This window comes from Punica granatum, chromosome 5 (genome assembly GCF_007655135.1).
Source record: "Punica granatum isolate Tunisia-2019 chromosome 5, ASM765513v2, whole genome shotgun sequence".
Taxonomy (NCBI): Eukaryota; Viridiplantae; Streptophyta; class Magnoliopsida; order Myrtales; family Lythraceae; genus Punica; species Punica granatum.
The window spans coordinates 19,263,640-19,335,728 of record NC_045131.1 but is presented as its reverse complement, the minus strand read 5'-3'; the positions used below and the strand labels follow the sequence as shown (position 1 = coordinate 19,335,728).

At 42.9% G+C, this 72,089-nt stretch overlaps 1 protein-coding gene across 7 annotated transcripts; it reads left to right on the top strand.

Moving 5' to 3' along the window:
• Positions 1-41,264: 41,264 nt before the first annotated feature.
• On the top strand, positions 41,265-59,311 carry LOC116208171 (myosin-6-like). 7 transcript variants are annotated; one of them, XM_031541442.1, is made up of 39 exons: positions 41,266-42,526; positions 43,030-43,149; positions 44,291-44,434; positions 44,832-44,977; positions 45,057-45,213; positions 45,834-45,892; positions 45,969-46,128; positions 46,274-46,423; positions 46,512-46,648; positions 46,767-46,913; positions 47,285-47,386; positions 47,739-47,796; positions 47,892-47,993; positions 48,765-48,802; positions 48,914-49,040; positions 49,194-49,364; positions 49,456-49,587; positions 50,376-50,485; positions 50,598-50,658; positions 50,747-50,924; positions 51,046-51,251; positions 51,762-51,881; positions 52,091-52,189; positions 52,725-52,931; positions 53,649-53,788; positions 54,056-54,170; positions 54,275-54,295; positions 54,422-54,487; positions 54,580-54,750; positions 55,150-55,296; positions 55,833-56,006; positions 56,589-56,720; positions 56,817-56,887; positions 56,970-57,069; positions 57,539-57,595; positions 57,960-58,016; positions 58,214-58,294; positions 58,436-58,521; positions 58,620-59,311. In XM_031541442.1, the coding sequence occupies exons 1-39, from the start codon at positions 42,524-42,526 to the stop codon at positions 58,732-58,734; spliced, it is 4,467 nt and encodes a 1,488-aa protein (XP_031397302.1). In that variant the 5' UTR covers positions 41,266-42,523; the 3' UTR covers positions 58,735-59,311. The 7 variants fall into 7 exon arrangements, with proteins under 7 accessions (XP_031397303.1, XP_031397302.1, XP_031397301.1 ...); XM_031541441.1 differs by having other exon boundaries at positions 43,027-43,149; XM_031541444.1 differs by having other exon boundaries at positions 41,266-42,561.
• Positions 59,312-72,089: the final 12,778 nt, after the last annotated feature.

The following is a 72,089-nucleotide window of genomic DNA, read 5'->3' as shown; positions in this document are numbered from 1 at the left end:
AATTGCCTGTTTCAGCTTTGTTCCGAACTCTACATGTTATTGTGCACATCTCACCATATTATTAGGTACAACATCCTACATATCCAAAACAAAAAGGAGAGGGCCATATAGGAAATTCCATTTTGATCATTGCTATCAAACTGGGGTGCTTTTGAAATCTTTGATTGCATCCTCTACTCGAGCAAGCAGTCAAAGAGGGGCAAGCTGTCAGCACCCCATTTTGGCTCACCATTCCAAACAATGATATTAGCAATGACCCAAGCCACGACTTGAGCAGAATACAGAAAACGGCTCGGCAGAGCAAGAAATCACTATTCATCCTCAAGTTGGCAAAATTGAGCAAATGGCCCATGGACATGACAGAAGGACTCTAGGGGTCACCAAAGGGGAACAGAGCGACCAAAGAACTCAACAATGCCCAAAACCGGCGTTTTCAGTGTATTACACGGACGGCACTATTTTCCGATAGTTCGCTCGGTCATCGGAAGATAGTGAATATTGGACTCCAAAAATCCACACCAGTGCCAAATAGATGAAAAATGTCCCCAAAGGCATTTTACAAATCATCTGTTCTATACAGAACAACTTTCTGTATATAGACAACTTTTCAGTGGAAGTCCAAAAATGCCGGTTTCCTGGAGAAAAGTTAATTCCAAATATCAGACGCGGCCATGCCCCATCAGCACACAGAGTAGGAACAACGCTTCAGATTGTCTTTTGGAAGTCACACAGACACTTCAAATAACTTCCGAACGGCAAAACAAGCATACCCCTCTTCAGAATAGCATAGCCAGAGAAGGGTCAGATGGAATTACGGCAAACGAAGTTCATACCGCATTGCCCAGAAAACTCTAGCAGACATTCACAATTGGGCAAAACAGACAGCAAAACCCTTCGCGGTTTCCCGAGTAACCTCCGAAGAGCGGAAATGACCATTTTCAGTGGAAATCCATATCCGGAGGTCCTCTTTGGGGAAATTTGACGCCGAATGCTTACGTTACACAATGCTAGCCTTCTTAAGGCTCAATGTGGAGTCGTCGGAATAATTCACACAACTCATCTAGATCTCTCAAACAGTGCTTTAGAGGTCTCAGATACACTCTTCAAGTCCTTGGAGGTCTAATCTTGACAAACAGAGATTACAGTAATCTCCGGAGTGCCCAAGCAACTCAGAAGTCATCTTGAGAAAACCAGTCTCGGCCTCCTAGGACGTCTCCGGCCCCACGTTAGCATTACCGGCTTAAGAGATGATTGTTCACGTGGTTTGACAACTTATGCCAAAATGACCAACATGAGATGCAGACACGGGAAATGCTGTCCGAAGCGGACAACTTCGCCCCGATCACTTGCAATGGGCAAAATCGGCTCCCGAGCCCCACACACATCCGGGACATTTCTCAATAGAAAATGTCAATCTTGGGCTCATTAACTCCGTTTTCACGCGTATACCGACAATTCGACGTTCAATTCGAACCACGAACTTCGAATACGCGACCAATCGAGACCCGAGTCTTTTCCCGGTTTCTCCTCACAAGCCGTGGGACCCACGGGCTGCCCAAGGGCAACCGCCCTTTGCCCCAAACTTTTCGGCCTTTTCCCCTTTCCTCTCTTGCCCTCACCTAGCCCAAAATATCTTTGGTCTTCCAAGTCAATACTCAAGCCATTAACTCCACCTCCATTAATGCTTCTTGGCTCTTCCTCATCAAGATACTTGGATGACATTCATCCTCATCTCCATTAGGGCAACCGACCTTCATTAATGAGGCCCTTAATGGTGCTTTGTTTTGCTTAATTGATTATTAGCTTCACATATATATTGCCTATTTGTGATTAAGCTAATCATTCATGAAGCACACCTCATCTTGCTAGTTTCTCCCTCTAGAAAATGCTCTCAACTCCTTAGGAACCAGCAGCAAGCAAAGAACTTCATGAAAATCAAGAATCAAGCCAAATAGCTTTGGAGTTTAGGTCGGGATCCATAGCGGGCACTATTCCGACTTATACCCAAAATTCTTCAAACTTCATAGACGACATGTTTCGGACCCAAGGATTCCATTTCTGAACCCAGTTTTTTAGTTTGGAGTCGTTTGCTTATCATTTTGGATCATTTCGGGTGAAGTTGGAGCTCTCGGGTGAACAGTGCCCGTCACCAGGCGTCACCGAGCGCAGCCAGGCGTCACCGAGCGCAGCCAGCATCCGCAGCCAGGCGTCACCGAGCGCAGCCAGCATCCGTCACCAGGCGTCACCCGCGCACGCCGCGCCCGTCACCAGCGCACGCCCGCGCCCGTCACCCCGCACGCCCGCGCCCGTCACCAGCGCACGCCGCGCCCGTCACCAGCGCACGCCCGCGCCCGTCACCTCACGCACGCCCGCCACCCCCGCACGCCCGCGCCCGTCACCAGCGCACCCGCGCCCGTCACCCCGCGCGCCCCGCCCGTCACCAGCGCACGCCGCGCCCGTTATCCGCGCACGCCCGCGCCCGTCACCAGTGAACGCCCGCGCCCGTCACCAGCGCACGCCCGCGCCCGTCACCAGCGCACGCCCGTGCCCACTAGCTCCCGTCACCGTGCTCGACCGTGCCCGTGCACGTCCATCCTTGCACCCGAATACCCTTTTAAGGGTTCCACCGAGTCACCCGACTCTCAAACACTTCCCCGACTCTTTCCTTGTATTCCGAGGCTAGGTAAAACACTTTCGACTTAGAGGAGTTAGGACTTTTTATATTTTTGCATGGCTATGGAGTATTATGGTGTTTTCATGCATGTTTCATTCACAAGATTTAATTTTTATGCAATTTTATGTTATATTATACACGTACACTATCTTAGGACTTGCTACCATGTCGGAAAGGGGCTTGGATCATCATAAAGAAGACTATCCCGACCCTATTATGGCACATTAAGTCTCGGCCAATTCTCTAAAGGAGAGGGTTGAGATTTAAATTGCTCTTTTCGGGTTAAGATCGGTCTCCTTAGCCTATTCAAGTTAATTTCCGAGTTTGTTTATCATTATTGCATGCATGAAGCCGGTGTTATGTTATCCTTTTCCTTAATTAACACGTTTGTGAATGTTTGTATGTTTGAATGAGCTAAACAAATCGTGATAACGCCGGCTTTTGTTAAAAAAGGGTGCTATTTATCACGGTCGATGTTTGAGCATGCGAGAAATAATTAAACCACGATTAGGAAATCGTTCGTGACTCGGATAGAGCCATGAGAACCTTCGGCCACCCTTCACAAGATGAAGCCGAGGGCTTCTTGGCCTTCCTTGAGTCAAGAATGAATTCCTTATCTCAAGTTTAATTTGTTGATCGGATGATGTGAAGTTTTACTTCAATGTCTTTACGATTCCCATATTAAAATATCATGTAAAGACTCTTTTAAACAAAGCATGCATGGATTCGAGTATCGATGACTCATTCGGGTCCATTTGGTTATGAGGATAGTTTCGGTTATTGGACCAAATTATTCTCGATCCTTATGGAATCATCTTGGTCGTCGAGTCGCGAATCGTTTTCACAATTAATGCATTCGGCACAACCCTTAAGCATTAATTCCACAAACGGGTTAATCGGGACGCTCACACGATTAAACTCACTTCATACTGATAAAGTTTACCCGAATTGGACATTAACTGATAACTCGCGTCGACGAGTCGTCAAAGGATGTTGGTGCCCTTTTTAAACTTATCAATTTCAAAACCCGAAACGCGCGGTCCGACGTGGCATGGACGTCTAAAAAGGGCTTTTGTGTCTCAACTTGAGTTTTCACTTGATTCCAGGTAACTCATGTCAAGATACGGAAGATCTTTCTGGATCACTTCCGGACAGATCAACCGATTCTTTGGCTTTTTCAGGGTTCTTGCACAACCCTGGATGATCCAGGGAATCGGTCGACACCGGCTACAGGCCGAGGTGGCCCGCACTGTGATGTTTCCCCTTTTTTCTGAAAACCATTTTCTAATAAAGGGCAAAATCATCTTTTCACAACCCCGCGACATCTTTAAGGTTAGCATAATAGAAACACTACAGTACGGGATAAGAACGGGCTACCTGTTCAGGTGCAGGTTCATCTGCATAGCCTTTTCTTATCTAACTGATGAGTTTCTGCTATCCTAACATAGACTCGGGTAACTAGAACAGTTGATCCTTGTCAGAAAACCTGTGAAATGCTGATTAACCTTTCACTCGACCTAACCAAACACTAGATAATGGTTAGGAGGAATTCTAGATTCCAAATCTAGAGTCAAAACACGAGTTTGGTTAATTCAGTGGTAATTCAGTGTCACAATACAGAACAACTGTAAAAGCGATTCACACACCTGAGATTTGACTCTCTTTGTCAAGTTCTCAAAACAAAGCCGAATGCTAAAACGTTGGCACATGTTTGATTGTTTAGCATATGGCATTTGCTTGCAAAAACACCCCTGGGTTAATAATCTGTTAATTCACGTAAACACGACAATAACAAACACTTTGTCTGTTATTAACATGTTGCGTGTTATCTTTCCGCACCTGTTTGCCATGCGGGTCGAGCCTGATCCCTAGGCCGAATAATATTAGGGTTCAACGCCCTAATCATCGAGCACAGGGTCCAACACCCTAATCAACAGTCACAGGGTCCAACGCCTTATTCAGTGAGAGCGTCCATTGAATTTCAGTTCTTCGGTCTTTTCCCTAAACTCACGGTGAGTTGGAGTGGAATAATAACCGAACGCAAAACGATTGGAATTCGACCCTTTTGCAATTTGTATTTATTGTTTTTGAGAGCATTGTAAGGATTCTATTTGGTGCATTTATTCTGTAAGAATTCCAGTCGGTGAGCGAACGGTCCGAGAGTCGAATTAATCGAATCGGTCTAATGCTTGCCCAGACACAAGTGAATCCAAGATATCGCGGTTCTGGTTCACGCAAGGATTCAACCTCAATGGTTCGATGAACTGTAACGCAAGATTGTGAACCAATTCCCCGACATATAGATTTACTTCTCTCCCGGCTTCTCAACCGACATCGTTTGGTTCATCGAATATCCGGTGTCAAAACGTGCGAGCCGAGTGCAGCTTAATTCACGCGGTAAATAATAAAACATGCAAGCCTAGCAAACCAGAGTACCGAAAGGGCGTGCGGGATATAGGCCCGCACGTAACATGAACCCCCGAACACGGATTTTCCGGTTCCGCACAGATCAATGCCTTAACAACAAACTAGGTGTTCCATACCCCTAGACCCAGGGTAACTTATCCGCCCTCGACCTTCGGGTCGTAAAATGATAAGTGGCGACTCCTTCTCTCACGCGTGTCCGACGCGCGCCCCCGCGGGAAGGTGGACGTTCCGACCAAGCCGCGCGATCCAAAAGCGCGCGATGCGGGCCCCGACGAGAGTCCACATTCGGGTCCGTACACCAGTCTTGCGATGAGGGACTCGAACTCTAGGGTAAAGTGCCTACGTATCCCGAGGAGTCGGGAATCAGAGTCTGCCGTAGTTCCCGTGTTTGTTGTACCTGTGATCCTGACATCATTAGTAAGTCATGGGATTACTAGCGATTTGTAAGCACAAGTAAAATGAAGTGTTTGTAACGCGTGCTCTTCAGTTTCGGGTTGCCTGGGCGACCCGTGGAGAGTTTTTGCTTTGGTGATGCGAATGGGGCTCCCGCTTTCAGAGGCCCCGATGTGAGGCCTCCGGGGCTCCTGTTGGCCTTGCATGGGCATATCGAGACGTTCTCAAAGGTGCCCAAGCGGTTCTATCGATGGTTCGACGCGCCCGTGAACTTAGGACCCTTCTCATCAGGGTATCGTAGGGCGGCTGCATTTGTAACCCGCATGCGGAATTTTGTTCAAATTTGGTCAGACCTCGGTCTAGTCATTTTCAGAGTGTTATGACTAGACTCCCGGAAAGAAATGTCTAGGATTTTGGCTTTGCGGTAGCCGATTGAAGGGTGGCTGTGACCCATTTTGGAGTTGTGCAATGACAAAGAGAAAAGAGAAAGCTTGGGGAGCACGTTGCCCAAGGCTAAAAGGATACACGAGTTCACGCTTGCCGTGAGATGTACCCCCTTCTCTTCCGTCCTTCGGTTGGTGTTGGCTGTTTGGATTGCGTGCTTGGTCGCCCGCTGTGCTTGAAGAAGAATCCGCCTTGGACGGTTGAGTTCGGTAGGAGAGCCGATTGGGGATTGTGTTGGAGTAGATAACCTGGTCATTTCCCTTGGGGGATCCCTGGTCTACGCAGTGTGCGAAGGCCCAGGGTGACTATTTTGTTTATCTCTCATTTTACTCTCCTTTTGCTACGGTCACCCGCCTCAGGACTGTACCTCTCAACCTAAAGGGGATGAGCTCTCCTTTTGCCACGACCGCCCGCCTCGGGATTTTCAGTCGTGCCTCTCTCCTGCCCCAGTTTTTGCCTAGGTCGCCCCGAGGGGTTTTCGACCTAGCGGGCTCGATTCTTTTGTCTCACGAGTTTGCAAGGGCGAAGGGTTCGAAGGATTCAACTTCCAAGTGCGTTACGTTCTGTCTCCGTCGAGGAGTTGCGTCCGCTGCTCCCCCCTTTTTGTCGGGGTTTGTTGATTTCTTCTTCAAATTGGCGATGCCGGAGTTTTGTTCGTTGGCGGGTTTTTCCCGCATCTTTCCTCTCTCTCTTCATTGGCGGGTTTTTCCCGCTTCTTTTCGCTCTATTTTTTCTTGCAGCTGGGGTCTGTATTTTGCCCCTTGTATTCGTTTGAAACTCCTCGACTTTGCATCACCGAGGCTGCTTTTGTTTGCTTCGCCCCATGGAGACTTGATGTACTTTGTTGTCCTAGCCCAATTTTGTGATGGCTGTTTTTCTCAGAAGTCTGATTCTTGTGCACTCGAAAGCCGAACTTCGCGTCTTTTGTCCTTGCAAACTTTACAAGTCCTTTCCCCTATTGTCTAAAAAGAAAACAAAATTGCCCCAGGAGTGTGGGTGACCAAGGTTGCTTCTCGTGAATGTTGGACGGGGATGCCCCGGTCTTTGTGATTTGTGTCGGGCGTCTAGTGCGATCGCCGCTCCCGATTGTGCATTGTCGCTCCCGTGGAGGGTGCCCTTTGGATGATAGGCGCTCTTGAAGCCGATTGTGTCCTGCCTCAGGGCTTATTGTTGCATGTTGTCAGTGATAGTTCTTTATAGTAGGGAAGACCCGATTTGCCCTGAGGTGCCGCTCGATCTCGATGGAGACGCATGCTTCGAGGTTGATCGGTTTGTTCGATAGTCTCTATCTTCGGCTTCATGGGGGGTACATATTCGTCGGAAACCTCCTTCGTCGAAGTATGAGGAAAGGGTCCGAGAGGAATTCTCAAGGAGATGTGAACCTGTGTATCGTTCTTTGCCTGTGACCGGCGTGTCCCTGTGAGAGATGTCAAAGAAGATGGTACATTAGGCGATTGTTTGGTGGAATGTACGGTAAAAAATGTAAAGTGATCTCATGTGGAGTCCCATCGTCCAGCGTGCGACCCATGGGGTGCCGCGCGTGAGGGACACTCAATTCCGAGAGTTTAGTCATCACCACCCTGCAGTGGGCAGACCGTGACTAGGGGCCACATAAGTGTACTTTCCCCGATTACGGGTTGGCATGTGCAGCCGTCCTAGGGAAGGCTCGAGGAGCCGGGTCTCATGAGGACTGGCGAGTCGAATAGGTCCGACAGAACCAATAGAGCATCTCTGGGATGGTCCTAGTGCCACTTGAAGGGTTTGTTCATGCCTGGAGCCCATTCGTGAATAAATGTAAAAGAGAGTTGAGGGAAGAGTGCATGTTGCCCCAGTGACTGGTCGATGGCCACAGTGGAGGGTGGGCAGGGATCATTCTCCGGTCGGAGATGTGACCGTGCTAGTGACTTTCGCGGCGGGTGGGCAGGGCCATGCTCTGTTCGTCGGAGCTGTTGCTTGTGATCCTTTGCGGTTGAAGGATTAGACTTGCTCCTCGGAGTATCGCTTGGATGAATTTGAATCCAAGTCGATTTTGGATTTTAGATGAGCCTGAAAGCAGTAAATGCGAGGTGTCAAAACCTGAAAGCAGTAAATGCGAGGTGTCAAAACCTAAAAGCAGTAAATACGGGGTCGGAGCCCGAAAGCAGTAAATACTGGGCCGGGGCCCGAAAGCAGTAAATGCAGGACCGAGGCCCGAAAGCAGTAAATGCAGGACCGAGGCCCGAAAGCAGTAAATGCAGGACCGAGGCCCGAAAGCAGTAAATGCAGGACCGAGGCCCGAAAGCAGTAAATGCAGGACCGAGGCCCGATGCAGGGCCGAAGCACAAAAGTGGGGCCGAAACCCGATGCAGGGCCGAAACCCAAAAGTGAATGCAGGGCTGAAACCCAAAAGTGAATGCGGGGTCGGAGCCCGACGTGGGGTCGAAGCCCAATGCAGTAAATGCGGGGCCGGAGCCCGACGTGGGGTCGAAGCCCAATGCAGTAAATGCGGGGCCGGAGCCCGATGCAGGGCTGAAGCCCGTTGCGAGGCCAAAGCCCGATGCAATAAATGCGAGGTTGATAGGAAAGTGCAAGAAATGTGAAAGCAAAGGTCAATGCTGAGGAATAACGCAAGGCGCTGCAATGCGGTGACGCTGATTTGCTTGCGGTCTTGCTTTGTGGAGCAGGGATGGGGACTTAGTGTTGAAATCCCAAGGAGCTGGATGGATGGGAGACGTTTGTTGTCTCAATTGTGGTCGATCAGTATTCAGGCTCTCTTCTTGTGTAGAATTTTCTACAACGGGAAAAGAAAACAATGAAGGAGCAAACTATATTCGCAATTTCAATGTAAGGGCGTAGGGGATTGAACTAGCCTGGTAGGCGTCGTGCGAGCGCACTGAGAGACATGCACAAGGTGTGTCGAGGATGCGTGCATGGGCAAGGTAGAGTGTGCTCGCACGACGTGGAAATGGCACACTCAGTTGTGCTGATGGAAGCACTTATGCAATGACATAATCGATTGCGCGGGATTAATGGGGAGTTAGTGTTGCTTGGATGGTTGGCCCTTGAGCTACTGATCGTCTCGCCGTGGAGGAAGGGTGAGGACCACGATTGGTACACCTGCAAATGCGGTCACAACTTTGCCTACCGTGTGGTAGTGTTAATTGTCGTGTAAAACAGTAAATGGATAGGATGCGTGCAATGCGTGAGTTTTCAAAAGCTAATGTTGTCGTTCACATTGACTCGAAAGGTTCAAAGTACAATGCAAATTTTGTAAAATAAAACCTTAAGCTGATTTGCCACCACACCGAGGGTTTGAGCGAGCGCAGCCTCGGAAAGCACCGGCTCTAGGCGAGGGCCTTGCAGAGATATCTATCCTAGAGTGCATGTGTGGGCCTCCTCGAACCCTCTTCCTAGACCTCTCCAGGGCGGCGTTCGCTCAAGCGAGCTCCTGACCGCATCTCTGCATCTTGGCACGGGTTTGGGAGAGTTCCCTCTAGGGTGGTTGGCCGGCGAGTTCTTCATCTCTCAGCGACCTCTCGGTGATCGAACCTAGTGTTGATGAGGTCGATCATGTTGTCCCGGAATATACACCATTCACGTTCTGTGGCGAGTCGGTGAGGTCCTCGTGTGTTGGCGGACTCTGTCGAGGCGCGGGCAGGAGGCCGAGCAAGGCGTCCCTTACCAAGACGATAAGAAAATCTGCTTAGGACTTGTCAATGTGAACGACATCCTAGTGTGTTTTGAAAACTGCATGATGCATATGTGCAGAGAAAAGTAAATGCCAACGGCTTAGTACAAATTAAAAGGTACATCGCTCTTGAAATAGAAAAGACTCAAGTGGCACGCAGGCCGACTCGATGGACTATTGTCGAAGTCGGGTTGAAGGCTTGCATGAAGGCATAGCACGATGCATGGTTCGGTGCTACAAGGACCGTGCTATCTATGGATGGGGGCTCCCGACTCAAGGGTGTGAATTCCTTGAAATCGAGGGAGGATCTTTGGGGGCCAGTTCGGTGGCATAGCCGACTCGATCCGTTCCCTTACTCGGAACCTCTGACTAACCTAGCTTCCTATTTTGGTGCCCGTGGGATTTCGAACAAGGTACCTAGAAACCCGCTAGAATGATGCGATGCAAGTGCGTAAAATAAATGTGCGCGAAATAAATGTGCTTAAAATAAATGTACGGAAAGCGATAAATAAACATGCAAGCAAGCAAACGGAATTGAGCCCGAACCCACTAAGTATGTCCCCAGTGGAGTCGCCAAGCTGTGCGCACCCGAATTTCATCTCGTCGGGGCACGCATGCGCGAAGCCTATGCGAAGCGACTTGGGAGTGTCCACCTTCCCGGGGACGCGCGACGGACACGCGTGAGAAGGAGTCGCCACTTACTGTTTACGACCCGTAGGTCGAGGGCCGTTGAGTCGCTCGGGTCTAGGGGTACGGGGTACACCTAAATGCTAAGGCAATGTTCGTACGGAACCGGAAATTCCGAATTCGGGGGTTCTATTACGTGCGGGCCTGTATCCCGCACGCCCTTTCGGTACTCTAGCTTGCTAGGCTTGCCATTTTGTTTATTTACCGCGTGATTTAAGGTCGCGCTTGACTCGCCCGTTTTGACATCGTAAAGTCGATGGATTGATCAAGTTGGGCCAAGAATCCGAAAGATGAGTAGGCTTGTGCATCGAGGAGTCGGTTCGCTATCTTAGCGTCACAGTTCATCGAACCGTGATGGTCGAATCCCTACGTGAACCGAAGCCACGAGTATCACTCACCCTTTGGTGGCGATAGACCAACTTAACCGATCCGGCACTCAAACCTCTCGCTCGCCAATCGGGGATCCTTACAAGTGCACGAATGAACATACAAATAGAATTCTCGTAATGTTCTCTCAACTAATTACAAGGTATAACTGAATAAGTAAACGGATCCCGATCGGTTTGCGTTGGGCCAATATTCCTTTCCGGCTCACCGAGTATTTTGAATAACCGATAAACAAATTAAGGCAACGCGGGCTCGAGGAGCCGGGGGTCGGGTTCGATCGATCCAACGGTTTTCGGGAGAACCGGTCGGTTCTCACTGTATCCGATGGACCGATCGAGCTTCCGGGTGATATCTAAACCCGTTTCACGCGCTCAATCCAAATCCGCCTTCCACATAGGCCGCATTCGGAGTGTGACTGTGAATCGAGGCTAGATCCCATTCTGTACTCGGGTTGCACGCGCTCGGTGAGTTAAGAGGCGTTGGACCTCGTGTTCGGTGATTTGGGGCGTTGGACCCCGTGCAACACGTGACCTATGGGCTCGGGCCCGAACCGCAATAAATCATAATTTGCAAAGACAAAACAGAAGAAACCTGATAAAACTGACACAATACAGACAACAACTGACAATTGTTGGTGAATACAGACAAGTGGTGTATTAAGTCGAATGTACGTGATTTAATCAGTTATTACCCGTGGTTGATTGGCAAACAATGCATCTAACCTAGGCAAACATAGAGGGCGGGCTAGGATAAGGTTCTAAGCCAATTACATGTGTGTGTTTGTTTTATGACTCTTATTCAGTTAAGTGTAACTGCGGTTTCATCGAATTAGCCAAACTCGTGTTTTGACTCTAGATTGGAATCTATCATTCCGCCTATCCGTTATCTAGTGTTTCATTAGGCTGGATGTATGATTAGTCCGGTTCTTTGTGTTTTGTAACTGAAATAAAATGCTCCCCACCGAATCTACGATAGGAAGATAGAAACGTCGAAAGTGGACGGAATGGGCCGTGCGAATGAGACTCGTACCCGAGCGGGTAGCCCTTTTTCGTCCATAGATCAAGGCGTTTCCGACTCCCGAGCGCCTAGGATATCGGTGAATCACGGAATGACGATTATGCCCTTGGACAATAAAATTGCAATGTTCTTGTATAAATTGGAGATCGCGTCACACGAAGGAGTCTAAGAAGAACTCTAGTGCCCCGACTCGGGCAGCCTCAAATTGGGCCCGGACTCGAGTCGTGGCACGTGAGTACTCCCTAGACATCAATTCTATTCATGTTATACGACTCGGTATTTTGGAAATCGTGAATTTTTAATGGAGAAGGGCATTCTCGCCGTTCCGTAAATCATCGATGCGTTTACAAATTTAGGATTGATTCACCCCATTATTTAGTCCAAGTGATTCAATTAACCGAATGATACGTCCCGTTTGCCCATTTGTGAGATTCTTCGGTGATTATTGTTCCACATTGCGGTTACGGTTTTAACAGGAAGTATCTGGGTCTAACATGTGTAATGAGTAATGAACGTGTAGACAACGAATAAAAGGAGGCGTAATTACAAACAATTCCAAGGATCGATTTCGGAACAACGAAGGGACCAACCGAGGCTCCAAAGAGGTCACGGATGATTCGGCCACCTCTCAAGGATGAATGGCCGAATACTCCTTGACCCGATTCGAGTTTCGGTGGGTCTTTCACGTCGTTCCTAATCGCCCCTTTGCATACATCATATAACATGCATGTGGATATAACACACAATTTCACTAAATCGGCATCGACACGACCCCAATTTACACGAATAAACATGTGGTACACCCAAAACACCGTATTCAAGGAATTAACGACACAATGTTAACTTACTCAACGATGAATTTGGGAATAACTCACGGGAATCGCACGACTTCAAGGAAAAAAGAGCCTTAGGGCTTCGGATGGACCAAGGGTCCTCACGGCCCCCGTAGCAAAGAGATGGCCGTGGGTCTCCTTGGCGCAACCGAACCCCCCGAGGCCTCTCCTTTCGAGATTTCGAGCCTTTCCTGTCACGCCGTCATATTTTAACCACGATTACGGACACCATGACCATGGAAATTGTCAAATCCGGAAGGATGAGAGGGTCATGGACCCTAGGGAGCCAAAGAGGCTCAAGGCCCCCCTTTTTGAGGTTCGGCCGAGAGGCTCAAGGGCTTCCTCGAGTCTATGGCCGTCTCATCCTTACGGATTCGGACCATTTCACGTTATACATGCATGTTTATACGACATATGAACGTGATAAAGAAATGGAACACGTGACGATGCATGGCTTGCATGGGAAAGTCCGGATCTAAAGGAAAAATAACGTTTTTCGTGCATCCCGGTTCTTTAAATCATATTAACATCTCATACAAGCAAATGACGAGGGTCCTAGCTTCTCTAAGTCGTAGAAGAATGTTACCTAGCCTCGATGTACGAGGAAAAGAGTCGGGGAAGTGGCCGTGGGAGTCGCAAGACTCGGATAGGTGGCTACGGGTGAGGGACCTGAGAGTTGGCAGCCGCGGCAGTCCGTGGAAAAAGGGGTCGGCACGCGAGCTCCGGGCGCGGCACGGTGCGAGGCCGGGCTCGTTGGACTCCTTAGGGGCAGATCTAGGTGTTCGTGAAAGGTCCCGAACGTGTCGAAGCCTAGACAAACCCGAAATAGTGAGATAAAGTCCGATAAGAAAATAGTAACCTGTTAGAGAGGAACCGGAGGAAAAGGGAGTTGTGCACGGTCGGTCGGCCCTCGGACCGTGATCACCTCTTCACGGGGGAGGGTGAGGGTTGTGTGGAACCCTTTGAACATGATGGCACGACTCGCCGAAGTCGTGGGACGAAATGGCACGCGTGGAGGGCTCCGGTGCGCGCTGCTAGAGGTCTCGGGACCCGGTTGTGCTTACGGCTGGAACGGGGTGTTGGGGACCTCAAATCGAAAATCTAAGCCCGGAAACGGACTTAGGGGGTGGGAAATATGTAGGCTAGGGAGTTTGATGATTTTTGGCTTAAGTCGGGTCGGGTGATTACCGGAATACCGGGTGGTTTTCTGGCGATTTTGGCCGGTTTTGGCCTTGGCACGGGCTGGACGAATGAGTGGGAGTGGGCTGGAGCTAGAGAGGTTTTTAGAGAGAAGTTGGCTTGAGAGAGAGTGGAGTTGAAGAAGTGATTAAGTCTAATGGTGCAAGGGCTTATAAAGGGGGGCTTAATGAAACAATTAGGGCAAGCTAAGTGTGGTTAAGGGAGCTAAATGTGGGCTGCCGAAAATTGGAGGGAGATTAGGATGGGGTTTGGGTCATTTAGAGTGTAGGGGAAGCAAAGTAAGAGTGATGGGTGTGATGGATGGGTGATGGGAGGTGATAGATGTGAGGGAAGTTTGAATTGTGTGGTGGAGGGAGACTTGAGCCACCGAAATTAGAGATGGAGCCGACAGGGGGAGGGTTTTAGCCGCGGCTGGGTTGTCAAATCGGAGCCGTGGGTTTGAGCCGTGGCTTGGGGTTGAGCCGTGGCTTGATGGCTTGGCTTGGCTGAGCTGTGGGTCCCATTCGATTGAGAGAAAAGCCAGAAAATGCTTGAGACTTGATTGAGCTCGCATCCGATCTCCGATGTCCAACTAATTTGAAGATTTGGAATGCTTGAATGACGAGGATTTGAATGAGCCTAATATCGCCATGCGTCGTGTGAACGAACGTTCGGGCGACTCGGCGCCTCGAGAGTCGGTTTTGCCCTGTTTGGACGTTCGGAGCGGAGTTTAGTGTACCCTGGTCCCCGATTGCTCTTTGTGCACCTTGACATTCGTTTCGGTGGCCCTTATGCCCCGTGGGGGATCGTTGGCTCGTCGCCCTCGGCCGAGGACCGTTAGCCCGGGGAGGCCTAGGGACTTGTGACCGGGATTTTCTCAGTGTTCCTTGAATGTTTTGAGGTGCTCGGGGATCGTTGTGAGGTGCTCTAGGATCGTTGTGATCTCTGTTTTCCGTGAACGTACCCCGAAGGCTCGCCGGGAGACATTTATGACCACTGAAACGTCCCTCGGGAAACCGAGTCGAGTTCCGGGAGGTCATCTGAAGCTTGTTCCCCGACCTTGGTGGTCCCTGGGTGCCTGTAGGCCCGTTTTGGGGGGCCGTCTGCTTGTCAGTGGAGCGGGCCCCGGGAGCTCTGTCAGAAAAGGCGTCCGTGAGAGATCGGGGCGTCCCGGCTCATGTGGTGTGTCCCGGAAGTGCGTCCGGACGTGTCGTTGATCACTTTGGCACTGAGAGGGATTTTTAGAGTCCTATATTGGGCACCTTTCGGTGCTTCGGTGACTCGGTGATAAATAGTGCCACAATGCTAGCTCCGTCGTTTTCGGGATTCTTTGTTCGTTCGTTCTTCTGACTGCTCTCTTCAGCTTTTTCTAATTGACCCAGCTCTTCTCCCATTGCTCATGACTCCGTGCCCGCCTATTTGCCTCTGATTGTCGGATGACGAATAGTGTCTCGAGCTTTGGTCGGGGATCCTCGTGTGGGAAGCCGGTGGACCAAAATGGGGTGCTGACAGAAACACATCTTGGCCACGGCTAGGGCTTTCCCGAACGTAGAGGTGGTCTAATCCAAGAGAATGAGGAGATTATGGACCCGAGGGAGCCGAGGAGGCTCACGACCCTCCATCTAGGAGGCTCGGCCGAGAAGCTCCATGGCTCTCTCGAGTCTATATCCATCTCATTCCCCTAGATTCGGACCACATCACATATGCATGCATATTTATACGACCGTATAGGCGTAGAGAAAAAAAAAATGGGACATATACGTTGCATAAGGATGCATGGGAGGTTCGGACCTAAAGGAAAAACGGCGTCTTGCATGCATTCGGGTTATTTTAAACCACATTCACACTTCATATAAACAAACATTGAAGATCCTAGCCCTTCTAAGTTGTAGAGGGATGTTACCTAGCCTCGATGCACGAGGAAAAGAGTCGGGGAAGCGGCCGTGGGAGTCGCAAGACTCGGTTTGAAAGTTACGGGTGGGTGACCCGGGTGTGTGCAGCCGCGGCAGTCCGGGGAAAAACGGGTCGGCACGCAAGCTCCGGGCACGGCACGGTGCGAGGTCGGGCTCGTTGGACTCCTTAGGGGCAGATCTAGGTGTTCGTGAAAGGTCCCGAACGTGCCGAAGCCTAGACAAACCCGAAATAATGAGATAAAGCCCGGTAAGAAAATAATAACCCGCAAGAAAGGAATCGGAGGAAACGGAGGTTGTGCACGGTTGGTCGGCCCTCGGACCGTGACCACCTCTTCACGGAGGAGGGTGAGGGTTGTGAGGAACCCTTTGAACGTGAGGGCACGACTCGCCGAAGTTGTGGGAAGAAATGGCATGTCGGAAGGCTCGGTGTGCGCGGCTAGGAGCTCTCGGGACCCGATTGCACCTTCGGCTGGAAAGTGATGTTGGGGACCTCCGATGGAAAATCTAAGCCCGGAAATGGACTTAGGGGGTGGAAAATATGTAGGCTAGGGAGTTTGGTGATTTTTGGCTTAAGTCAGGTCGGGTGGTTACCGGAATACCGAGTGGTTTTCTGGCGGTTTCGGCCGGTTTTGGCCTTGGCAAGGGCTGGACGAGCTGGAGGGGAGGGCTGGAGTTTGAGAGGATTCTTGAGAGAGATTGGCTTGAGAGAGAGTGGGAGTCAAGAAGTGATTAGAACTAATGATGCTAGAGGCTTTATAGGAATGGCTAACGGCTCGATTAGGGAGATTTAATCACGGCTTAGAGGCTTAAGAGGGGGCTGCCGAAAATATCTAGGTGATTAGGGTGGGGAAATGGTCATGTTGAGTGTAGGGGAAGTTAGGGAAAGTTGATGGGAGATGATGGATGTGAATGTGTGTAAGAGCAATTTGAATTGTGTGGTGGAGGGAAGAGGAGGAGGGTTGAGCCGCCGGCCATGAGGAGAAGCCACGGCTGATTGCGGGTGAGCCGAGCTTGGAGGGGTTGAGCCGTGGCTTGGGGTTGAGCCGTGGCTTAACGTCTTGGCTTGGCTGAGCTGCGGGTCCCATTCGATTGAGAGAAAAGCCGGAAAAAGCTTGAGACTTGATTGAACGCCCGTCCGATCTCCGATGTCCAATTAATTTATGGATTTGGAATGCTTGAACGATGAGGATTTGAATGAGCCTAATATCGCTGTACATCATGTGAACGAACGTTCGGGCGACTCGTCGCCCCGAGAGTCGGTTTTGCCCTGTTTGGACGTTCGGAGTGGAGTTTAGTGCCCTTCGGTCCCCGATTGCTCCTTGTGCAGCTTGACACTCGTTTTCGGTGACCCTTCTGCCCCGTGGGGGATCGTTGGCTCGTCACCCTCGGCCGAGGACCGTTAGCCCGGGGAGGCCTAGGTACTTGTGACCGGGATTTTCTTAGTGTTCCCTGAATGTCTCGAGGTGTTCGGGAATTGCTGTGGTCTCTGTTTTCCGTGAATGTGCCCCGAAGGTTCGTCGGGGGCGTTTGCTACCACTGAAACGTCCCTCGGGGAGCCCTGTAGAGTTCCGAATGGTCGTCTGAAGCTTGTCCCATGGCCTTGATGATCCCTGGGTGCTTGTAGACCCGTTTTGGGGGGCCGTCTGCTTGTTGGTGGAGCGGGCCCCGGGAGCTCTGTCAGAAAAGGCGTCCGCGAGAGATGGGGGTGTCCCGGCTCATGTGGTATGCCCCGGAAATGCGTCCGGATGTGTCGTTGGTCACTTTGGCACTGAGAGGGATTTTTAGAGTCCCATATTGGGCACCTTTCGGTGCTTCGGTGACCCGGTGATGAATAGTGCCACAATGCCAGCTCCGTCGTTTTCGGGATTCCTTGTTCGTTTGTTCTTCTGATGGCTCTCCTCCGCCTTTCTCGATGGACCATGCTCTTCTCCTATTGCTCGTGGTTCCGTGACCGCACGTTCGCCTTTGATTGCCGGATGATGAATAGTGTCCCGAGCTTTGGTCGGAAGTCCTCATGTGGGAAGCTGGTGGGCCAAAATGGGGTGCTGACACCCATGACGGCAACATGGCCCTTTTCAATGTGGGGAATGGATGTGATTGGCCCGATCAACCCCAAAGCGTCTAACGGACATATGTTTATCTTGGTGGCAATTGATTACTTCACCGAATGGATCGAGGCTATCACTCTAGCGTCGGTCACTGTAAAAGCCGTGGCCCGTTTTCTCAGAAGCAATGTCATTGCCCGGTATGGAGTCCCGGTGACGATCATCACGGATAATGCCAAGAATTTGAACAACAAAGTCATCGACGAGCTTTGTGCCCAATTTAAGATTCGACACCGCAACTCCACTCCATACCGTCCGCAAATGAATGGTGCGGTGGAAGCTGCGAACAAGAACATCAAGAAGATCATTGAAAAGATGACGGTGAATTACAAGGATTGGCACGAAATGCTTCCTTACGCTCTCTTGGCATACCGAACTTCAATCCGGACCTCCACGGGGGCAACTTCGTATTCCTTGGTTTACAGCATGGAAGCAGTCCTCCCAATTGAGGTTGAAATCCCTTCCATGAGGATTCTTGCCGAAATCGAACTTGAAGAAGCAGAATGGGCGAAACAGCGTTATGAACAGTTAAACTTCATTGATGAAAAGAGATTGAAAGCGTTGTGCCATGGACAGTGCTACCAGCAAAGAATGGCTCGGGCATTCAACGCGAGAGTCCGTCACCGCGAATTCAACCCCGATGACCTCGTTTTGAGGAAAGTCCTACACGTCACGCCGGATTCCCGGGGAAAGTTCTCGTACAAATACGACGGACCCTTTGTTGTCAAGGAGACCTTCTCCGGGGGAGCCGTCATTTTAAGCGACATGGACGGGACTGAAAATGCGCTCCCGGTCAACGCTGACGCCATCAAAAAGTATTATCCATGATCATCAACGTTTGTATCTCAGTTGTTGGACCTCGTGTCCGTTTCTTTTATAGTACCTTTTTTTTCCATTTCTCTATGTGTACACAGACTCCCATCACTCTCTTCACCACGAAACCTTCCCGAGAGAAAAGAAGAATAACTCTCCCGCTAGGTCGAAAACCTCTCCGAGGCGGCCTAGGCAAAAGTTAGGGAGCGAGGGGCACGACATAAAATCCCGCAAAGGGGAGTCGTGGCAAAAGGAGAGCATAAATCACTCCCTCGCTAGGCTGAAAACCAGCAAAGGGCGGTCTAGGCAAAAGTTAGAGGAACCGAGAGGTGCGATGGGACCCAAACACGGGTGATCGTAGTAAAAGGTGAGCGTTCATGTGAGAAAAATCAAATAAAATACCTCGCTAGGTCATCACGCATCCCGTGGCCTAGGCAAAAGTTAGGGGACAATGTCGGCTTGACCACGAAAGAAAGGCAACACTTCTCCGTGAAGCTACACCGAGTAGTGGTTCGGCATCTTCCGACGCGAGCAAATTCTCTTCGGCTCTCCAGGCTCGAGACCCGTTTCGAAATGGGGTCGAGTCAACATATCCTTGATTTGGAGGATCCCATAAGATCCCTCCTTTTACCTTTACGCACATATTCTACGAGCTACCCGTTCCAGAAAAAGCCATTCTCCGATAGGGACACGACCTCCATCCAACGGTCACCAATAGCAAATCCCCGATATATCTTTACATAGATTCTTCTTACGCATCACGGTCTCGTCGACTGAATGCGACTGACGTCCTTTGTAGGTTTTCGTTTCTCCGCGTGCAGGTACGATCGGGAACCCTGGGAGGCATCTTCTCCCCGACGGACACGCGTTTGGCCCATGTAGCAGGTCGCAACCCCAAACCGAGTGAAGGGCCCAAAAAGAAAAAACGCTCGACTCCCGCTCAAACTGCGATGAATGACGCCTCGCACGGCACAAACATGACTTCGGTTCCGAGACGCACCATCCGCCTTTGCCAGCACCCCTGAGATGCCATCTGGCGTCGATGCCCACCTCTACCTTCCCTACACTCTAGTAACTTTACTGCTTTCCACGGGCTTCGGCCTAGTAATTTACTGCTTTCCACGGGCTTCGGCCCAGTAACTTTACTGCTTTCCGCGGGCTTCGGCCCAGTATTTTACTGCTTTCCACGGGCTTCGGTCTAGTGATTTTACTGCTTTCCACGGGTTTCGGCCTAGTGATTTACTGTTTTCCACGGGTTTCGGCCTAGTGATTTACTACTTTCCACGGGCTTCGGCCTAGTAATTTTACTGCTTTCCACGGGCTTCGGCCTAGTAATTTTACTGCTTTTTACGGGTTTCGGCCTAATGATCTACTGCTTTCCACGAGCCTCGGCCCTGCACATACTGTCATGCGGGCTTAGGCCCCTCATCTACATTTCATAATTTTCGCTTCTCAACCATATGGTTACCCTGTGACAGGTTCGGGCACTTCTGCACATCCTCCCTAAGTATCCAACGCGAAGGGGCGAGCTACTACGGAGAGTGACAACAAGGCGGTCGCCGGGACCAAAAAGGGATGCTCCTCGTGATCTTTGGTTACCTCCTCTAATCGAGCACGCAACCAAAGAGGGGCAAGCTGTCAGCACCCCATTTTGGTCCACCGGCTCCGACAGAGGACTTCCGGCCAAGGCTCGGGACGCTGTTCAAGGTCGGAAAACCAGAGGCGAGCATACGGGCACAGAGTCGTGATTAACAAGAGACAAGCGGGGTTCACTAAAAAGGCAGATAAGAGCAATCAAAAGAACAAACAGACAACGAGCCTCGAAAATAGAAGAGACTAGCACTGTGGCACTATTCATCACCGAATCACCGAAGCATCGAAAGGTGCCCATTGTGGGACTCTAAAAATCCCTCTCAGTGCCAAAATGACCAATGACGCATCCGGACGCATTTCGGAGGTGTCCTGCTTAGGCCGGGGTGTCCTTAAACTCTCACAGACGTCTTTTCTGACGGGGCTCCGGGGGACCCGACCCACTGACAAGTGAGCGGCACCCGAAAACGGGCCTACAGGCACCCAGGGACCACCGGGGTCGAGGAACAAACTTCAGATGACCCTTCGGAACTCGACTTGGCCTCCCGAGGGACGTTTCAGTGGCCACGAACGCCTCCCGGCGAGCCTTCGGGGCATGTTCATGACAAACAGAGATCACAGCGATCCCCGAACACCTCGAGACATTCGAAGAACACTGAGAAGGCCCCAATCACAAGTCCCCAGGTCTTCTCGGGCCAACGGTCTTCGGTCGAAGACGACGAGCCAACAATCCCCCCACGAGGCAAAAAGGTCACCGAAACGAACATTAAGATGCACAAAGAGCAATCGGGGATCGGGGACGCTCAATTCCACTCCGAATGTCCAAACATGGCAAAACCGACTCTCGAGGCGCCAAGTCACCCGAACATTCGTTCACACGACGTGTGGCGATATCAGGCTCATTCAAATCCTCGTCATTCAAGCATTCCAAATCTATAAATTAATTGGACATTGGAGATCGGACGCGCGTTCAATCAAGTCTCAAGCCTTTTCCGGCTTTTCTCTTAATCGGATGGGACCCACAGCTCAGCCAAGCCAAGCCACCAAGCCACGGCTCAATCCCAAGCCGCGGCTCAAACCCATGGCTCCAACTTGACCGCACCAAGCCACGGCTCAACCCCTAGGGCCGGCGGCTCAATCCCTCCAAGCTCCCCTCACCACAAATTCAAATTTCCGTCTTACATCTATCACTTCCTATCACACCCATCAACTCCCATCAACCTTCCACTCACAAACCCCACCCTAATCACTCTTGATATTTTCGGCAGCCCATGCTTAGGGGCTCTAACCGTGATTAACTTCCCCTAATTGTCCCGTTAAGCTAGCCTATAAAGCCCCATCTATCATTAGACTTAATCACTTCTTCATTCTCCTTCTCTCTCAAGCCAATCTCTCTCCAAAAACCTCTCAAACTCCAGCCCACTCCCACATCTCCGTCCAGCCCGTGCCAAGGCCAAAACCGGCCAAAATCATCTGAAAACCACCTAGTTTTCCGGTAACCACCCGACCCGACTTAAACCAAAAATCACCAAACTCCCTATCCTACATATTTCCCACCCCCTAAGTCCATTTCCGGGCTTAGATTTCTCATTTGAAGCCTCCATCATCGTGTTTCACTCAAAAAACCCATCGGGTCCCGAAGGTTGCTAGACGCGTGCACCGAGCCCCAACAACGTGCCATTTCGCTCCACGACTTTGCCGAGTCGTGCCATCCCGTTCAAAGAGTTCCTCACAACCCTCACCCTCCCTCGTGAAGAGGTAGTCACGATCCGAGGGCCGATCCACGGTGCACAACCTCTGTTTCATCGTTTTTTTTTACCGGGTTCTTTGTGTTCCTACCGAGCTTTCTCTCACTCTTTCGGGTTCATCTAGGGCTTGGCACTTTCGGGACTACCCACGAACGTCTAGATCCGTCGCCTAGGAGTCCAACGAACTCGATCTCGCACCATGCCGTGGCTGGAGCAAGCGTGCGGACCCATTTTCTCCCGAGTTGCCGCGGCTGCCTCCCTCCCGGGTCACTCACCCGTAGCCTTCAACCCGAGTCTTGCGACTCTCACGGCCGCTTCCCCGACTCTTTCCCTCGTATATCGAGGCTAGGTAACACCCCTCTACGACTTAGAGAAGTTAAGATCCTCTATGTTTGTTGTTATGAAGTGTTGTGCGATTTAAAGAGCCCGAATGCATGAAAGTTGCTATTTTCCTTTCGGATCCGCGCCTCCCATGCCCTCCCATGCATCGTTACGTATTTTTACTTCCTTTGCTACGTCCGAACATTGCATGAACGTGCATGTCCTAATGGGAGACGACCTAGTTCGAGGTTGGAGAGCCCCTCGTGGTCCGTAGGGGTCACGGAACTCGCGGCCACTCCTCCCGAAGGGATGGCTGAGAGTTCCCTTGTCCCTCACGGACGCACCGGGAGCTCTTTCACCCCGAAGTCCATTGCTCCCTACACTTGCCTTTAACCGTGATTAAGATATGTCGACACGATGGGAAAGGGCCGAAATCTAGGGAAGAGAGGCCTCATGACCTCGGTTGCACCAAGAAGGACCCGCGATTATCTTCCACGGAAGAGGGCCGAGAGGCTCCTTGGTCCACCCGAAGTCGTGGACCTCTTATCCCGTGATTCCGAACATTTCCCATGATTTGTTTCTTTTTTCTCTTCAATTTGTTATCATATGGGTCGACGCCGTTTTTATCGTTTCCCTTAAACATGATGCTTGTGTATGCTCCACGTGTTTGTTCGCACACTCGAAGTCATGACGGCGTCGCTTTATTGAATATCCACATCATTGACATCTATGGTGTATGAAGTATGTAAGAAACGATTGAAATCGGGGTGAGAGACCACTCAAGATTCGGGGTCAAGCTAGGGAAACATTCGGTTATTTCCCTCGGGATGTGGTCGAGTGTCCCGTGGCTATCCTCGAGTCTAGGCCGGCCTCTTCCTCCGCTTGGAAGTCGGTTCTTAGATTTGTTTGTAATCATATTTTTTTCATTTAATTGTTGATCATGCATTAACTATTTATTAGTCATGTTAATTTCAGATAATCATTCATCAAACCCATAATTATGATACAAATTGGTAACCACCGATCAATTCCATGAATAGGGAAAGTGGGACGTGCTATTCGATTAACTAAACAGCTTGGACTAAATAATTGGATAAATGGACTATTAATTCGTAAACGCATCGATGGTTCACGGAACGGCGAGAATGCCCTTTTTCCTAAAAAGCTCACAATTTCAAAGTATTGAGATGTGTAACACGAATAGAATCGATGTCTAGCGAGTACTCGCGTGTTACGACTCGAGTCCGGGCCCGATTTGAGACGGCTCGAGTCGAGACGCGCGAGTCCTCCCTAGACTTCTTCGTGTCACATGATCTTCAATTTGTACACGAACATCACAATTTTATTGTTCAAGGGCATAACCGTCATTTCCGTGATTCACCCATACCCTAGGCATTAGGGAGTTGGAAATACCTCGATCTATGGACGGGAAGGGGGCAACCCGTTCGGGTGCGAGTTTCATTCGCACGGCCCATTCCGTTCACCTTCGGTGTTTCTATCTTCCTATCGTAGATTCAGTGGTGAACATTTTACTTCAGTTACAAAATACTAAGAACCGGATTAATCATGCACTCGACTTAAACGAACATTAGATGATGGATATGTGAGATATTAGATTCCAATCTAGAGTCAAAATACGAGTTTGGCTAATTCGGTGAAACCGCAGCGTCATCTCCCTTAACAAGAGTCTTAAAACAAATACACACATGTAATTGGCTTAGAACCCTATCCTAGTCCACCACCTATGTTTGCCTAGGTTAGACACATTGGTTGTTAATCAACCCCGGTTAATAACTGATTAAATCACGTACATTCGACTTAATACACAACTTGTCTGTATCCACCTACGTTTGTCAGTTGTTATATGTTTTCCATCAGTTTTATCAGTTTTCTTCTGTTTTCCATTTACTTTTACTAATTTATTGCGGTTCGAGTCCGAGCCCATAGGTTACGTGTTGCACGGGGCCCAACGCCCCAAATCACCGAACACGAGGTCCAACGCCTCCTAACTCACTGAGCGCGTACAACCCAAGTGCGGAATGGGATCTAGCCTCGAGTCACCATCACACTCCAAATGTGGCCTATGTGGAAGGCAACTTGGATTGGATGCGTGAAACGTGTTTAGATATCACCCGGGAGCTCGATCGGTCCAACGGTTACAGTGGGAACTAATCGGTTCTCCTGCAAACCGTCGGTTCAATTGGACCCGACCCTCGGCTCTTCGAGCCCGCGTTGTCTTAATTTATTTATCGGTTATTCAAAACACATGTAGAGTCGGAGTGGAATATTGGCTCAATGCAAACCGATCGGGATCCATTTACTTATTCAGTTGTATTATGTAATTATTCGAGTGAACATTGTGAAGATCTTATTTGTACATCTATTCATTCATTTGTAAGGATCCCCGATCGACAAGCGAGAGGTCCGAGTGTTGAACCAGTTAAGTTGGTCTATTAATGCCTAGAGACGAGTAAACCCGAATACTCGCGGTGTCGGTTCACGCAGGGAGTTGACCGCCGTGGTTTGACGAACTGTAAATGCAAGGATAGTGAACCGGTTCCTCGACGCACGAGCCTACTCATCTTTTGGGTTCTTGGCCCAACTTGATCAATTCATCGACTTTACGGTGTCAAAACGGGCGAGTCAAGTGCAACCCTAAATCACGCGATAAATAAACAAAATGGCAAGCCTAGCAAACTAGAGTACCGAAAGGGCGTGCGGGATATAGGCCCGCACGTAATAGAACCCCCGAATTCGGAACCTCGGGTTTCGCAGACTATATGCCTTAGCAATTAGGTGTACCCCGTACCCCTAGACCCGGGTAACTTGCCGGCCCTCGACTTTCGGGTCGTAAAATGGCAAGTGGCGATTCCTTCTCACGTGCGTCCTTCGCGCGTCCCCGGGAAGGTGGATACTCGAGAGCCACGTCGCATAGGCATCGCGCATATGTGCCCCGACGAGATTAAATTCGGGTGCGCACAATATGTATATAGTATGCTTTTATAACACATCAAACCTTTAAACCAACTCGGCATGCTCTACCTAAACATATAATCAATCTAACAGATTCTAATGTACGTTTATACCCTTAATAGAGTGTTCTGCTGCAACCATACCACTAAACCAACTAAACAAAAGTTTTAGGTCGTAACAGAACTGTGACATTTATGAAAACTTACTACCTATACTATGAGTGGGCCTACTTGCCAAAAATCCTTCGCGCTGATCCCCGTTATCCAAAAGTCCTCCTGTGCGGCTAGTCTAGTTTCTAGCTCATCTGGAAAAATGTATGCAGGGGGTGAGCTGCATCTCAGTGAGTACTATATTCCAACGTAAAATGAACTAATATGTTAACATCACAATTCACCACAATCAATCATATATCTATTTATGTACATATTCCACCAGATATAGAATCCAATACTAAGATCATACTTTCACACAACTCATATGGCAACCAAATCCAAACAACAATAATATAGCCATGGGATCGCATTGCCTTGCGACAAGTTCTGACGCTACCGTGACCCCGCATATCTCGAAGAAATTATCTGCTCATTCACATATCAAATCTCATAAGCGGGGGCCGCCTAAGCGGGGGCCGCCTATTAACCTCTAGCGGTAAGAGTTGACCTTCATTTATATTCCGCAGGTCCAGCGGCCGATCAGGCCCTTGTTTATATTCCGCCGGGTCCAGCGGCCGATCAGGCCCCTATTTGTATTCCGCCGGGTCCAGCGGCCGATCAAGTCCCTATTTATATTCCGCCGGGTTTGGCGGCCGATCGGGCCCCTGTTTATATTCCGCCGAGTCCAGCGGCCAATCAAGCCCCTTTTATAATCCGCCGGGTCCAGCGGTCCCATGGCTATAGTCAAACAATCACAAGCATACTCAATATACACATCAATTATGCTCCGCAATCATTCAGCCACCATCACCTCTATAACTATACATACATATATATATATATATTTATTATCATTTTACCATGGAAAAAAGTACTCACAAAGACCCCTGAAATGACAACTTAATGAGTCGAGCCTTCCGGAGGTATAACCTCAGTCTCCCCAGCCCCTATTCAGTTCAAGCACAAAGATTAGATAATATACTAAATAAGAGTGAAAATATGCATCAGTTAAATCACCGTGTTACTTCATCGATATAGCTATAATGTAATACGTTTATAATTAACAATGCTCCTTCCCTATCTCTTTCGATTCCTACCTGACTCTTTTAATGGGGCGCAATGCAATTGGTATAGACATGCATTGTTCAAATCATATCTACTTGCCTCATATATACATATAAGCTATTCATTTTAGATAACACATTGAAGGCACTTGGGGCAAGCATAACAAAATATAGAAATAACACTTCAAGTGGCCCCGACTATTTATTAGCCCAACTAATGCAATGGACGGTTAGAAAACAAGTTTAATTCTTCACTTCATAGTCAAAACAGCATCCTATCTCCCTATGATTTCTATACGTAACTCCTAGCACGTCGAGCTCAATTATCACACCAAGGGAAATTAGCAATCACCCAACACCAATCAGTAGCTCTCATATGCCTACCCGCATAATCACTCAACACATCAATGACTAACCGGATTCAAGCTCACGCCAGTCTTAAGTATGGCTAACGATAGAGGAATCATAAACAACAAAGGCTGAATTTCCTCAAGCCTAGAGTCAGCTAATTTCCCTTCTCTAACCCATAGTTAGTTCAAAGAGCGAAATATATGCATATATATACATATGTACACACACTTGCCTACATCTATATATATATATATATAGATTTTCAAAAGGGCATAGGTATATGTATTAGAAACCTCCTAACTCAACTAAGAAATTTGCCCCCCTGCGTTACAACCGAATTATTTAGCTCATATGAGTGACCAACTCATTCTAAAATAACATGAGATTAACTCCAAATATATTCAACTCAACTTATATCAGTTAGGAAAACTAACTAAATTACAACAACTAAATTTCTCAAACCTAGACAAGCTGAAATGGATGCAAGGAGGGCCCTAACCTATGCCGAACCTAATGAATATGAATGTTTCAATCATAAACAATCAACTTACAATCAATATTTTCGGACTTAGCCTTCTTCCTCTCCTTTTTCTCCCGAAATTTCTCAACTCAGCTCACTTATATATCTCTCTCTCTCTCTCTCTTTTGGTTCATTTTCGTTTTCTCTCAGCTAGGGATAGAGCAAGGGAGGTTATGGCTTAAATAAGGAAGAAAAGGAGAAAAAAAAGGTGGTCAAAGATGGTCAAAGGCGGTGGGAAGAAGAAAGGCTGCTGAAGATGAGGCCACTTGGCCCATTCTACACTTATCTCTCTTTGATTTTCACTTTTTCGTTTTTTTTTTTTCATATAGATAAAGATCCAACCACAAATTGTGGTATATTATATACATGTATGTTATGTAACCATGCATGTGCATATGGATATGTATATGTGTCTGCCTATATATGTGTATTTGGTAAAGACCGGTCTCACAATCTCCCCCACTAATAAAAATTTCGTCCCCGAAATTATTTTCCTGATATTGGAAAAATGTATGGATATTGGACTCTCATAGAATCATCGGGTTCCCAAGTGGCTTCTTCTATCGAATGACTCTTCCACAACACCTTTACTAACGGAATTCTCTTGGTTCGAAGGATCTGATCTTTCCTATCTAAGATCTCCACTGGCTCTTCCTCATATGTCAAGTCCTCATTTAACTCCACCGGTTGATAACTCAGAACATGAGATGGGTCCGGTATATACTTACGAAACATTGACACATGAAACATGTTATGGATACGGGACAGTTCAGGGGGTAGAGCCAACCAGTATGCCACCTTCCCAATGCGCTCTAGAATTTCGTATGGCCCGATATATCTGGGACTAAGCTTTCCTTTCTTGCCAAATCTCATAATACCCTTCCACGATGATACTTTTAAGAAAACTCGATCCCCTTGTTGGAACTCGAGGTCCTTTCTTCGTTTATCCGCATAATTCTTTTGTCGCCCTTGAGCGGTCTTTAATCTTTCCCTGATAACCTTGACCTTTTCGACCGTTAAGTCGACTATTTCCGGTCCAGTTAATTGCCTCTCTCCAACTTCATTCCAACACAAAGATGTTCGACAAGCCCGACCATAAAACGACTCATAAGGAGCCATTCCAATACTAGGTTGGGAACTGTTATTATAGGCAAATTCCATCAAAGGAAGATAGTCATCCCAGCTACCTTGAAATTCTATGATACACGCTCTTAACATATCCTCCAATGTCTGAATGGTCCTTTCGCTCTGCCCATCTGATTCGGGATGAAAAGCAGTGGCCAAATTCAGCTTCGTGCCCAGAGCAGTAACAAAACTATTCCAGTACTTGGAAGTAAAATATGAGCCTCTGTCCGATACTATAGATACCGGCACACGGTGCAACCTCACAATCTCTTGAATGAACAACTGTGCCAATTGGTCTGCACCAAACGTCGTTTTAACTGGTAGAAAGTGAGCGGATTTAGTCAGCCTATCAACTATCACCCATATAGAATCATGCCCCCTTCGTGTTCGTGGAAGTCCCGAGACAAAATTCATGGTGATCTTTTCCCATTTCCATTCAGGTACCAGAAGAGGTTGTAATAACCCGGATGGGTGCTGATGTTCTGCCTTAACCTGCTGACATACTAGACACTTAGCAACATATTCAGCTATCTCCTTTTTCATATTATACCACCAATAACTTCTCTTCAAATTATAATACATCTTGGTGTTTCCCAGGTGCATCGCATATGGTGAGCTATGGGCTTGTGCAAGGATCTCTCTCTTCAACTCAGCATCGTCAAGTACACAAATTCGATTCCCAAACATAAGTGTGTCATCCTCTTTCAAGAGAAATTCAAACTTCTTGCCTTCCTTTATCTTGTTTTTCATCTCTACCAAAAATGGATCTACTTGTTGCGCTTCTCGAATTCGATCAAATAGCACTGGTTTCACATCATAAATAGCCATCAATGCTCTTAAACTGGTCGCCTCTAATTTAACTTCTAATGACCTCAACTCATTAATAAGTGTGTCGTGAACACTCCACATACTTGCTGATCTTGCTGATGATTTCCGACTCAGTGCATCTACCACAACATTTGCCTTTCCTAGATGATAGTTGATCGTGCAATCATAATCTTTGATTAGTTCCATCCATCTCCTTTGTCTCAAGTTGAGTTCTTTCTGAGTAAACAAATGTTTCAAATTCTTTGTGATCCGTATAAATCTCACACTTTGCTCCATATAGGTAATGTCTCCAAAGTTTGAGAGCGAATATCACAGCTGCCAATTCAAGATCATGCGTCGGGTAATTCTTCTCATGATTCCTTAGTTGTCGAGATGCATAAGCCACCACTCTGCCATTTTGCGTTAATACACAGCCTAAGCTTTGATGAGATGCATCACTATATATCACAAACCCCTCATCAGTGGACGGAATAATAAGCACTAGGGCAGTAGTCAATCTCTTCTTCAACTCCTAGAAACTTTGCTCACACTCATCTGTCCATTCAAACTTCACACTCTTCCGCGTTAACCGAGTCAGGGGAGCAGCAATAAGGGAGAATCCTTCCACAAATCTTCGATAATAACCAGCTAATCCTAGGAAACTCCTCACCTCTGTTACACTTGTAGGACGATTCCAATTTAGGATAGCTTCAATCTTCATGGGGTCCACTGATACACCATCACCCGAAATCACATGCCCGAGGAATCCCACTTGATCTAACCAAAACTCGCATTTACTAAACTTGGCATAAAGTTTTCTTTCCCTCAAAATCTGCAACACAACTCGAAGATGTTCTTCATGCTCATCCCTGTCTTTCGAGTATACCAGTATATCATCAATGAAAACTACCACAAACTGATCAAGGTATGGCTGGAAGACTCTATTCATTAAATCCATAAAAGCAGCCGGAGCATTTGTTAACCCAAAAGGCATCACAAATAATTCATAATGTCCATACCGAGTGCGAAATGCAGTCTTGGGCACATCGGAGTCCTTGATCTTCAGCTGGTGATATCCCGATCTAAGATCAATCTCAGAAAAGACAGTAGCATCGCGAAGCTGATCAAACAAGTCTTCTATCCTGGGTAAAGGATATTTATTGCGCACTGTGACCCGATTCAACTGTCGATAATCTATACACAATCTGAGCAAGCCATCCTTCTTCTTCACAAACAAAACTGGAGCACTCCAAGGAGACACACTAGGCCTGATAAATCCATTTTCTAATAATTCTTGTAGCTGGACTTTCAATTCCTTGAGCTCTGACGGGACCATACGATACGGTGCACGAGAAATGGGGGCAGTACCGGGCTCTAACTCTATAATAAACTCAATCTCTCTATCAGGAGGAAGGTTAGGTAAGTCATCCGGAAAAACATCTGGAAACTCGCAGACTATTGGAATTTCACTAAGTTTCGGTGAGTCGACCTCGGTAGCAACCACATGTGCCAAATATCCTTCACACCCCCTTTTCAAAAATTTCGTCGCCTCGAGGGATGATATAACATTGAATGGAACACCCAACTGATCTCCATGAAACTTAAATTCAACCTCATTCGGTACTCTAAAGATAACCTCTTTCTTGTAACACTCCACAGAAGCATGGTGAGAAGCAAGCCAATCCATCCCGAGGATAACATCAAAATCCCAAATACTTAAGGGTATTAAATCTACTAACATTTCCTTATCCCCTAACTGTAGTCTACAACTGCGATACACTTCCCCAACCACTACACTCTTCCCGGTCGGTGTAGCTATGGACATACGACTATCTAATAACTCTCGTGGTCTATCAGAATGCATGGCATATGACAATGAGATATATGAATGAGTGGAACCTGGGTCTATAAGTACATGAGCAGGTTTATTAAAGAGATTTAACGTACCCGTCACCACAGTCGGAGTGGCATCAGCATCCCGCTTCGTTCACCATCGATCCACCCCCTCGGCTTTGAACACTCTTATTACTGCTCATCTGCCCACGGCCTCTCATCATCGATGGCCTGTTGCCCACACTAGCACTACTAGATGCCGATACTATAGGCTGCCTACAGTTCGTCTTACATGTCCCTTCATGCCACATCTAAAACAAGTAACCCCTTCACTCCTTAATTGTGGGCAATTGTTTCTCAAGTGATCACGACGTCCACAATGAAAACAACTCCCAAACTGTACTTGACAAACACCGGAATGAAATAGATCACAATTCTGACAATTTTTACGCCTCGGGAGGTTAGTTCCACTATAACTCCCGCCACTTTGACTTCTCATGCCCTTATCTTCATGAGACCATTGCGGAAACTGCTGATAAGTTGATTTCCCTCTATTGAAGCCTTGAGTGAACCCGCCTCTTTTTGGGGGTCGGGAGGAACCCTCTACAATTAAACTACTAGGCCAAGTTCTACTTTGTTCCCTTTGAAGAACTTCCTCTCGTAAGTCCTCTTCAGCAATAATGGCTTTATTATACAGGTCTGAAAATAATGGGATCTCCAGAACGGAAACGCGTGACCTAATATTGAGGTTCAATCCATCCAGGAACCTACTGCATTTGGAAGTTTCATCACTTACCAATGTAGGGGCAAAACGTGACAACTTGGTGAATTTTACTTCATATTCAGCTACGCTGAGCTCTCCTTGCTTCAAATTTAGAAATTCCCGCTCATTGGTGCGCCGAAACGAGGCTGGAAAGTACTTGTTATAAAATGCTTGCGTAAACTCAGCCCAAGTGATAACGTGTGAGGAGTTCGGGTCCAGTCGTCTCTGAGTAGCCTCACACCAGTACTGAGCATCCCCTTCTAGCATAAATGTCGCAAGTGCCACACGTTGGGTGTCTGAAACCTCCATGATTGAAAAAATTCTTTCCATTCCAGCTATCCAATTCTCCGCTTCTATAAGATCAGCACTTCCCGAAAAACTAGGTGGACCATATTTCCTAAACCTTTCATATGGCGTCAATTATTGCTCCATGTGAGATGTGGATGCACTCAGCTGTGTTGCTTGCCTCTGGAAGAAGGCCGTTTGTTGCTCGATTAGCTGCGCTTGCTGCTCAACTAGACGAGTCATCGCTACTAATGTTTGGTGGATTGGTGGATCTTGATCCCTGGGAGCTTCAGTAGCCTCTTGAGGAGCTTGAGACACTTGATCTTCTGTCATAGGCTCAAGTTGGTCCTGATCAGCTAAATTCTCGGCTGTACGGTACCTACGTCGACCCCGCCTCGCACGTTTGGGTCTCATTGCTAATTTCCTAAGAAATACACAAGTTAATCAAGCATTTAAACAAATACAATTATGAGATATATCCCGTCTTGGGGCCGCAACTAATAAAAAAGAATGGGGATCAGGCACACTAAGTCTACAGAATCCTATAACTTAGGCTCCGATACCAAAAATGTCACGACTCGAAACTTATAGCAGAGTTTCCCCTCTATTCCTTAATATCCATTGTCATATACGCAACTCATATATGTATAATCTGTTTCCATAACTCCCAACACATTAAACCAACCCAAGAAGCTCTATATAAACATATAACCACCTAACTAATTCTAATATATGCATAAAACTCTCAAGAGAGTACTCGGTTGCAACCATCTCGTAACACAAACTAAACGAAAGTTTTCATATGTATATAGTATGCTTTTATAACACATCAAACCTTTAAACCAACTCGGCATGCTCTACCTAAACATATAATCAATCTAATAGATTCTAATGTACATATATACCCTTAATAGAGTGTTCTGCTGCAACCATACCACAAAACCAACTAAACAAAAGTTTCAGGTCGTAACAGAACTGTGACATTTATGAAAACTTACTACCTATACTATGAGTGGGCCTACTTGCCAAAAATCCTTCGCGCTGATCCCTGTTATCCAAAAGTCCTCCTGTGCGGCTAGTCTAGCTTCTAGCTCATCTGGAAAAATGTAAGCAGGGGGTGAGCCGCATCTCAGTGAGTACTATATTCCAACGTAAAATGAACTAATATGTTAACATCACAATTCACTACAATCAATAATATATCTATTTATGTACATATTCCACCAGATATAGAATCCAATACCAAGATCATACTTTCACACAACTCATATGGTAACCAAATCCAAACAACAATAATATAGCCATGGGGTCGCATTGCCTTGCGACAAGTTCTGATAGTACCTCGACCCCGCATATCTCGAAGAAATTATCTGCTCATTCACATATCAGATCTCATAAGCGGGGGCCGCCTATTAACCTCTGGCGGTAAGAGTTGACCTTCATTTATATTCCGCCGGTCCAGCGGCCGATCATGCCCTTGTTTATATTCCGCCCGGTCCAGCGGCCGATCAAGTCCCTATTTATATTCCGCCGGGTTCGGCGGACGATCAGGCCCCTATTCAGTTCAAGCACAAAGATTAGATAATATACTAAACAAGAGTGAAAATATGTATCAATTAAATCACCGTGTTACTTCATCGATATAGCTATAATGTAAGACGTTTATAATTAACAATGCTCCTTCCCTATCTCTTTCGATTCCTACCAAACTCTTTTAATGGGGCGCAATGCAATTGGTATAGACATGCATTGCTCAAATCACATCTACTTGCCTCATATATACATATAGGCTATTCATTTTAGATAACACATTGAAGGCACTTGGGGCAAGCATAACAAAATATAGAAATAACACTTCAAGTGGCCCCGACTATTTATTAGCCCAACTAATGCAATGGACGGTTAGAAAACAAGTTTAATTCTTCACTTCATAGTCAAAACAGTATCCTATCTCCCTATGATTTCTATACGTAACTCCTAGCACGTCGAGCTCAATCATCACACCAAGGGAAATTAACAATCACCCAACACCAATCAATAGCTCTCATATGCCTACCCGCATAAACGCTCAACACATCAATGACTAACCGGATTCAAGCTCACGCCAGTCTTAAGTATGGCTAACGATAGAGGAATCATAAACAACAAAGGCTAAATTTCCTCAAGCCTAGAGTCAGCTAATTTCCCTTCTCTAACCCATAGTTAGTTCAAAGAGCGAAATATATGCATATATATACATATGTACACACACTTGCCTACATCTATATATATATATATATATATATATTTTCAAAAGGGCATAGGTATATGTATTAGAAACCTCCTAACTCAACTAAGAAATTTGCCCCCCTGCGTTACAACCGAATTATTCAGCTCATATGAGTGACCAACTCATTCTAAAATAACATGAGATTAACTCCAAATATATCCAACTCAACTTATATCAGTTAGGAAAACTAACTAAATTACAACAACTAAATTTCTCAAACCTAGACAAGCTGAAATGGATGCAAGGAGGGCCCTAACCTATGCCGAACCCAATGAATATGAATGTTTCAATCATAAACAATCAACCTACAATCAATATTTTCGGACTTAGCCTTCTTCCTCTCCTTCTTCTCCCGGAATTTCTCAACTCAACTCACTTATATCTCTCTCTCTCTCTCTCTCTCTTTTGGTTCATTTTCGTTTTCTCTCAGCTAGGGATAGAGCAAGGGAGGGTATGACTTAAATAAGGAAGAAAAGGAGAAAAAAATGGTGGTCAAAGGCGGTGGGAAGAAGAAAGGCTGCTGAAGATGAGGCCACTTGGCCCATTCTACACTTATCTCTCTTTGATTTTCACTTTTTCGTTTTTTTTTCATATAGATAAAGATCCAGCCACAAATTGTGGTATATTATATACATGTATGTTATGTAACCATGCATGTGCATATGGATATGTATATGTGTCTGCCTATATATGTGTATTTGGTAAAGACCGGTCTCACAGTTACCCATTTCTGACAGCATATCTTGTATCTGCATCCCACGTTGGTCATTTTGACATAAATTGTCAAATTACGTGGGCACTTGACCCTTAAGCCGGTAAATGCAAATATGAAGCCGGAGATGTCCTAGGAGGCCGAAACTAGATTTCTTATATTGTTTTCTGAGTTTCTTGGGCGATCCGGAGATCATTGTGATCTCTGTTTGCCGAGATTGGGCCTCTAAGGATATGAAAAGTGCATCTGAGACCCTTAAAGCACTGCTCGAGGGGTCTGCATGAGTTGTGTGATTCATTCCGACGATTCCACATTGAGCCTTGAGAATGCTAGCATTGTGTAAGGTAAGCATCAGGCGTCAAGTTTCCCCAAAGAGGACCTCCAGCTATAGATTTTTCACTGAAAATTGCCTTTTGTGCTCCTCGGAGGTTACTTGGGAAACCGTGAAGGGTTTTGCTGTCTGTTTTGTCCAATTGCAAATGTCCGCTGGAGTTTTCAGGGCAATGTAGTGTGAACTTCATTTGCCGTAATTCCGTCAGACCAGTCTCCGGTTATGCTCTTCCGAAGAGGGGTATATCCGTTTTATCGCTCGGAAGTCATTCAGGGTGTTTGTATGGTTTCCAAAAGACAATCTAAAGCACTGCTCGTGCTCTGTACGATTGTGGGGCAAGGCCGCATCCGATATTTGGAATTAACTTTGCTCCGAGAAATCGACGTTTTTTGACTTCCACTGAAAAATTGTTTATATACAAAAAGTTGTTCTGTATAGAGCAGATGATTTGCGAAATGCGTTTGGAGACACTTTTCATCTGTTTGGCATTGGAGGGAATTTTTGGAGTCCAATATTGGCTATCTTCCGACGGTCGAGCGAACTATCAGAAAATAGGACTGTCTATGTGATACACTGGAAATGCCGGTTTTGGACGTTATTGAGCTCTCTAGTCACTCTGTTACCCTTTGGTGACCCCTGGAGTCCTTCTGTCACATGTGCATGTCTTCTGCTCAATTTTTGCCGACTTAAGGACGAATAGTGATTTCTTGCTCTGCCGAGCCGTTTTCTGTATTCTTGCTCAAGTCATAGTTTGGACCATTGCTGATATCGTTGTTTGGAATGGTGAGCCAAAATGGGGTGCTGATAGGTACTACATCACATAACACTTCATCTTCGTATTTACCGATTCGAAATGCAACTAACACCTACTTATTCACCCTTATCTCACCACATCATTCAACCATTGCAGCTTGTACGGCCTAGGGTGTTTCAACATGGGTAGTCCCAATTTTTCCACCATAGTTGTGCTTGCGACATTAGTACAACTACCACCATCAATAATTACACTACATACCTTGTCTTTGATGTAGCACCTAGTGTGAAAGATGTTCTCCCGCTGCATTTCTTCAACTCCTTTTGTTTGCAAGCTCAATGCTCTCCTTGCCACCAATGTCAATGCATCTGGAGCTATATTTTCCTCCTCGGGAATGTCCTCCAATGGGGGCAGGTCATCGTTGTCGGAATCTTCAGTGTCGGTCCTAATGTCACCATTGTCTCGTATCACCATGACCCGCTTGTTCGGACATTGACTTGCTATGTGTCCCCTGCCTTGGCATTTAAAAAACTTAATGTCACGATTCCTGGAGGTAGAAATGTTGGTTTTACCTTGAGGAACGTGGCTGGTTGCATCTTGCTTTTGCTCGGTTTCGACTTCGACGTGGATTGCTTCTCATCTTTCTTCCACTAATTCGGTTTCCAAGTGGATGTGCTTGGACTTTGGCTTGCACGTGTATTGTCTCTTCTCTTGAACCGGTTCTCAATCTTGATGGTCATGTGCACCATATCCTCCAACTCCACATAATGTTGTAAATCCACGGCATTTTGAATTTCCCGGTTCAATCAAGTCAAAAATCTTGCCATAGTAGCCTTCCGATCCTCCTCTATATTTGCTCTAATCATGGCCACTTTCATCTCCTTAAAATTTTCCTCTACACTCCGGTTACCTTGCCTAAGATTTTGTAATTTATTATACAGCTCTCGGTAGTAATAACTATGAACAAATCGCTTCCTCATCACCCTTTTCATTTCCTCCCACGTATCTATAGGTGCCTCTCTATTTCTTCGCCTATTTATCACCAATTGATCCACCAGACAATTGCATAATCCAAGAATTCAATTGCAGCCAATTTGACTTTCGTCAACTCGGTATAAGTATAACAATCAAATACAAGCTCCACCTTTTTCTCCCACTCAAGGTATGCTTCGAGATCACTCTTTCCTTGGAACGATGGGATTTTCATCTTAATACTATCCAAGTTATTGTCTTCCCGATTTCTAACTTTTCTAAACCGCCCTCCATGTCTCATATTACTAACAACCGAATCTCGATCATCTTCTTCATCAAAACCAGGCCCATAATTCCCTTCATCTTCAACCCTCACTTCGCTTGGTTGAACTCTTTCCTTCCTACGTGCATTAGGAGCGTTTCGTGGCTACTCCACACGTTTATTCTCCATCATATCTATCCGTTCATGAACCTGCTCAAACTCCAACTTCATCACACGCCTCATCTCACTCATCATGGCTTCCATAAGTATTTTTGAATCAGTCAATTCCGTAACTCCTTCAGGAATACTCTTAAAACTGTTGTGAGACATGATTGCTGAAAAATAAAGTTAGAAAGAAAGGACCTCACAATTCTCTTCCTTACGTGTTTACACTCAAGAATGTGAATAACTCTACACTCGTGTTTTCACTCAAACAAATGTGGCTTTTAACCCTCTAATGTTCTCTTTCAAATCTTTTGAAACTAAACGAACAATTCTCCAAAATTTCCAGCAGCAATTCAGCAAGAACTTATCAAGGAAAATTAATTGTCGAAGGAAATTTAAGGAAGAAAGGAAACAAGAGAGAATGCAACTACTATAAAGGATGAATATATATCAGAATGTTATATGTAATTCTGGGAACAGAATCAATGTAGATCACAAAGAAAGGGAAATAACAACTTTAGAATGGTCTGATGCAAAGAATTTGGATCAAATTGACTACAATGGCTTCTTTCTTTTCTTTCTTTTGAATTTCTTTTTTTTTTGGTTGAATTTTTTTTGACTAATAACAATTCAAAAAGAACAAACTTGACAAAATGAAGCTCAGCAAATTGAAATGAAAACCTGATTTGGAGCCAATGCTCTGATACCAAATGATGCGATTCCCGCCAAGAATGATGAGACCCAACAATTAAAGGAACCCAAGATCATTCCACGATCATATTTGATTGACAAACCCTCGACCCGTTGTTTACAATATAAACAAGAACCTTGGTATAACTGACCTCAACCCGTTATTTATTGCGAAACAAGAACCTTGGTATATAGGAAGACGCCATAAACGGTGATGGAAAGCCGTTTGATAAGTCGATGATGAACGCCATGAAAATTTTCAATAAGTTCGAATTAGTTCTTAAAGAACCAAAGAGAATATTTTCACAATTTTCTGAATGTTCCTTTTTAAAAAAAAAATTCACTAAGATGAATATATATAGACATAAACTAATCCTAATATAGTCATATCTCCTCCTATAGATAAGGAAAATAAAACCTAAAATATCGATAGAGATATCGCATAATCTACAAAGATATGAAATCTAAATATCCCGAGAATATTTCCATGAGATTTAAATTTTAAACAAATCTGATGATATCTTTTCTTGATTATCAAATATTCTAGAAACTTCCTCAAACACTTGCTAAATTTAGCCTTGCCCGAAATCTTCTATAACTTGAATCATGTTAATGGATCTTTGTTGATCACGTGGTTCATATCCGATGGGCCTCCAAAAATTTGCTTGAGCCCAAACTTCTTGAATTAGGCCGTTGAGTTCATCTTAAAACTTCTTTCCTCGTGCCCGCGTAATCGGTCCAATTGGAATTTAAACTGAATCCATTGAAGTCGTGCTAGGATTTGCATAAACTATTTTTAAATTTAATTTTTTTTCATTTAAAATAATATGATAAAATGTGGAATTTTGAGGTTGAGAAAAGATAGAGCAAAATAAGTAGAGATTGACACATGAGAGAAAATAGAAAGGAGAAAATAATATTAATTGGACAATATTGTCGTTCAATTAATCTCTTTTATGATAAATCATATTTTGTTTATACTAAGAATAAATGATATATTTGATATTTCAACCACATAATAAAAATAAGGAGGTAGTTACAAAATCGAATTCGCCTAAATAATAATATAAGATATTGTTATAGTTATTCGACGAAATTATGATAATATAACTTAAAATATTTGAATTAAAAAAGTGTTGAAAATGTTTTAAAATTAAAATTAATTACATTGGAATTGAAAAAAAAATTCAAGCAAAACTCAACATCGGAATATGAAATAAAGGACTTTGGATGACTCAAGATTTGGGAAATTTTAAATTTCTTAGAAAATATTGCTATGCATAAAAATACTTTGTAGTAAAAATTTTCAAAATTTGAGAATCTTATAGTTATGGCATTTGGTGATATTTATCATCAATTTAATATAATAAAATTATATATATTAATGAAACATTTCAACTTAATTATAGAAAGCAATGAAGCTATTAAATAATATTTGAAACAAGCCCCTGCACGGGACAGAGACCTAGCTAAGAAAAAGATTATTCATATGGGTTCAACCAATTTTACATATTACTTAACTAGTTTCGAATTATGGTGTAGCGGCCTACAAAATCTTTTTTATTTTTATTTTTGTAACAAAAAATCAACCAGAGTTAACAAACAGATCAAAGTGAGCCGAAAAGATTATACAATGATACGTATGGGGTGTGCAAGGGGATCAAATCTGATAAACTAATTAAAGAAAAAAAATTCATCAAAAAAAATTAAAGAAAAATAAGTGTAGACATTTGTTTCCGACCCAAAGATTTAGCTTTGACAAGTCAATGATCAAGGAAGGATTGGGAAATGGTTAACAAAATTCAGCCAAGATTCACAAGGGAGTGATCGTTGCCCATCAATTCCAAATCGAAACAGACTTTCCAATGCTGGAGATCACGTCAGAAGTTACTACTCGAGCTTGTTAGGACCTAGAAAATTAGGTCTTGATAACGAACAATTTACGTGCTAGATGTTGTTGATGCCTCCACGATCACGAACCACGAATAACTGCACAAAGGGAGACCGGGGTTGGGTGCCGATTTCCCTTTCCGATACTCAAATCATGTGCGAGAGTAAAATATGCAAGGTGCTAATTACTAGCTGTCTGCTTTATATGGATTACACTTGGCTCCTCTTTCTGACATTAACTAGGTCGACGAAGAGTTCAGTTTAAAGAGGTTGAGATTAGACGTACATTTGGAGGGTTCTCTGCAATTGTATTTGATCTCATTGGATGTGCTCCCGTAATTTTTTTTTCCTTTGCAATGATTTCGGTAGATCTGCTGTATGGTTTCTTTCCTTGTAATAATTTTCTTGAACATTTTACTCTATATTCGTTTTTGTTATATCAATGGACAATCAGAAAAAAAAGAGAAAATACTGGCTGCCTGTAATGGATGGGTCCAAATGAGCATTTGCTCATCTGGGCCAGTGGGAAGTCAGTCCAGGTCGGGACTGGATAAATTTCCAAACTTTGAAATACAATATCCACACCTAAAGGCTTAAGGAAAAGAGGGTTCAAGACGACCTTCAACATTCCCCTGGTATCCATCCATAAATAAGTCGAAGAATCGGGAGGGCAATTGTGGCATCAAGGAAAACGTCGACGCGTCCGCGTTAGAAATTATTTGGTGAAATAACAACCCATGTGCAGTGTTCTTTCAAAAATTAAGGGCGTGTTTGTTTTTTTAAATTTTTTTAACTTAATTCAATTCAATTCCATTTATTTTCAATTCAACATCACAATTATTACATTTTTTTTACATTTTTAAAATTTTTTTAATTATTCAATTCAATTTTTAATATTAAATTCTCTCAACTATTCATTACTTTTTCACAATTTAATAACACAATCATTACTTTCTTTCAATTATTTATTATTTTTTCACACTTTTTCTTATAATTTAATAATACAATAATTCAAGTCAATTAAAATCAAAATTCAACTCAACTCAACTCTAAATCCAAACGCACTCTAAATTACCGACTCCATTTTTTTTTCTTTTTAAAACATTCCCTAAAGCTTCCTCTCTCCCCCCACCCTCTTTCCTGTAAAACTCCCGTTCTCTCTCTTCCCTCCTCCGCCCATTTATTGCAGCAGGCAGCCAACCCTTCGCCATCACCCACCGGCGCCACCGCAGCCTCCGCCCTCATCTCCTTCCGCTCCTACCTCATTCTTCTCTCCTCTTAGCCTATCCTCCCTCTCTCTTCTTCCTTGCCTCCATTCTCAGCCTTCGTCCTTGCCACTTGCCTCACTACCTACACGCTCTCTTCGCACTCGCCTTCCTAACTCCCTTTCTTTCTAATACCTTACGACGATGTCCCCTCTCGCGAAGGCCACGAAGGGAAGCGACAGTCTTTCCTCCTCTCCCCTATCTTCCTCACTAGATCCTCGCTCGCCCTCTCTCTCTCTCTCTCTCTCTGTTGCAATGAAGCTGACTTCGAATTCGTCGAACCCACCTACACATTGGAACTGGAAGCCTGACATTGGTAGAGGTGAGGCGTCACTGCTACGAAGAAGTATAAATCTGCTAAGAGGGAGACGAAAGAGAGTTAACAAAGGGGGAGGGAGAGAGGCTTGGGGGGGACTTGCGCATTCGCGGTTTTCGGAAGAAGGGAGAGAAAAATTTGGGAATCATTTGAAATAGTTAGTGGGGCCACTATTACAGGTGGCGGAAGGTAATCGGTTACTTCATTGATGACGTGGTGAACTTAGTTCACCCAATAATTTCTCCGTTCACGTGGTTGCTGGAGTTCCTGAAACCATGAAATCCCGTACGAACGAAGAAAAAGGAAGCAAGCGAGAGAGAGAGAGAGAGAGAGAGAGAGAGAGAGAGAGGACGTTGGGAAGCGGAAGAAGAAGAGGAGGAAGAGGAAGAAGGAAGGAAAGACTGACAAAACCTGTCCCAGAAGAGGAGCCAGCGGGAATGGTGGTGATGATTCCTATTACTCGCGTCGTTTGATTTCCGCCACCCCCGGCCCGGAGTGGAGAAGAGGAGAAGAAGGGGTTCAGAGGCCTTGCATTGCCCATTTCCCACCGGGACGGGACCCCTTTTCTCTATCCTATCAACAGCAACGCCATTTTCCCTCCGCATTGCCCATTTCCATTCTCTCGATCGTCTCTTCATAATCAATCATTACAGGCAGTTGAGTGAACCCGCTACTCGGTTACGTCCGTCCGGTTGAAGCCAGAAAGATAGCCTGAATCTTCCCATGTGGTTTAAGGTGCATTGGCTGCTCATGGTCTATTCGGCATTGGGTCTGCATTGCCGGTGACTGGAATTTAGGGCTCCTCGGATCTCAAATTGTCAGGGCAATGGTGGGTCTCCTCAATCTGTTTCGTATTCATTCCTGGTAAACTTTTCTGGCATTCAGAAACTGTTGGCATTAATCTGCTCATTTCCACCTTTCCATGGATTGTCTTTGTTCGGATAACTAGTAACTTATGGCAGTCTTTTATTTAATTTTGGTAAGTTATGAAAAGGTGGTCCTGTTTCCCACCACCATTAGTTGCTGTTTCTTGGGGTTTCACCACTTTTCTCAGCCAACTTCAGGATATGTTTTGCAGAATTTATTGAAATCTTCAGGATGGCATGAAACATGCCTGAAGCTTTTGCTTTTGATGTTTAAATTTAGCTCAATTCACATATGCAACTATGAATTACTATTGGAGTTAGTGGCTGCTGCGGCGATGCTTCTTTCTAGTCTGGCGTTGATTGTCCGAGATAGTGCTCATGACTTTTTGCGCAGATCCCATCAATATGCTTCTGCTGTATGTGTTAAGTTGATACTGGTATTTGATGATCATGTTATTATCAGCAGGCCAATTTCGCGGTTGGGTCTCTCTTGTGGGTGGAGGATCCTGAGGTAGCTTGGATAGATGGTGAAGTTGTGGAGGTCGAGGGTGATGAGATAAAGATAAATTGCAGCTCAGGAAACTTGGTGAGTATTGCATTGGTGGTTTGTTCCTGCTGATTGATCTCTCAGTGGTACATCACCGTTCAGGCAGAATGTGCTTCTACTTTAGTAGTTGGCTAATCAAGAAGAAACCATTTGCCTTTTGTTTTAAGTGTGTGCTCTTTCAGCTGAAGCCGGACGGCATGCTTTCCAAATCAGGATTTTGGAAGAAAAGTTGACGATCCAATTATATAACTGTGTAGGAAATCTTACTAGTCGAACCACTTAGAGTACAAATGGATGAAGACAAGGATTGATTCCCCCCCCCCCTCTCCCCCGCCCTGTTAAACTTCTTTCCCCCCTCGTTAAACTTCTTTCTCAAATAAGCTTTGTTTTTTCCTCATGGATTCCAAGACATTAAGAGTGGAGATTTCTTTTTCCCGTTTCGTTGGAGCATTGTCAGATTTCTGAATTAATCAGCATGCATAAATGTAATGTTGCTTGAAGGGGAAGTGCTATCGATAGTTATTACAAAGAGCATAAAATTTGCAGATCTATTTATAAGAATTGATTTTTGGAGAAGTGGTATGCTTAGTCTTGTAACAGCTATATTTTTTAAGTAAACATTTGTGTCTTTTCAAATTTTTTCCCCCTGAAGCTGCTTTATCCCCCATGCTATATTATGGCGATAAATTTATATTTATTCTGTTGAAAAGGTCTTTCGGTTCATGTTTAGGTGATTCTATTTTGGTATTGAATTTGTGGCAATGATCTGATTATGATACCTTTGTTAGAGGATGTGTTTCCTTTTGCTTTTGTACACAGAAGACTGAACTCTGCATTATGGTTTCAAGCATGACTTTGTTCACATTTGTTATTGTGTCTACTAGTAGAAGGAAAAGAGTGGTTGATATGACTTAAATTTAGCTTGAAATTATGGTGGATATTTTTTTTATGTTATGCATCATATCAGGATATCCAAATTTTAAGATTGTGCTGCAGACCTGTCCATGGCAGTTGTTGATAAATCTTTTGACATCTCAATAGTTTCTGCAGTAGCTAGTAGCTCATGATAGTGGTAGTAATGAAATTGTATCATGCTTATTTCTTACGTTTAAATAAATTTTTTTTTTCCAAATCTGATAGAAGAGGCTTAGAGGAGAACTTGTCCTCCTGTGTTTACCAGGTTGTTGCAAAAGCATCCAATGTCTATCCAAAGGATCCTGAAGCTCCAGAATGCGGTGTTGATGATATGACAAGGCTAGCATATCTTCATGAACCTGGAGTGTTGGACAATTTAAGACGCCGATATGATATGGATGAAATATATGTGAGGATGAATTTTACACATTTTATTTATTCTTCGCAGTTTCTTGTGCTATATTCAAAATGTTCATAGCACATTTGGGACAAGGAAATGGAATATGCAGAATAAATGCTCCATACAAACAATTCAATTTTTATATGTGGATTCCATCCAATTTCCTTTCTGTTCCTTAGCAGTTAGCATATTAGGACTTGTTGGCTGTAATCTAGTTGACTACTTCATCTTATTTTTATCCATATAAAAGGAGCAATGTGAGGTGTGCCGACACTTCTAAATTTGCAACCTCAGGGGTCCTGTCTTGGTGTCAATGAGCTTTCATGTGGGCTCTGCTTGTTTGTCATAAAAAGATTTTCCTTCCTATAGTTGTAACTAATGGGCTGATATACCTCATGATTCTCAGACTTATACAGGAAATATATTGATCGCCGTGAACCCTTTCAGAAGGCTACCCCATTTGTATGATAATCAGACGATGAAGAAATACAAGGGAGCTTTCTTTGGTGAATTGAGCCCCCATCCTTTTGCTATTGCAGATTCTGCATATAGGTAAAGTTCATATCAATTATCAGGTGCCACCTATCAGATTGTATTACATGAATAAGCATCTAAGTCCTTGTTGATGCAGGCAGATGATTAGAGAGGGAATCAGCCAGGCAATTTTGGTAAGTGGAGAAAGTGGAGCGGGTAAGACGGAGAGCACAAAGATGCTCATGTCCTATCTTGCCTTTATGGGAGGTAGAGCTGCATCTGAGGGACGAACTGTGGAGCAACAAGTTCTAGAGGTAGAGGGCCTGTTTGGCAACAAGTCAAAACCGGTTTTCTGCTTCCAAAATAAAAAATAGTCAGTAATGTCTGTGGAGAAGTCCTTCAAAAAACTCTAGCAAAAGAAGTGTTTGTACAATAAAGTTAGGAAATACATTTTGATGCTATCAAATGCAAAACTCCTCTGACCTTACACCTCCTCAAAAACCATTATCAACCACTACTAGAAAGTAGAACCTGCTGCCATCTGTTTAGTGTTTAAGACCACCATATGCTGGTCGTTGGCCTCTGGTACCAGTTGCTAAATCCCAGTTACTTCTGTTGGTTAAAAAAAGTTAATTGAAAACATATGGCTAAGTCCATTGTAGGTTAAAAATACTTAAAAATTAGTCTTTTGAATAATTTCAAACAGCCCAATGGTTTGTATGTTTTAAATCATTTGGGCTTGTAAAGATTCTGATTCATAGTATGGGTGAAATGATTCTTCACTTTATTATGGTTCCTTTTGAGTAAAAATGTTGTAATACAGCTGACACTGCTTTCCTTTTTTATTTTTTATATATATTTTTATTTTAATCTGATGAAAAAGAGTTTGTATTGATTACTAATGACTCATTTCTTCCTCGACATTTTATGGCAGTCCAATCCTGTTTTAGAAGCATTTGGTAATGCCAAGACTGTCAGAAATAACAACTCTAGGTCTGTCTCTCAATTTGTATTCACATTCTCTATATATCAGAAGGTCTGGTTTAAACTAATGCCACTTTGTTTGCAGTCGTTTTGGTAAATTCGTGGAGTTACAATTTGATGAAAGTGGAAGAATTTCGGGAGCGGCAATAAGAACATATTTATTAGAACGCTCACGTGTTTGTCAATTGTCTGATCCTGAGAGAAACTACCATTGCTTTTATATGCTCTGTGCTGCACCTTCAGAGGCAAGTTCTTGAGCTCCTGTTGATATTCTTGAAGAAACTCCATTTGATACTATAATATGCAGATGCCTCACTTTAATTTTTAAACTCGCAAAATTCTAGTACAGCAGTATCTGGCATATTTATCTATTATCTTGCATATGATTAGGACGTTGAGAAGTATAAATTGGGAGACCCCAGGAATTTTCATTATCTTAACCAGTCGAATTGCTTTGAGGTTGACGGGTTGGATGATTCAAAGGAGTATCTTGCCACTAGGAAGGCTATGGATGTTGTTGGGATTAGCTCTAATGAACAGGTGAGAGCTTTGCTAGTTGACTATTATAACTGAACGTATTTATATTATGATATTATAATTTACATATATGTATGTGATCTTCCTGTAGGATGCAATATTCCGAGTTGTTGCTGCTATACTTCATTTAGGAAACATTGAATTTGCGAAGGGGGAGGAGGCGGATTCTTCTGAACCCAAGAATGATGAGTCTCGCTTTCATCTTAAGATGGCTGCTGCACTTTTTATGTACAGTTGTTTTTTCCTTTCAGATTATTTTACTCTTTGTATCTTTTTACATGCTTGCCTTAAACATATTTGTTTATTTAAACATAAAATGTTGATCTACCTTCAAATTGTTGATCAGGTGTGATGATAAGGCTCTTGAAGATTCCCTGTGCAAACGGGTAATTATGACTCGTGATGAGGCCATAACAAAGTGGCTCAACCCAGAGGCCGCAGCTGTCAATAGAGATGCTTTAGCTAAGATCGTTTATTCGAGATTGTTTGATTGGTAAGTTCTACAGCAAAGTTTAGCATAATTATCCATTTGGTTTACGAAAATTATAAACCAAATTGATAATTAACACTTTGGGAGAACCAAGCTGTGTTATGATAGAATAGGCTAAAAGGAGAGAAACACAAAATGGTTAGAATGAAGTGTCTTTCCAAAAGATAAATGGCTTCATAAGTGTCTGATTTTACATTTTGATCCTTCAGGAAATGCATTCTTTATTTTGTTTGTTTCAGCATATTCTATCACCTACTATGACTAAGAGTATATTTGTGGTCCTTTGGCTCTGCAAATTGATGGGCAAAGTGGGCTGCTGTTGTCAGACTTCTACATGTATTTGAAAATGACATTCCTTTCATTTGTTCTCCCAGGATTGTGGAGAGGATCAATAGCTCGATTGGACAAGATCCTCATTCAAAATTCATTATTGGGGTTCTAGATATATATGGATTTGAGAGTTTCAAGACGAACAGGTGCTTAACTGGTATGCTTTTGCTGGTTTACTATTTACTGTAACTCATGGCTTGTGATTTTTGGATTAAAATTTCATTATGAGGTTGCTAGTGTTGAGCTTCAATCTTGCATAGAGTGGATAAAGTTATTATTGCGAGTAGATGGGGATGGCACCAATAGGAACCTTCTAACACCAAAAAAGGAAAAAAAAAAAAAAGAAAAGGAAGAAACTAAGGGCTTAGGTTGTAAATTTAAGTAATTCACTCTCTTGGTTTTCTTTTCTTTTATTGCAACTTGGAAGGTTTTCACCCTCATTGTGGCATAGTGGTTCTTGCATCTCTTTATAAAATTGGTCAAACTTTTATTATGCAGCTTCGAGCAATTTTGCATTAACTTGACAAATGAAAAATTGCAGCAACATTTTAATCAGGTTTGCCTGCTAAACTTTTTCTTTTGGCATTCTGTTACTTGCGACTTCTCTTGTACCTTCGTGATCTATTGTCACATCAAGTTTCTCTTTTGCAGCATGTCTTTAAGATGGAACAGGAAGAATATACCCGAGAGGAAATTGACTGGAGTTATATAGAATTCATTGACAATCAAGATGTCCTCGATCTGATAGAGAAGGTTGACTATTTCACTTTATGTTAATCCTTCCTCGTTGAGTGGTTTGCATGAATTTTATTTTTCTTTAATGTGCTTAATTCTTCAAGGTAATAGAATTACGATTCGGTTTTTCGGTACTTGTGAGTTCACTTTGTTAACATTGCTCGAGTCGTTTTGGGATGGATTTATGTGAAGATAGAATAGAAAAGAGGGACTGAAGAGGTGGATAAACTCGATGGCAGAGTTTCCCCTGACTTTTTTGTTTTCATTGAATAAGAGTGATATAATTCAGGAGAACTTGTAAATGAGCCTAATTAGAGATTCTAATTTCTTTTAAGGTATTTAACTGCAAAGCACCGCCCTGCTTGTGGGAAATAAGGCCTAGGGTCTTGTAGTATTCCTAATAGGGCATTGCTGCGTCCTCCTAAATTTGTGCCTAATTATCCTTTTAACACTGATGATGGCATGAAATTTAAGTTCAACTATTAGCAGTGCCATAGGAGAATGTCTAGGCGCAACTTTGAAGTCAATATATCAATTCTCCATCCTAATATAATCTTAAGAAAACAGGAAATGCACTTGTGATCATTAGGCGCTGCCAGCCTTTGGTTCATCAATCCTTTGGGGCAATGATGATTTCAAAACCCCATGCTGCCATCTGTGATATTCGTTATTTGGTAATCAGCAAAAAGAAAGCAAAAGAAAATCTCTTTTATTGTCCTTATTACTAGTTGATCACTTGTTTACATTAAGTGTCAGTACTAATATTTAATATTTATTGGAAAATTTCAGAAACCAGGTGGGATCATCGCTCTTTTGGATGAGGCCTGGTATGCACTTACTAACTGTATATGCATCATTGATTGTGATAGCAAAAGGCCTAAGCATACATTGCATTTTTGTGTTGTTAAAATTGTACTTGTCACTTGACAATTCTGCAGCATGTTCCCAAGATCTACCCATGAGACCTTTGCTGAAAAGCTTTATCAGACATTTAAAGATCATAAGCGCTTCAGCAAACCAAAGTTGTCAAGAACCGATTTCACGATCTGCCATTACGCTGGGGATGTACGTATCTTTCTGGTTGAAGTTTTCTACCCCTAATGTTGTTTTCTCTAGGGTGACATTGCCTGACAAATTGTGGGAGTATGTCTATAGTAATCCAAATGAATAGTTTGTGCATTGCGAGGTTGTGAACTCTGATGAGATCTTTGGTATCAGGTAACATACCAAACAGAATTTTTCCTCGACAAAAACAAGGACTATGTTGTTCCTGAGCATCAAGCCCTCCTGAGTGATTCTAGATGTTCCTTCATTAAGGACCTATTCCCACCTCTACCTGAGGAATCATCCAAGACATCAAAGTTCTCATCAATAGGTTCTAGGTTTAAGGTCTATCTTTCAATCCGTTAAAGCTAACATGAACTATTAGCTACTTCATGTAACCAATATTTGTTTCTAACCTACAAAATATGTTGTGCAGCAACAACTACAAGCTTTGCTTGAAACACTCAGCGCTACCGAGCCTCATTATGTCCGCTGTGTTAAGCCAAATAATCTTCTTAAGCCGTCGAGTTTTGAGAACAGCAATGTCCTGCAGCAACTACGATGTGGTGTAAGCCTGTTGGTTCTTTTACTTCTCATTTTGGTTGCTACCATCACAAAATAAACATGATGAATCATCAATCAAGATGCCTTTATGTAGTACTAGACCCAAGTTTCAAGTCTCCCCATTCTTACATATGTGTAGAATATAAGTTATTTTCGTTTGGGTTTAACCAGTTGGCTGGGAAGTGATACCCAACTCAGTCCAGAAATATTATTTAATTAAATATTCAAGATAAAATCTGGGAAAAACTGCAGAATCAGCAGATTGAATGGTTTAACTTGTTAGTGTTTTAACTGGTTTTCTTAATATGACTGATCGTTTACCACAAGCTATATTTTTCTTTTCCCAGATAAATCAACCGACGAGATAATAACAGTTTTTCAGTATGTCGGCATACTATTCAAAAGTTGCAACTTTCAACAATTGAAGAATAATTGCCACATTTTAACCTTGCATTTGGAAAGTATAAGCAGTTGCAGCTAAAATTGCTGTCAGAGCTGGAAACTCAAAGAACATAGGGGGGGGGGGGGGGGGGGGGGGGGGGGGGTGGCAGAATATATGATGAATTTATATGTATACTTCAAAATTAAAGATGTATATTTAAAGGGCAACACTTCAGCCAGTCAAACCGGTTCAACTGCGACCCTCCATTTTGTCTTCTGCAAGGGTCAGTTTGGTTTTAAAAAATGTTGGTCTGCACCAAAGGATACTCTTAAATAGTTGATATTAGGTAAGATACCTTTGGCCAGATAATACACTTCTATCTAAATTACTTGCTGCAATTACGTCTTCAGGGAGTCATGGAGGCAATAAGGATAAGCTGCGCGGGATACCCCACAAGAAAGACTTTTGATGAATTTGTTTCTCGCTTTGGCATTTTCTCCCCAGATGTTCTTCGTGGAGGGTAAGATTTTCTTCCTTTCTCTCCTGTATATTTCTATAATGTCATTCCTGTACTTCATCTCTATTTTTCCTAATCTTTGTTGTGTTTAATAATACATTTATTTTGCATATAGCACTGATGAGGTTGCTGCCTGCAAGAAGATATTAGAGAAAGCCAACCTTCAAGGTTACCAGGTAAACCATCTATTTTCTCCTTTTAGATACTTTTCTAAGCTATTTAGAATGAGAAAAACCAAATGTTCTCATTCCTTTGTTTTGGCAGATTGGAAAGACAAAACTATTTCTTCGGGCTGGTCAGATGGCAGAAATGGATGCCCGTAGAAATGAGGTTTTAGGGATATCAGCAATCAAAATTCAAAGAAAAGTTCGCACATATTTCACTCGCAAAAGCTTCATTATGTTGCAGCATTCCGCCATTCAAATTCAAGCCATCTGTAGGGGTAATAAATAATATGCCGTACGTTTCTGGGTAGTTTCAGTGTATACCAAGTTATTAAACAAATGTGCATTGGAAGAGTTAGCTGTGCTTTACATGCTTTGTTTTTCCCTGTCCAATTGCAGGAGAAGTGGCACGGAATCAATATGAAAGCATGAGAATGGAAGCTGCTTGCCTGAAAATCCAAAATATATGGAGAATGTGCCTTGCAAGGGAAGCTTACAATAGCCTTTGCTATTCTGCTCTTTGTATTCAAGCAGGCTTGCGTGGAATGGCTGCTCGTAATGAGCTCCAGTACAGAAAGCGGACAGAGGCTGCAATCACCATCCAGGTAGAAACTTGAGTTGGTACCGATGTTTGGAAATCTCTCCTTTCTGTTGTATGTTCCACAAAATGGTTTGGTGGATTGGCCTATCAGGTCCTAAAGAACCATAATTTTTGTATACTTGCATAATCAGTGAAAACATTACCTTTGTCATTGAGCTATATTTAATAGGGAAAATTAAGGGAATAAAAGGAAAACTAAATCTGCGGCGGCTGTTGCTTGGTTTGCCAGTTTTCATGTCTTCTCTCTCTTTTACATTCTTCATGAGTTTGCATTCTTAATTTAGGAATTTTGCCCAATTGAATCTAGTATAAAGTTTCTGGACATGATACAGATTCTAAAAGATACAATTAAAAATAAGAATCTCGTCTTCACAACTAAAAATGTTGCATAAACTTGGAATCATGATTGATTTATGGACTGAAGGCATTTTTTGTTGGTCATAATCTATTGATAGTTTATTCTGGATTCCTATTTTTATTTTGGATATATAATAATACAAGTTCCTTACTGCAGAGTCATTGTCGGAAATTCTTGGCTCGACTACATTATCTGAGACTAAGAAAAGCAGCAATTGCAATGCAATGTGCCTGGCGAGGAAAGGTTGCACGGAGAGAGTTGCGGAAGCTTAGAATTGTAAATGCATGCTATTATTTCTTTCATTTTTCTGCTTATTTTATGCTTCATTTGAGGCTGACGTTCTATGATGCCAAAAGTATGTGCTTAACACCTCTCTTTAGGATTTCAAATTCAAGAAGCTGTTCAAGCATTTCGTGCAGTGCATATGCAACCTCTTCCTGTCAAATCAACCCATGCTCATGTTTTCCCTCTTCAAACATCTGCAGGCTGCTAAAGAAACTGGAGCTCTTCAAGCTGCAAAAACTAAGTTGGAAAAGGAGGTTGAACAGCTAACCTGGCATTTACAGCTGGAGAAGCGAATGAGGGTTTGTGCGCTTTTTAGATTGTGTCTCGAGAAAGTTGAAAAAGAATGTTTATTGACACTCTATCATTATGGCATACTTGTTGGAACTATCATGGTACTATTATTGGTGATTAAGCAAGTGATTTTTGCTGCATGGAGAATCTCTTAGACATCATTTGCTGATGGAAAGTGATTCTTGTTTAAAATTTTTATACAAGTATTCTTTCAAAGGGTATTTTAGCCTGCTTTGCTGTTTTTTGATTGTTATTGGGTTCGCTCTTTCGCCATATAATTGGTTTCCCCTTTTCTCAGATTTTTCAACAGATGAAACCCTTTTTTTTCTCTCTATCTATTGGTGGTTTAGTCAGAGAAAATGTTTTATAGAAGTACTAAATTGTTTTATCTAAACTTCTCTCTTCAAAAGAGGAAATTGGAAGCTAGGAAGAGCAGAACAAGCTTTTGGACTTACTATGCTGATTTTCCATGGTTATCTGTGTTGCCTTGTTTTGATTTAATTTTAATGCCTTACTTTCTTACTGTTTAGTGCTTTTGCATAGGCTGATCTTGAGGAAGCTAAAACCCAAGAGAACAGGAAGTTGCTGTCTGCTTTGCAAGATATGAAAATTCAGCTCGAAGAAACGAAGGCCATGCTTCTCAAGGAGCGTGAGTCCGCCAAACTAGGGGCTGAGCAAGCTCCAGCAGTAAATGAGATACCTGTTGACGAGATGATGGAAAAACTTGCGGCCGAGAATGAGAATCTCAAGGTTTTGTTACAAAAGCCACATGTGATTTTACTGTTGAAAGAGCAAACAAAATTGCGGAGAAGAAAGGAGGTCACATTCAGTGGGTTAGAATGGAAACTAAAATATGGCCAAAAAGAATGGAAATTAAAATAAATTGAATTCATCATAAAGCATGTCCAAATTCTAAATGGCAATTTCATCCCCGAGATGTATCAATTCCTTGGTCCCAAAGCCATTTAAAATTGCTTAAATTGAAAGATTTCACTTGCTATTATGAATTTCTCTCTTTAATAGCATAGTTTGAATTAAAATTATGTCGAGCTAGGGAAACTTAGTCTGTTTTATGGTACCTCCGATATCAAGCAGAGGTCAGCACTAAATTCTTAAATTTACCATTATCTAGTCTATCAGGAAACATGTTGCATATGGGAGTATCAGTGACTTACCGATGGCACGCTGATATTATGCTGTACGGGGCCTATTATCACGCGGTAAACCTTGCATTGGTCGCACCGGTTAATACAGAAAAACACAACACATTTTGGGATTTGTTTTCTGCGAGGTGATATTTCTTGCCTATGGCATAAAAATGCCTGTGGTTGACTGTTGATCCGCTATATAAAGGATTTAAGAATAAACTAGGATTTATGCTTTCTTCCGATGTTGCATTATGTTCAAGTGGTGGTTTACTGGTAATTTTCCTGTTTGATGACATCTGGGTTGCTTATGATTCTCCAGGCTCTTGTCAATTCGTTGGAAAAGAAAATTGATGGAACTCAGAAGAAATATGAAGAGTCGAACAAGCTCAGTGAAGAGAGGCTCCAGCAGGCCTTGGCGGCAGAGTCAAAAATAATCGAGTTGAAGACTGCCATGCAAAGGTCTTGCATTAGTACTCTAAATTTCTTCAGCATGCCTCATTCCACATTTCAAAATGATGTAAACAAAAGGGAAAAAAGGGATTAAGTTTCATTGTACATGCACATTTTCATCAAAAAAGGTACCAGAACTTCCTTTTCTTTATGGTAACGTATAACAATGGCACAAAAAGCACCTAAAAACATGAAACAGCAGGAACTCACATAACTTAATTTTATGATTGTGGTTGGAGTTTATCATTTCTAATTGGTGGCAATATTATTCTCCAGGCTTGAAGAGAAAGTGTCCGATATGGAAGCTGATGATCAAATTCTTAGGCAGCAACTTATGACAAACACATCGATGAAGAAAATGTCAGCACATTTGTCCATGAGCAAGGATCAGGTATGATGCTGCAAATTTTCGACAATATATTCTGCAAAATTAGTTTTTAGACATCTTATCTTATTGAAACATTAGTAATCTCTCTTTTGTTCATCTTCATGCAGCCCATAGAAAATGGTCACCATGTAAGTAAACAAGAGAATCTAGTCTATGTCCCCATTGTGTATGTGGAGTCACGCACGCATGTGTGGGGTGGGAGGGGTTTGGTTGTGGGTCTTATTGTTTTCTGGGTCTAACAATATTCTTTATAGATCCCTGTACCAGTAAAAAGTTTAGTTTCGGAGTCTTGCAAGAGGAAATCTATCGAAAAGCAGCAGGTACGTGTACGGATGATACCAGACGATTTCATCCATCTCCCTTTATCTTTAGAATCTTTTTAAGTTCCAAAAATTGTCCTCTGATGATGCAGGAGAGTGTAGACGCGCTTATCAAATGTGTCAGCCAGCATCAAGGTTTTAGTGAAGGCAAACCTGTTGCTGCATTTACTATCTACAAATGCCTTTTACATTGGAGATCATTTGAAGCGGAAAAAACTAGTGTCTTTGATCGACTGATTCAGGTTATTGGTGCTCAACTTGAGGTATGTTACTCGCCTGTACCTTTTGCTCTTCTACATTAGTGAGCAGTATTTGGATTTTGCTATCGGCAAGTATAACAAGAGGATGCTGCTCACTGCATTCTAGTAAGTGTGGACAGGATTTCTCCTTAACCAATTCATGTATTTGATGAACTATATTCTATTTATTGCATGCTTCCACAAGCCATATATAAAATCTTTGGTCTTGTTTTTTATTTTAGCCATAAATTACGAAATAAAATGTGCCTGGATAAGTAATATTTTATGTTAATGTGTCAAGGAGTCAAACGTGTTGAGCTTAAATTGTTGGAAGACTTCTCTTGAAGGCAGAGGGGGGGACAAACTAAAATCGTTATGGCTCAATGCCCAAGAAATCTATTTATGTATTGCATGATTTTGCAGAAACAGGACGATAATGAGCATATGATCTACTGGCTATCGAACACTTCTACATTGTTGTTTATGCTTCAACGCAGTTTAAAGGCTACTTGTTCATCTAGTGGGACCCCAACTAAGAAGCCCACATCATTATTTGAGAGGATGACACGGGTAATTCTTGCTGCTTCATTTACTGGGTCACTTCTGACAGTGAAATTTTACTGTTAGAGCATCTATTGCAGAAGTCCTGCTCTAGGTGACTCTAGCCATGGAATTGATGAGAGGGAAAATAATAATACAAGTCAAGAATCTTTAGAAAGCTCCGGAGAAATCAAACAGAAGTTATTAGGTCAATAACTAGAACAGAAAATGAAGAACGTTTATGCAATACATCCACTGCTGCCTACAGTAAGCAGATGCTTTCTTAAAGACATCAGGCTGCTTCCTCATATTTGAACATAAAATGTTTCTTCATTCCTGAAATATAAGGGAACTACTTTGATCTTTGATTTCATTTCATCCATAATATTGCTAGCAATAACACGCTTAGCTACAAGAGTTCTTGTTTTTGAAATTTAGAAGGTGTTGTAAGTGACAGCAGATGCAAATCCCTAATATGGAAACATGCAAAAGAAGACTGCCTCTTTACAAGATTGAGCCGTAAGGATTAGCGAAGGGGAATAGCTGACTTGTGATTGTTTCTTCAGAGTTTTCGTGCCTCTCCTTCTTCAGCCCACCTTGAGGTAGTACCACAAGTTGATGCCAAGTACCCAGCTTTGCTTTTTAGGCAGCAGCTTACAGCCTACGTTGAGACTTTCTATGGAATTATTTGGGACAATCTTAAGAATGAATTGTCATCGTCTCTTTCCTCTTGCTTACAGGTAATGGAATGTGTTTCGAGACATATTTGTTACTTTACTTTGTTGATTGCCTGGGAAGTATACTCTCTTTCATGTGAGCATTGTCGACTGCAAATTCCTCTGTGTTTCTCTTGAATGGATGAATATTCTTATAGGGTTGTTTGGACATCAGTTAATGCATCTTTATTGTCATTCATTATTATTTTTGTTGTTCTAAGTGGGCAAAGTATCTGATCAGGGCAATTTGTTGGGATCATGGTCGAGTTAATATATGAACAGTAATTTTTCTGTAGGCTTTAGTAATTGAATATTTGCAAATTTGCTAGCCTTGGATATTAAATGGGAAAAGACCGCAGTGTGCAAACATGTCTTTGACTTGACTACCTTGCACCTCGTTTAATGCATAGCGCATAACCTCATTGTGTCTGTAAGGTTCTAGGGTGTTCATGGTCTAAGAAACAATTTGTATTCAACAAGAAAACAAAAGAGAATTTGAGTTCTTATAGTAGCCAGCAGTTTCTTGCTTGGCGTAGGAGCTTTTTCTCAAGATTGATAGTCTTAGGCAGTCGTCTTTTTTAAGTCCCTAATCTTCTCTGCTTTCAGCAACCAAGCACATCGAGTTCAAATTTGTCCAGAGAGCCTGAAGGGTCCTTCAATAACTCTTCCCAAGCTAGTCCCTGGAAAAGCATCACTGAGAGCCTCAATAGTCTTTTATCTACATTGAAGAATAACTATGTATGGAATTCTATTTATGCTGTTAACATATGAAGAGAATTGTCTTTTCCCTTACGCCCTAGTACATGTTATAAATTTGTTGCGATATTCTTTTAGGTGCCTCTGGTTCTTGGCGAGAAGATCTTTAGACAAACTTTTCAGTATATCAATGTCCAGCTATTTAATAGGTAATAGTAATTTGAGTTGGGCGAAATGATTTTTGATCAGTTCTGCTTTAGCATGGTTTGCCGTAATATCCTGCTATGGCAGCTTGCTACTAAGGCAAGAATGCTGCACCTTTAGCAATGGGGAATATATCAAGGCTGGTTTGGATGAATTAGAGATATGGTGCAATGAAGCAACCAGAGAGGTACTCACCATTTATTTGGTTAAAGATTATTTTTTCCATAAATTTGGTCTGCTGAATTCTGTGTTCGGTTTCTTTAATGATTAAAACCTGGACGAGACCTGCCAGCTGGGTTGAGAGAACTAGCGACCACTTCCCTTCTTTGAACCCTAATCCTTTCTGATGTTTAAGATTGGACCGGAATGGTTGAACCAGGGAGATATATATTAAACCCACTGCATTTAAACCAGGTCAAGCTTAAGAGAATTTGGTTTGTGCTGCAGCGACTAAAGAAATGCAATTTCAACGCCATGCTTGTGGGTTAGTTTAGTATAACTAATGCAAGTGATTGGAATGATATTTTGATTATGGTCTGACTGTGTGCACATTGGTTTGCTTGTTTCTACTTGGTTGCAATACTGGATTCAGTTTATATTTATTATTAGCTGCTGCTGCGGCATCTGGCTGTTACTCAAACAATCAATTAACGCAGTATGCAGGCTCGTCCTGGGATGAACTTAAACACATCAGGCAGGCTGTTGGATTCTTGGTATGATGGATTTTTTTCCACCTTCTGAAATAGTTAAATAATTGGTTTCTTAGATGAGATTTGTTACTATTCATTGCCTAAAGATACATCCATTTCTGGCTGTTATTGACTGGCCAAATAGAGATCCATTAAAAATATAACTTCGGAGATTTGTGTAGATATTCCCTATAAATACTGTAAAATTGCATTTCCTTATCTGGGACTAGAGTTTGGTTAGGTGAGGACTTGGTGCGAGTGATCTCACGTGATCACTGTGTTGCTACAGGTTGTATCTTGCTGCCACTTGGAGAAAGTAGAGAGCATCAGTTTACAATCCGCATGCTGCTTTGTATCTTTGATCTGATTCCTGTTGATTCCTCTGCAGGTTATCCACCAGAAGTCGAGAATCACCTATGATGATATTACTAATGACCTCTGTCCGGTATTGTCTCTCTCTCCCTCCCTTCCTCCTTCCTCATGCATTATGAAACTTGTGCACTGGGAATCGTCTCTGTTGAACCCATATGTAAATCTTCGGGGGCTTAATCCTGTGAGAATGCTATAAGCATCTACATTGTACTATTGAAAAGATTTTGTTGACTTATCTGCTTCCCTGATATTGAGCATTTATGTATTCAGATACTGAGTGTCCAGCAGCTATATCACATGTGCATGCTGTATTGTGATGACAACTACAATACTCCGAGTGTAGCTCCTGAAGTGAGTTTGTTTCTTATTTAGCTTTCTCCTTAAGGATAGGAAAAGCTTTCCCAGTGGGGATCAGTTGTAGTTAACCCACTCGTAGATATGTTGTATTCCCTCCCCCCCCTTTTTTCTCATTAATCCCTATTTATCTTACAGGTAATATCAAGCCTACGAGTTCTCATGACAGAGAACTCCAATGGCGATGATGAAAGCATCTCCGTTTTATTAGGTGATAACTCCAGGTAAAATTAATCATCACACAAATAATTAAGTAAGATTCATTATTAGTGCAATCTGTGAATTTGCAAAGTAATTCTTGTAATTTCTGGTTTCTGCGCAGCATTCCATTCTCTGTCGAAGAGATCTCGAATCCATTCCACCCGAAAGACTTTTCTGTTGTGAAACCTGCTGCAGAACTTCTCAAGAATCCGGCCTTCCAATTTTTACAGGAGTGAGGTCATGTCCTTTGCCGTCTTCTGGAGAACTCAAAGTGCTTCTACAGCCATCCAAGATCGCACGTACCCACTGTAAAAAGCAACCCCATTTTTTTATCTTCATTCAACTTTAGAGATGTGTAGTTCATCTGGCCTCTCTGCTGTAGACGTTGAGGGTTTGTAGAAAACCTTCGATTGCCATTCTTTTATTCAGTTTCATGACAGCTAGGAGGGTCTATGGTACGGCGTCTGTTGGATTAGTCTAGTTGGGATATAGGAGACTGACGAGGAGTCCAGCCTAAAGTGACGGCTCATATTCTAGAAGACTCAAGCTGCTACAAAAGAATAATATTGCTATAGTATAGTTTCCCTTAATTAGATGTTATTTCATATATTAGCTTGATATAGGAGTTAGAAGTTTCCTATTTCATATTATTTCCTTGTTTCATTTTAGGAATATAATTTAAAAGAATTAGATGTCAGTTTTTTATTTTATAGTCAAGGGAGGTGTCTTCCCTCTATATATAGGCTATTCACCTCATTGGAAAATGATATCTCAGAAACTCTTAATATTTAATAATACTTTGAGTTTGCACAACCCTTGGTTTTCAGCATATCGCTAGGATTTAGACGTGCGCTATTCCCTTCGAGTCTAAATTCGGATATAGGTGCGAGAAATCGTGATCCGCGCCACGTCAGTTAGTATCAGAGCAGGAGTTGCCTAAATCTGATCATGGCGGACAAGGTGATTTACAATCACCCTAATGCCGAAGAGCAGGAGGTGGGCGCGATTCAAACACTGGAGCAGAGGATCGAAAGGATAGAGCGGACTCTCGAGCAGAGGTTTGAGCAAAGATTAGATCGGAGGTTCGAGGAGCTACGTACCATGCTTGGTGATATGATCCAGCTAGAGGACCCTTCGCACGGGCATGAGGAAAAATCCCAGGATGACAAGGTCGGGCAAGAAGGTGAGCTTTGGGATAAGCATGTGCCAGCTAGAGCAAGTACAAAAGCACAAGCCAAGCGAATTCAACAAGCCATGCAAGGGCTATTATTGCATGTCCATGGAGGAGTAGTCAAGCTCTTGGGCGGGCTGCATGTGGAACTAGAAGTCACGACCGTTCATATCCTAGAAATCTATCTAGAAGATGATCCCAGTTCAAAGGGCTGAATTTAATTGTTTTTCAACAACTTGGGTCTATTTCATTTTTGGGCTCATTACATTTAAGATTTATTTTAGCCAAGCCCATTAGCCCATTTAGGATATCAGCTAGAATCTCTCTATAAATAAGCATGTGGCCTCCCTAGAAAAGATATATCAGTTTTAATTGAACTTTGTGAGGTTTTTTCTGAGTTCTGCAGCAACTTCGCCGATATTATAAGTGTGATGACTTGTGATTCTCAACATTTATAATATTGGTTAGTCAATATTCCGTTTATAATATTGATTTGTGACTCTTTATAGTCATCGAGTCAATATTCCCTATCCTTGAAACCTTCATTGGACGATCCCGAGTTTGATCTCATTCTATTGTTGTTGAGTCTCGCGGCAGGTTCGTCGAAGTTCGCATCATTTTGGTATTAGAGTTTTGGCTCCAATCCAAGTTTCATCTATCTTATTTCGTTTTTTGTTATCCATTGTTCTTAGGGTTCGTAAATTGTTGATAGAAGTTGTGATTTTTGTTGGTTGATTCCAACTGTCCTAAAGAACCCTAAAATTTCAGTTTATCTTATTGGAGGTCAAAAAAAAATCTGTCCAAAAAAAAATATAGAGGAAAAAAAAGTTGAAAAAAAAAGAAAGGAAAGAGCAATTGTTTGTGAAATCTTTACTTTTGGGGTGGAAGAAGTTTCCTTAGAGATCACTACTAATCAAGTGAAGTAGGGAATTCCAAAAGTTTCTGATTATTTTCTTCCATATCTGCTATTATCCCTGAATTATATTCTTTTATATATACTTGTTTACTTTGATGGACTACTGGCATATTAAGTGCAGTTGGGAAATCTAATAGTGTTTCCTTTCAATTGAATATTTTCCTATCACATTCCTTTCTTGTCTCTTAGAATCATTCATTCATTCAATTTCGATACTTTCCATAAATCTCTTGTTTCCTTATTCCAACAAATCTTCATTGTACATCTCAGTTATTTCATTAACTTCATCTACCATATTATTTCCTTTCTCATTTAGATTTGGATCCTAAATTTGATTCAATTTCTGAAATCAATGATTATAAGTGCTTTGGGCTAATCAACTGATTTTACTCTTGCGATTGAATTGCTTAGTTTCTTAGGAACTTTGGGGAGAAAATCTAGAGGAAAAAAAAGGCAAGAGTGCTGAGTATATCAAAGGGTAAAAGCCTAAAATTGAGTGAAACACGAGTGTTGAGTGACATTAATCTGAGTGCTAACACGTGAGCGTGTGGTTTTGAGGTACATTTCTATTTTCTAAAGTTTTTGATGTGAACCTCGATAAACCTGCCGCGAGACCCAACAACAATAGAATGAGATCAAACCCGGGATCGTCCAATGAAGGTTTCAAGGATATGGAATATTGACCCGATGACTATAAAGAACCACAAATCAATATTATAAACGGAATATTGATCCGCTAGCTATAAAAAGCTAGAAACCAATATTAATATAAATGTCGGGCATCACAAGTTATCACACTTGCAATATCTGCAAAGTTGCTGCAAAACAGCTCAGAGAAAACCTCTCTCACAAGGTTGAATGAAAACTGATCTGTCTTCTCTAAAGAGGCCACATGCCTATTTATATAGAGATACTAGCTGATAACCTAAATGGGCTAATGGGCTTGGCTAAAATAAATCTTAAGTGTAATGAGCTCAAAATGAAATAAGTCCAAGTAATTGAAAAGCAGCTGAATTTCAGCCTTTTGAACTGGGATCATCTTCTAAATAGATTTCTAGGATATGAACGGTCGTGGCTTCATGTTCCACATGCAGCCCTTGAGCGGTCTTTAATCTTTCTCTGATAACCTTGATCTTTTCAGCTGTTAAGTCGACTATTTTCGGTCCAGTTAATTGCATTTCTCCAACTTGATTCCAACATGTCACGACCCGAAACTTACAGCAGAGTTTCCCTTCTATTCCTTAATATCCATTGTCATATACGCAACTCATATATGTATAATCTGTTTTCCTAACTCCCAACACATTGAACCAACCCAGCAAGCTCTATATAAACATATAACCACCTAACTAATTCTGATATATGCATAAAACTCTCAAAGAGTACTCAGTTACAACCATCTTGTAACACAGACTGAACGAAAAGTTTTCATATATATATATATAGTATACTTCTATAACACATCCAGCCTTTAAACTAACTCGGCATGCTCTACATGAATATATAATCAATCTAACGGATTCTAATGTACATATATGCTCTCAATAGTGTGTTCAGCTACAACCATACCACTAAACCAAATAAACAAAAGTTTCAGGTCGTAACATGATTGTAACATTTACGAACACTTACTACCTATACTATGGGTGGGCCTACTTGCCAAAATCCATTGCGCTGATCCCCGTTATCCAAAAGTCCTCCTGTGCGGCTAGCCTAGCTTCTAGCTCATCTGGAAAAAAGTATGCAGGGGGTGAGCTGCAACTCAGTGAGTACTATATTTCAAAGTAAAATGAGCTAATACATTACTATCACGATTCACAAGCAATCAATCACATATAGATATATATATATATATATATATATATGTACATATTCTACCATAATATGGAATCCATTACCAATATCATCCCTTCCACCACTCATTTGACAACCAATCACAAGTAATCAACGATATAGCCATGGGGTCGCATTTCCTTGCGACAAGTTATAACGGTACCGTGACCCCGCATACCTCAAAGAAATTATCTGTTCATTCATATATCATATCTCATAAGCGGGAGCCGCCCATTAACCTCTGGCGGTAAGAGTTGACCTTCATTTATGTTCCGCCGGTTCAGCGGCCGATCATGCCCCTACTTATATTCCGCCGGGTCCAGCGGCCGATCAAGCCCCTGTTTATATACCGCCGGGTCCGGTGACGGATCAAGTCCCTATTTATATTCCGCCGGGTATGGCGGCCAATCAGGCCCCTTTTATAATCCGCTGGGTCCAGCGGTCCCAATGGCTATTGTTAAACAATCACAAGCATACTCAAGATATACATCAACCTCAATCATTCAGCCACCTTCCTATCTATAACCATACGTATAAATATTTACTATCATTTTACGATAGAAGAAAGTACTCACAAAGACCCCCGAAAATAATAGCTCAATGGGTCGAGCTTTCCGGGTGTATAGTCTCGGTCTCCTCAGCCCCTATTAAGTTTAAACATAATGGTTAGATAATATACTAAATAAGAGTAAAAATATGCATCAATTTATCTCCCGTGCTATTTCCTGGATGTAGCAATAATATAAGATGTTTATAATTAACAAATGCTTCTTCCCTATCCCTTTCGGTTCCTGACTAACTCTCTAAATAGGGAACGATGCAAAATGATATACACATGTATTCCTCAAATTATATCAACTTAGGATTCGTTGCAATATATATCAACTGGATGACCAGTTTGATCAGCCAAATTCAAGAAGAGTGCAAGGAATTCTAAGTACTTCTTTGGTTCCAAAATACAAATAAACAAGAGCTTATTCAATCAATCCATCACATGATATCATTATAATGCATGATAAATTCTCAAATCAGATCCCTTCTCAATTCCATAGTCAGCTCAAAGAGCAAAATATATGCATATATATACATATGTACACACACTTGTCTACATCTATAAATGTATATATAGATTTTCAGAAGGGCATAGCTATGTGTATTAGAAACCTCTTAACTCAACTAAGAAATTTGCCCCCTGCCATACAACCGAATTATTCAGCTTATATAAGTGACCAACTCATTCCAAAACAACATGAGATTAACTCCAAATATGTCCAATTCAACTTATTATATCAGCTAGGAAAGCTAACTAAATTCCCGTAAACTAACCTTTTGAAACTTGATCAGCTAAGATGGATGCAAGAAGAGCCACAAACTATGTACAACATAGTAAATATGAATGTTCAAATCATAGATAATCAACTTACTAATCTATACTCCAACTTAGTCTTCTTCCTCTTCTTCTTCTCCAAGAATTTTCTCAACTCAGTTCAGTTCTCTCTCTCTCTCTCTCTCTCTCTTCTGGTTCATTTTCGTTTTCTCTCAGCCAGGGATAGAGCAAGGGAGGGTATGGCTTAAATAAGGACGAAAAGAAGAAAAAAAAGGTGGTCAAAGATGGTCAAAGGCAGTGGGAAGAAAAGGGCTGCTGAAGAGGAGACCACTTGGCCCATTCTACACTCATCTCTATCTGACTTCTCAATTTTTCATTTTTTTTTCTTTTTTCATTTTATTTTTCATATAGATAAAGATCCAGCCACAAGTTGTGGTATATTATATACATTTAAAGATCCAGCCACAAATTATGGTATATTATATACATGTATGTTATGTAACCACGCATGTGCATATAGATATGTATATGTGTGCCTATATATATGTGCATTTGGTAAAGACCGGTCTCACAATCTCCCCCACTAATAAAAATTTTGTCCCCGAAATTATTTACCTGATATCGGAAAAAGGTATGGATATTGGACTCTCATAGAATCCTCGGGTTCCCAAGTGGCTTCTTCTATCGAATGACTCTTCCACAACTCCTTTACTAACGAAATTCTCTTAGTTCGAAGGACTCGCTCTTTCCTATCTATGATCTCCATTAGCTCTTCCTCATATGTCAAGTCTTCATTGAGCTCCACCGGTTGATAACTCAGAACATGAGATGGGTCTGGTATATACTTACGCAACATTGACACATGAAACACGTTATGAATACGGGACCGCTCAGGGGGTAGAGCCAATCGGTATGCCACCTTCCCAATGCGCTCCAGAATCTCGTATGGCCCGATATATCTAGGACTAAGCTTTCCTTTCTTGCCAAATCTCATAACGCCCTTCCATGGTGATACTTTTAAGAAAACTTGATCCCCTTGCTGGAACTCGAGGTCCTTTCTCCGTTTATCTGCATAATTCTTTTGTCGCCCTTGAGCGGTCTTTAATCTTTCCCTGATAACCTTGACCTTTTCAGCTGTTAAGTCGACTATTTCCGGTCCAGTTAATTGCATTTCTCCAACTTGATTCCAACATGTCACGACCCGAAACTTACAGCAGAGTTTCCCTTCTATTCCTTAATATCCATTGTCATATACGCAACTCATATATGTATAATCTGTTTTCCTAACTCCCAACACATTGAACCAACCCAGCAAGCTCTATATAAACATATAACCACCTAACTAATTCTGATATATGCATAAAACTCTCAAAGAGTACTCAGTTACAACCATCTTGTAACACAGACTGAACGAAAAGTTTTCATATATATATATATAGTATACTTCTATAACACATCCAGCCTTTAAACTAACTCGGCATGCTCTACATGAATATATAATCAATCTAACGGATTCTAATGTACATATATGCTCTCAATAGTGTGTTTAGCTACAACCAAACCACTAAACCAAATAAACAAAAGTTTCAGGTCGTAACAGGATTGTAACATTTACGAACACTTTCTACTTATACTATGGGTGGGCCATTGATAGGGTTGAGCCGGACTCCGAGCATGAGGACAAGTTGCATATTTCTACCGGACCGGTCACCAGAACACGTGCCAAGAAATTGGAGCAAGCCTTGCAGAATTTATGGACACGTATTCGGGAAGAGGCACGCCGTTCGAGGGACGAACAAGTCGACCTGGGGCTGATTTTCGTCATCAAGAGTGCTGGTGATGAGGATCATGGGCATGACAATGAGGCTGATGCACATGAGCTTGGAAGTCGGACTCCTGAAGAGGGAGCTGAAGCACAAGATCTTGGAGGCTTGCATGTTCCGAGTGGGCCAATCACACGGGCGAAGGCCAAACAAATCCAACAAGCTATGGAGAGCTTGTTGATGGGCTTTTTGGGCCAAGAGGAGTCCAATTCAATTGGGTCTCCAAAGGCGTTTATTCACTTGACTTGCCATGAAATGCTGAAGATGGAATAAAAGACTGCCAACTATTCTAGATAACATTTATTTAGTTTCCTCTGTTATTTCTGGCTTTAGGAAACTAAGGATATTCCAGTTGCCTAGTTTGTTAGTTTTCAGTTTCTCCTAAGCTTATATAAAGGAGGCTGAGTAGCTGATCAGGGCAAATTATTCTGGTATTTTGGTGAGATTTTCTCCTTTGTTCTTCATTGAACTCCTTCGAACAAGCAAGTGTGACAGCTTGTGATTGTTCGGTACACTTTGATATTATTGGTTCTTGTTTCTTCATAAATAACGGGTCGATAATCCTTGTCTTGATATTGTTGGTTCTTGTTTCTCTATAAACAACGGGTCAATAATCCTCTTTATCTAAATCTGTGTTTGGCGATTTGGGAATCGATTCAAGTTGGTCGTCGGGTTTCACAATCCTTCGTGAGGTCCGCATCATTTTGGTACCAGAGCATCAGGCTCCAAATCAGGTTTATCCTATCCTTTACGTTTCAATTCGTTGAATTTCATTCCATCTAGCTTGTTCATTCTGGATTGACAAGTAGCCCAAAAAAAAAAGGGACAACACAAAAAAAAATTCGGCCAAAAAAAAAATAGAGCTGAAAAAAAGGAGGGCAAAAAAAAAGAAATTCGGCCAAAAAAAAAAGATAGAGCTGGAAAAAAAAACAGAAAGAAAAAAAAAGTTGTCGGTGTCAATTTGATCCGGATTCATTGGATCAGAGTATTCTAAAGTTGTTATTTACCTTGTTGTTGATCTGCGTTGATTTTGCTCCCATAATTACCCTATACCTGATCTTCCATATTCCCTTCCCTATATCATCCTCCATATCTTTTCCATCCATATATTACTCTGATATATTCCTTTCTTCATTCCTAAAAAAATCTTTCCTTGGTTAACTTTCCTTTAGCCATTTATTTCCCTGTGAGTTTGTGTCCAAGTTAGGGCCAATATATTAATTACTGTTTTGAATTATTATGAGCTAGTTGCCTTTGATTTGTGAGTTGCTGAGTTCTTTAAAGAACTTTCAGGAGGAAATTAGAGTGGAAAGAGGCAAGAGTGGTGAGCGTATCAGAGGGAAAAAGCCATTGAACTGAGTGAAACACGAGTGTTGAGTGACGATAATTTGAGGGCAAACACGTGAGCGAGTGGTTGTGAGGTCCTAACACCAATTTTCTTTTCATAGTGCAAACATGAGCTTCGCAGGAAAAGGCAATGAATCTACAACCGGGGATGGAAGTAATGCCGGCCAGCAAGATGTTGCTTTTACTTTGAAAGCCATGCAACAACAATTCGAGAGATTGGAAGTTGTTTTTGGAGATATCCGTGATAGAATGGACCGGCAAGATCAACGAATTGATCAAATGCAGAGGGAGCAACCCAGGCAGCATGTGCGAGTTCCCAATGCAAGGAGACTAATCCGCCAGCCGGCGAATTCTCATGATGAAGAAGATGAAGATTATGAGGAAGATGATGAAATTGCATCCGTGGGAAGTGTGAGCAGAGCCAGAGGAGTTAGGAATGAGGGGCGAAGACATGGTAGGCGAGATCATGCAATTAGAGATGGAGTAGATAGGATTTTGGGAGTACTAAAATGACGATACCACCTTTTCAAGGGAGGAATGACCCTGACGCTTTTATCAAGTGGGAGAGGAAGGTGGAGCTTGTATTTGATTGCCATAATTACTTGGAAGAGAAAAAAGTGAAGCTTGCAGCGGTGGAATTCACTGATTATGCCATCGTTTGGTGGGACAAATTGGTTAAGGAAAGAAGAAGGAACCATGAAAGGCCTATTGAGACCTGGGAGGAGATGAAGACTATCATGCGGAGGCGATTTGTTCCCTCGTATTACTATCGCGATTTGCATTTAAAATTGCAAAGTCTAAGGCAAGGGACGAGGAGCGTGGAAGACTACTACAAGGAGATGAAAATAGCTTTGATTCGGGCAAACATTGAAGAAGACGAAGAGGCAACTATGGCAAGGTTTTATGTGGTTTGAATCGTGAAATTGCCAATGTGGTGGAGTTGCAACATTATGTGGAGATAGAAGAGATGGTTAGCATGGCCATGAAAGTAGAACGGCAACTCATGAGAGGGAGACCAGCCAAGCATGAGGGCGGTTCTTATTCAGGATCTTCAAATTGGAAGTCGAAATGGGGTGCCAGCTCAAGACCAGTAGAGAAACCCAAATCGAATGCTGAAAAGAGCATAAGCAAGAGTCAAGGGGACAACAAGGAGAGAGGTAACTCTACATCCCAACCTCAAAAGAATAGAGATATCAAATGTTTTCGGTGTTTGGGGTCTGGGCATATTGCTTCTCAATGTCCAAATAAAAGGGCAATGATCATGCTGGATAGTGGGGAAATTGAAACTGAAGAGGAGGAAAGTGATTCAATGCCAACACAAGATGATTCTAGTAGTGATTATGAATATGCTGCTGAGGGGAATGCCTTAGTAATAATGCGAGCACTGAATGTACAAATTAAGGAAGAAGAGAGAGATGATGTGCAAAGGGAAAATATATTCCACACTAGATGCCAAGTGAAGGATCGGGTATGTAGTTTGATCATTGACGGGGGTAGTTGTGTGAATGTGGCTAGTAAATTACTTGTTGACAAGTTGGGATTGCGTACATTGAAGCATCTTAGGCCATATAAGCTGCAATGGTTGAATGAAAGTGGAGAAGTGAAGGTGAACAAGCAAGTTCTGGTTTCCTTTACAATTGGGAGATACAAGGATAAAGTTCTTTGTGATGTAGTGCCCATGCATGCTAGTCATATATTGCTTGGGAGGCCATGGCAGTTCGATAGACAGGCAATACATGATGGGTATAAGAATCGATACTCTTTTGTCAATGATGGTAGAAAGGTGACACTTGTTCCATTGACACCTTATCAGGTGTATGAGGATCAGCTCCGAATCAAGAGATCAATTTGTGAGAAAAGTGATGTAGAAGCTGAGATTGAAAGAAAAAAAGAGAGTGAGCAAGTGAGAGAGGAAACTGGTAAGACTAGAGAGGAAGAAATTCGAGATAGTAAAAAGAAAGAGAGTTTAGCTATAGATGAGAGGAAAGAGTTAGTTGAGAGAAAAGAGAAAAAAATGACTTTCTATGCAAAAGAAAGAGAGATCAAGAGTGCATTCAAAGCTAATCACCCAATGATCTTGTTTGTTTACAAGGAGGCTTATTTTTCTGACCTTAATTATTCTTTGCCAAGTTGTGTTACCTCTCTTTTGCAAGAGTTTGGAGATGTCTTTCCCACGGAGTTACCCAATCGTTTGCCACCAATAAGGGGAATTGAGCATCAAATCGACTTTGTGCCAGGAGCCGCAATTTCGAACCGGCCAGCATATCGAACTAATCCGGAGGAGACAAAGGAACTTCAAAGGCAAGTGGACGAGCTTTTAGCTAAAGGGCATGTGCGTGAGAGCATGAGTCCTTGTGCGGTCTCGGTGTTGCTGGTGCCAAAGAAAGATGGTACTTGGCGAATGTGTGTTGATTGCCGCGCTGTAAACAAAATCACGGTAAAGTATCGACATCCCATTCCTCGATTAGATGACATGTTGGATGAATTGCATGGTTCCACGTTATTTACAAAAATAGACTTGAAAAGTGGATATCATCAGATTAGGATGAAAGAGGGTGAAGAGTGGAAAACGGCTTTCAAAACAAAACATGGCTTGTATGAGTGGTTAGTTATGCTATTCGGATTAACTAATGCGCCTAGTACTTTCATGAGGCTCATGAATCATGTTTTGCGTGCTTTCATTGGAAAATTCGTGGTTGTATATTTTGATGATATCTTGGTGTATAGTAAGAGCTTGAAGGATCATATTCATCATTTGCGATGCGTGCTTCAGGCATTGAGACATGAAAAATTATATGCTAACTTGAAGAAATGTACATTTTGCATGGATCGAGTTGTGTTTTTGGGATTTGTTGTTAGTTCCAAGGGTATTCAGGTTGATGAGGAAAAGGGGAAAGCAATTAAGGATTGGCCGATGCCGAAATCCGTAATCGAGGTAAGAAGTTTTCACGGTCTAGCCAGTTTTTATAGGCGATTTGTGCGGGATTTTAGTACTTTGGCTGCTCCATTGACGGAAGTGGTTAAGAAAGATATAGGTTTCAAATGGGGAGTAGAGCAAGAGCAAGCATTTAATTTGATTAAGGAAAGGCTTTGTTCTGCACCCTTATTGGTTTTACCTGATTTTTCGAAAACTTTCGAGATTGAATGTGATGCTTCCGGGATTGGTATAGGTGTTGTTTTGATGTAGGAAAAACGACCGATTGCCTACTTTAGTGAGAAGCTAAATGGAGCCGCTTTGAATTATTCTACATATGACAAGGAACTCTATGCTTTGGTCCGCGCTTTAGAGACATGGCAGCACTACTTGTGGTCGAAGGAATTTGTCATACACACGGACCACGAATCATTGAAGCATTTGAAAGGGCAAAACAAGCTGAATCGGAGACATGCCAAATGGGTCGAATTCATAGAGATGTTTCCCTACGTGATTTAGTACAAACAAGGAAAGGAAAACGTGGTAGCTGATGCATTATCACGGAGGTATGTACTTATCTCTACTCTAAATGCTAAATTTCTTGGGTTTGAACATCTTAAGGAGTTGTACATGCAAGATTCTGACTTTGGTGCTATATATAGTGCATGTGAAAAGGCTGCATTTGGTAAGTTCTATAAGCATGACGAATTCTTATTTAGGGAGAATAAGCTCTGCATTCCTAATTCTTCTATGCGTGAATTACTTGTGCTTGAGTCGCATGGGGGAGGTCTTATGGGTCATTTCGGGGTGGTTAAGACTTTGGATATTTTGAGAGAACATTTCTTTTGGCCGCATATGAAGAGAGATGTGGAGAGAATTTGCTCTAAATGTATTACTTGTAAGAAGGCGAAATCTACAGTCAAACCACATGGAATGTATATTCCTTTACCTGTTCCTAATGAGCCTTGGACTGATATATCCATGGATTTCATCCTAGGATTGCCTAGGTCTAATAAAGGACGAGATTCCATTTTCGTAGTTGTTGATCGATTTTCTAAGATGGCTCATTTTATTCCATGTTGCAAAACTGATGATGCCACACATATTGCTGATTTATTCTTTAAGGAGGTAGTGCGATTGCATGGGATACCTAAGACCATAGTTAGTGATCGGGATGCTAAGTTCTTGAGTCATTTTTGGCGCGTCCTGTGGGGAAAGTTAGGAACTAAATTGTTATTTTCAACTACTTGTCATCCCCAAACGGATGGGCAAACCGAGGTGGTTAATAGGACATTGTCCACTCTTCTTCGTACAGTCATAAAAAGGAATTTGAAATCTTGGGAAGATTGCATACCGTTTATTGAGTTTGCTTATAATCGTACAGTACACTCTTCTACTAACTTCTCACCATTTCAAATTGTGTATGGTTTTAATCCATTAACACCTTTGAATCTAATCCCTTTGCCTATAAGTGAGATTTCTAGTCTTGACGGGAAGAAAAAGGCAGATATGGTGAAAAAGATTCATAAAGAAGCGAGGCAACATATCTTGAAGAAAAATAAACAATATGCTGAACGTGCCAACAAGGGACGAAAGAAAGTGATTTTTGAACCAGGAGATTGGGTGTGGATTCATATGAGGAAGGAAAGATTTCCAAACCAACGGAAATCCAAATTGAGTCCACGAGGAATTGGACCATTCCAAGTCGTAGCCAAGATAAATGATAATGCCTACAAAATAGATTTACCAGGTGAGTATAATGTTAGCCCAACTTTTAATGTTTCTGATCTTTCTCCGATTGATGTAGGTTTCGATTCGAGGACGAATCCTTTTGAAGAGCGGGAGAATGATGAGGATCATGGGCATGACAATGAGGCTGATGCACATGAGTTTGGAAGTCGGACTCCTGAAGAGGGAGCTGAAGCACAAGATCTTGGAGGCTTGCATGTTCCGAGTGGGCCAATCACACGGGCGAAGGCCAAACAAATCCAACAAGCTATGGAGAGCTTGTTGATGGGCTTTTTGGGCCAAGAGGAGTCCAATTCAATTGGGTCTCCAAAGGCCTTTATTCACTTGACTTGCCATGAGATGCTGAAGATGGAATAAAAGACTGCCAACTATTCTAGATAACCTTTATTTAGTTTCCTCTGTTATTTCTGGCTTTAGGAAACTAAGGATATTCTAGTTGCCTAGTTTGTTAGTTTCCAGTTTCTCCTAAGCTTATATAAAGGAGGCTGAGTAGCTGATCAGGGCAGATTAT

What these genes read in the sequence shown, in the direction of transcription:
- LOC116208171 (XM_031541441.1), top strand. An exon ending in CCAACCTTCAAGGTTACCAG is followed by an intron (nt 50,659 to 50,746) that starts GTAAACCATCTA and finishes TTGTTTTGGCAG; the next exon opens with ATTGGAAAGACAAAACTATT. An exon ending in CTCTTTCCTCTTGCTTACAG is followed by an intron (nt 56,007 to 56,588) that starts GTAATGGAATGT and finishes CTCTGCTTTCAG; the next exon opens with CAACCAAGCACATCGAGTTC.